This window comes from Papio anubis, chromosome 8 (genome assembly GCF_008728515.1).
Source record: "Papio anubis isolate 15944 chromosome 8, Panubis1.0, whole genome shotgun sequence".
NCBI classification, from domain to species: domain Eukaryota; kingdom Metazoa; phylum Chordata; class Mammalia; order Primates; family Cercopithecidae; genus Papio; species Papio anubis.
The window spans coordinates 62,299,264-62,360,211 of NC_044983.1; the positions used below are offsets into that span (position 1 = coordinate 62,299,264).

The following is a 60,948-nucleotide window of genomic DNA, read 5'->3' on the forward strand; positions in this document are numbered from 1 at the left end:
CTTGGCCTTGCTTTATAAACACTTAAAATTTGAACAACTAGTATTATAATCTGTTAAATCAGTAAAAATGTTAAATCCTTCTGTATGTCCAGTTTCATCTTATACTATTGAAATACCTTAGCATTTCAGAAAATTTAGGGAAAAAAAGAAGATAAATCACTAAGCTACACATTTTAACACATAGTTCTTAGCCTGAAAGTGTTTTCTTTCAGTCTTTTATCAGCTATAAGGTTTTACATTATTACAATTATAATTCTCATGCCCTGCCTTTTCTGATGTCCTATTTATACTTTTCTGCATTTCGACATAGTCTGAAAATAGAATAGCTCTTGGAATCAGAAGACTGAAATTCAAAACCCAGCTCTATGACTTACTACCTGTGTCCAAAAGCACATGCAGGTTTTATGGGGCTCAAACTTTTACAACTTGGGGACCCTTTCTTTAAGAATACAAAATTAGAATTGACTGTTTCTTTGGCATAAAAAAGGAAATCACAACACATTTCTGGAGATGTGGAGATTTCGATCTTTTCTTCTGAGAGCTCTTTAGGCAATTTACCAGAAATGCTTATATAGAAATGCTTTCCGATTGCAATCTGGTTCCCCCTCCTATATCTCACACTGTGTGGCTCCCTGCACTCACAGGGGTCCATACAAGCCTTGATGCTTAAGCTTCATTTGCTTTACAATAAACCCACCTGTGGCAGTATGATCTTGGGCAGGTCAAATAATTTCTCTGGTCTTCAGTTTGTTCCTCTGTAAAATGGAATCATATTAATAGCTACCTATAGAAGTTACAGTGAAAACCAAATGAAACCATGCAGAAACCAGCGCTGGAAAGCATGGAGCACCACGCAGGCCATTTATCATTCCCCTAATGCCAGCCCTGCAGTGCTCTGGTTCCTTATGGAGACCAGCTTCTTTCCATTATATTACTGTCATTTTTCAACAAACAATTTATGCCTTCCTTTCTTATGTCACTTTTAATGGATTTTCAGACTAGTAAATGTTGTTCGTTTTTACAAATCCTTCTGTAGCAATTTATGGCTAAAATGGGAATTAAGTAAAGCAACTGTTTTTCGGAGTGCTATCCCTTGGTTATTTCTTCTGAAAACAATGCCTAGTAACATCTGATTTTGGAGGAAATGGATTGAAGCAACTAGAAAAGAGGTTAGAGGACTCAAGAGATCCAACGGCTGTGGACTGTGAGCAGACGGGCCATTCATAACTTTGCAGTTTCTCATTCAGAGTAGCCTCCAATGAATCTCCTGCCCAAGCTGGTCTGCTTATGGAACAAAAGGCTGGCGACGTGTGTGTTTCACGCCCCACTGCTCAGGGCTGGCCTCTCTGGTGGCCTGCAGTCATCAGAGGGACTTGCCGCCCTCAATTATTTGGCTTTTACAAATCACTACAGGGAAGTCCAGCTTAGGCAACACATAAACGCTTTCCTTCATACCACCAGGAAGCTGTCACAATTCTTTTATTGTTTAAGTAACTGACAAAGGTTTCTATTGACTATTTCCTGTTCCAGCTTCCTCACCAAGGAAAGGCACCCTTTCCTGCAGTGACTTTTTCAAAATGCTATGAAAACCCTGAGAGTGACCACTGAAATTTGTTCCTAAGTCATTTATTCCATGGTTTACAACATAATTCCCTCAAAGGACCATTTGCAGGTGGCTGCATTTTACCTGATATTCCCCCAGCTCTGAAAAATAATACACAATCTTGGAAAAGGTGATAATACCCCAACAGGCGAGAGACGCCAACTTGTCTCATTCCATTTTAAACAATTGTGAAAGAAATGCTTCTGCAATTACCACTACTCCCACCTCAGCTGAGAGATACCTCACTTTATATAATACTGGAAGAAGGAAAGGGTGGGGAGAACTGCAACATGGGCAGAAATGGAGGCTTGGCACCATCTCATAAGCAGATCTTGGCCTAGAGGACAGGAAAATGGGCCATATATTAACCTGGGAGTACTGGAAAGAGGAAACAAGTTAACAATTAGCTAATTTTATTTATTTATTTATTTATTTCTACTTTTATTTTGTTTTTATTATTATCATTTTTTGAGACAGGGTGTCACTCTGTTGCCCAGGCTGGAGTGCAGTGGCTCTCACTGCAACTTCTGCCTCCCAGGTTCAAGGGATTCTCATGCCTCAGCCTCCCCAGTAGCTGGGACTACAGGCACGCACCACCACGCCCAGCTACCAGTTAGTTAATTTTAAAGAGCGGGTGGTAAGAAGCAGCTATTACTTCCTAAGATTTCTCTAAATTTTAATTTTCTCTTTCACATATAAAAGAGTATATGTTTAAAATACTTGGAGATAGTTAAATACATATAAGCAAATTTCCTTAAATACTAAATGTCTAGCAATTACTCATTCTGTAAGAGAGAGAATTGACCTCCAATTTTCAATTAAATTTATTAAAATAGAAAAAAAAAAAAAAAAAAAGCCAGGCATGGTAGCGAGCACCTGTAGTCTTAGCTACTTGCGGGGCCTGAGGTGGAAGGATTGCTTGAGACCAGGAGGTTGAGGCTGCAATGAGTAGAGATCGTGCCACTGAACTCCAATCTACGTGAAAAAATGAGACCCTGTCTCAAAAAAAATATATATATATATATTCATATATATATATATTCATATATATATATAAATGCTTGTTTTATCAACTTTTGGTTCTATGGCAAACCTCATGATCCCACCTCTCAATATAATATGGTCCACCTATTTATTCTACAGTCCAAAGGCATGAGAAATTTATACTAATACCTATAATGTTCTTCCCGAAGATTCAACCCAGGTTTCTTCTTTATATCTTGAATTTTGTCTTCCATATTCTCCAAACATTAAGCTACACTGATTTGATTTTTTTGGTAGTATCAGTATAGCTTTATGCATGGTGATTTCTAATAAGAAGAGTGTGCCCAGTCCAATGCCTGGAGAGAATGCCTCTTACATACACATGCATATTTGCTACACCAATGAATGAATGATACAGAAATTCTCTTCCATGCTAAACAAAACAAAACAAAACAAAAAGTTAAGAATGAAACTAAAATAATCTAATAGAAAAAAGAGCATTTAAGGTAAAAAATTCATCTTACATAGGGGCTATCTGGATACCTCTTTTCATTAACTACAATTTTCGAGTATTATATAATATGTTGTATTTGCTTCATTATTCACAATTTGTACATGGACTATATATATCTACCAAAATATAACAATTTACTCCTTTATAATAGCCTGATGTGAAAGGCTAGATAATGATTCTGCAAAAGCTGTTGATGTCTGAATCCCCAGAACCTGTGAACAGATTGCTTTACAAAAAGAGACTGCAGGTGTGATTAAGGCTCTCGACATAGGGAGATTATCCTGGATTACCTGGGACACCCTGATTTTACCCCATTGAAGTCTATTTCAAACATCTGACTTTCAGACTGTAAGATAATAAGTTTGTGTTGTTTTAAGCCACTAAATTTGGGGTAATTTGTTACAGTGGCAATAAGGAGATAAATACACAGAGTATAGTGTAAAATTTCTCATTTTACAAAAAAAAAAAAAAACTAACATCTTTCTCTCTCAAATTTCTGTGATCCAAAATAATTGAACACAGTGGCTTGAATAGGTGAGTTGATATTCCTTGAGTAGAAATGATAAAATGATGGGTCAGAGCCTGCTGGGTGACAAGAAACCAACCAAATTCAAAGTTAAAATTGTCTAAGGGAAATCAATAAACAAAATCCAATGTAGATACTTTATGTATTTCATTGTTTTTAAAGAAAGAATTTACCCAATAACTGTCATTATATGCTTTTCAAATCATTTCAAGTTTTGCTTTTTTTTAAATACCATTTCAATAAACTCTAGAGTCCTTTAGGACTTAATGATAAGAGTTAACTCAATATGTTGACAATTATAATAATGGCCCTGACTGTATGCTGGGTTTGAGTTTTCTATATTCAATATAGTTATAGAAATAGATTGTAGATGTGTATACAGGAAGTTTCCTTCCAGAAGTATTTATAGTTCTTAAGTGAGAACCAGAAGGCCAAAGATCAAGGGGGCCTATCCTAACAACTGGTTTTCCTTCTTCCAATAGTCCCCAACAAGGTGCCATATTTCTTGTGCCCTTCTGAAATTTTGAAAGATGCAGAACTTGGACAAATGCCACTTGGTAGCAAATGCCAACCAATAAATAATCGTAGCCTCATTCTGTTCATATTCTTACATTTTATCTCTTTCTCCCTGATAATCCTTTCCCCAGTCAGGGATTCCGATCCAGCATCATTTCTTTGGGTAAACTTTCCCCGCCTGACCCATCTATTGAGTCCCTTCATTACAGATGGCCATACACTCCGTATTCCCTTTCTTCAGAATGTTTATCATGTTTTGTAGTTATGTAATCACTAGGGTGGTTATGTGTTTGGAGTGTGTCTCCCCCTACCCAACATTAAATCTTGTGACTGAGATTGAAACCAGGTCTGATTATCCCTACTAGGTTATGGTAGGATATGAGCAATATTTGTTGAGTGAGGGAATGAATGAATGAATGAATGAATGAGAAACCTAGGGTACAGATCCAGGCTCCCTTCCTTGTCCCCTAACACTTGGCTAAGCTATAAAGTCAATGTAGGTGAGTCAAAATAAAACCAGAAGATAACATTCCAGAACATTTAGAAAACATTTATTGAGGGCCCTGTGGGAGTTGGAACTCTTCAGAGAGTTATGGATTGAGAAGAGGAGTTAAGCTGCACATAAACACCTATGACCAAAAAACGGAATTAATGACAACCACAAGGGATGGACAGATATAACTGGAATTCAAAAGAGGTGAGGTGATGTCATGTAGAGGGTTGTCCTGCCATTCCATGAATCACCATCCTTGATAATATTCCACACTCCCTTGCCTCTCCAGCCTTTGTCACATCCATTTGGCAAATGCATATGCTGCCTGTTTCCTCTGCTGCTACACCAGATCAACCTTGCCTTGTTGGAGGATGCCAAGGGCAAGACAGGTGAGTATCACTGTACACTCATGCCGGGCTTGTGCCGTGGTAGCATGCCCAGCTGAGAGGAAAGTGGGGACTAAATTAGCACAAAAGTATCATTATGGACATAGGAGAGGGCCTGAACTCATGCTTACCAACCTAAAATGAGTCATTGGTGCCCCTTAGCAATTCTACTGTGTTTCCCTAATCAAATCCTTCATTCCTTTCAAGTACTATTTCAAAATTTCTTTATTCTCATGAGATCTCTGATTGTGCCTCCCATACCAGCAGTACCTCCTTTTCCTCTCAGCGGATGATTCTGCCTCTTATTCCAAAGACACCGATCAAAGAATTAGCTCTGCTGACAAGTGTTCTCACCCAAAGGGTGGCCCCCTTTCCCTGGTCCACTTCCAGTGTTAGACCCAGGACTACAAAGATGTGGTCTCCTCATCCCGACTTGGGACAACTTGAAGGGCCATTAGCTTCAGAGCTCTCCCATGGAATTTCCGAGGCCTTCGTGGAGACTGCACTGCAGCCCAGCTTCTCCCTCTGCCAGTCCTGCTTCCTCCCCTTCCTCAGGTGTGGATCACCAGAACACTCCCCAATGCATTTCCTCCTTGCTAATCTCCATCTGTGAATCTGCCTCCTGGGGTATACATGGCCAGCCAGGCCCCTCTGCTTCAGGAGGCTCCTCTGGACCACACCTTTCCTCCACCAATCTATTTCAGCACCCACTCCCCCACCTTTGAATATGGAATGGGACCCTCCATTGGGCCATTACCTGCTGGTCCCCAACCTCTTTACCTATTTACCTCATGCCTATCCATCTGTAAGATCTCACTTCAAACATAACTTTCTCCTGAGGAAAACAGATGAGTTTCCTTTCTCACAACCTCTCATGGAACCATATTCCCTTCACAGCACTTGGATTTCTGTCTATCTCTGCTCCTAGAATTTAACTGTGCCAGCAGGGCTGCTTGTTTCCGCTCTCCATTGCATCATTGGTGTTTTGCATAGTTTCAGGTGGTGTGCTAAATGCTGGACATGTGCTAGTGAGCAAGACAAAGCTCCCACCTTCGGGGAGCTTACAATCCACTGAGAGAGACGGGAAAGGAGTTAAAAAATGTAGTAATCTCTGTTTTACTAATGAAGAAATGGAAGCTAGTTACTTGGACAAGGTTCCCATGGTCAGTGAGAAGAAATGAGATTAAACTCAAACTCCAAAACACTCAGGGAGGAAGGAAGGAAAAAAGGAAGGGAGAGAGGAAGGAAGGGAGGGAGGAAGGGAGGAAAGGAGGAAGAAGGGCAGGGAGGAAGGAAGGAAGAGAAAGAGGCAGTAGGGGAAGGAGGGAAGGAAGGATTACAATGACTATAACTTACTGAGTTGTTCTATTGTGGCCCGAAATAGGTTGTGTTTCTTCGGAATTACAAAACATTTCCTTTTTTTTTTTTTTTTTTTTTTTTTTTGAGGTGGAGTCTCACTTGACACCCAGGCTGGAGTGCTGGAGTGCTGGAGTGCAGTGGCGCGATCTCGGCTCACTGCAAGCTCTGCCTCCCGGGTTCAAGCCATTCTCCTGGTTCAGCCTCCCGAGTAGCTGGGACTACAGGCGCCCGCCACCACGCCCGGCTAATTTTTTGTGTTTTTAGTAGAGACGGGGTTTCACCGTGTTAGCCAGAATGGTCTCGATCTCCTGACCTCGTGATCCGCCCGTCTCGGCCTCCCAAAGTGCTGGGATTACAGGCGTGAGCCGCCGCGCCCAGCCAAAACATTTTCTTTGTGAATTCCTAGTGATTTAGAACTGCACTGCCCAGTACAGTAGCTACTTGCCACATGTGGCTATTGAGCCCTTGAGATATGGCTAGTCTATATGAAGATGTGCTGTAAGTGCAAAATGCGTATCAGAATTCAAAGACTTAGAATGAAAAAAAGGACTGTAAAATATTTCATTAATAACATTAATCACATGTTAAAATTATATTTTGAATATATTGGATTAAATAAAATATATTAAATGTAAAAAAGTAGTAGCCCTCGTTTCTGGCATTATTTGCACTCATAGTTAACTGAGCAAAAGTGTTCAATAAGCTGGAGAGCCCTACTAGTCCACAAGTCCTTGGTGAACAGGGACCCTGGGAAGGAAGAATGTGGGTTAACTGGATGAGTGAATTAAGTAAATGTTGGTTAACATCAACTCTAAAGAAACAAGATAACATACTGTGTTATAAAGAAGTGCAGTTGATAAGGTACAAAGTAACACATTAGACAGATGACTATCTCCTGACAAGTGATTTGGTGAATATGGATACTTTGGTGGGGGCAGGAAAGAAAGTATGAACTTTGAAGTGGAGATTCAGAGATGGGTAATTGTGAATATTTATGGAGAACTGCGAGTGTGTAGCTTGGCTTGAGTAAAGGATTCATGCAATGGGGTAGAGTTAGCACTTACAGGCCAGGTGCGGTGGCTCATGCCTATAATCCCAGCACTTTGGGAGGCTGAGGTGGGTGGATCACTGGAGCTCAGGAGTTCAAGACCAGCCTGGGCAACATGGTGAAACTCTGCCTCTACCAAATATACAAAAATCAGCCAGGCATGATAACTCAGGCCTGTAGTTCCAGCTACCCAGGAGGCTGAGGTAGGAGGATCACTTGAGTCCAGGAGGCAGAGGTTGCAGTGAATTGAGATCTCGGCACTGCACTTCAACCTGGGCGACAGAGCGAGATCCCATATCAAAAAAACAAAAAAAAAACCAAGGAAATAAAAAGAGATTGGTCATACACATATAAAATTAGTATATGTAGCTCAAGGGAATAATTATTTCATGTAAAATTTTCATATAAATTTACTTTACCAGGAGAAATGGGCCTAACACATGCTGGAGAATAATGAAAAGTTCTGAGTGCAAGCTTTGTAGACTCTCACAAGCAAGCATATAAATGGAAGAATATAGAAAATGATGCATTGGCCGGGCATGGTGGCTTACACCTGTAATCCCAACACTTTAGGAGGCCAAGGCTGGTGGATCATGAGGTCAGGAGTTCGAGACCAGCCTGGCCAATATAGTGAAACCCTGTCCCCACTAAAAATACAAAAATTAGCTGGGGGTGGTGGTGCATGCCTGTAATCCCAGCTGCTTGGGAGGCTGAGGCAGGAGAATCACTTAACCAGGGAGGCGGAGGTTGCAGTGAGCCAAGATCACGCCACTGCACTCCAGCCTGGGCGACAAAGTGAGACTCCATATCAAAAAAAAAAAAAGAGAAAAAGAAAATGATTCATTACATTTTGTTCTGGCTGAGCACTTCTATGTTCCTGTTATAACCTAGGTTTAATTTTTAAAACTTGTTATTAAGGCATAATGTAGATAAAGTACACATACCATTAATAGTAGAGCTTGATTTTTACAAACTGTGAACACATCCATGAAATCAGTACCTGGTGCAAGAAGTGGAGTATTGCAGCACTGAGAACCGCCCCGTGCTCCTTCCAACCTACCACCAGGACCATCAGTATCCGACTTAACAACATGCATTAGCTCTGCCTGTTTTTGTACTTTTATATAAAGGGAATCACACCATGTAATCTTTTGTGCCCTATGCTTAAAGAATCAAACTAAACTTTGGATGACTGAACCCCAACTCAGCATTTCATTGTGAGTTTGGACAAGTCTCTTAACCCTGTTTCCACATCCGGAGAAGTGGATTATAACAGTGTTTGCCTCATAGGGTATTGTGAGGATTAAGTGAGATAATGTATGTAAAAGTTTTAGCACAGTGGGTGGAGTGTGGCTGCAGCTGCCACACTGTACTCAAACTTATAGTCTGCAAACTTCTGAATATGAGAGAGGGAAAAAATCCATGTCATCTGGGCAGAGTCCAACTATTCCTTTATTCACAAATGAGCATCTACACATACAATAGGGAACTTGGCTATTTGATCCATCTCACTTTTGGCCAAAGGAGAAAAGATATTTCTGTTATACACTTATTCATCTCCCCTTCTAGAATAGCAGCTTCCTTAAGGGAAAGGTCATGCACTGTTTACCATAGTATATGCAGTGCCTAGCGCAGGGCATCGTAAGCACTTAGCTAAACTGAATAAACACGTAAGTACTAACAATATTAGGGCTTAGGACATTATGTTCAAATCTGCTCAAAACTTTTGAGCTTTGTTTGGCAAAATTACAGTAGTTAAATCAGAGTAAAGTGAATCTCCTGCTTTCTTTCCCTGTGCTGGCCAGGAAAATCCAATCAAACCTAGCACATTCTGTACTTGGAACTTGAGTTAAGCATACCAGGTCTGGAAACTTCAGAAATAAGGGCAGTACACACTACTACTTTTAATAGTATTTGCTCCAAACTCAACAGCTTTTGATGTACTTAGACCAACACGCCAACATGTTTTCAAAAACACTCTCTTCGTAGCACATCAGTCACAAGTATTTTCCAAGTGTACTTTATCTTGATTTTCTACTGATATATTTCACGTATTATTGACCATATCCATACTCATTAAAAAAACAAAAAAAAGGCCGGGGTAAAGTGCAATGTTCCAACAGAATTCTACTTGGTTCAATTTATCATCTACTACTTAATTAAAAATAAATTTTCACTTCTCACCAAGTAGGAAGCACCTCTTCAAATACTATCATCAGTTTTACATTACGAATTAAAGGTCTGATTGGCTGGCAAGCCTACCACTATAGAGATAAGTCAAGCAGGAAATTATACGGCTATAAAATGAATTGAAAGATTTTTAAGGGCCTAATACAATTTACTGGCTATGAAGCAAAACTAGCTTCATGCAGATAACTAATAAATCAAAGCTATTTATAATTCATAGTATAAAAAAGTATGGTTAATATTCTGAGTCGTAACTAATTTTTTAAATTACTTAAATTTAACAATTGGCAAGATTTTTCTAAGCACCATGATAGACACAGAAATGAAGGAGTTATAAACAGCAATCCCTACTCTTCAGAAATGTATAGTCTGGTGGGAAAGTTTTATGGAAGCACTAGGATAATCAGGAAATGACTCACAGACCCGTGCCTTGAAGGCGAAGATTTTAACAGGCTAGGGAGACAAAGAAAAGAAGTCATACAAAGGGGGCCCAGTGCGGTGGCTCACGCCTGTAATCCCAGCACTTTGGGAGGCTGAGGCGGACGGATCACTTGAGGTCAGGAGCTGGAGACCAGCCTGGCCAATATGGTGAAACCCCATCTCTACTAAAAACACAAAAATTAGCCGGGCATGGCGGTGCACACCTGTAATCCCAGCTACTGGTAGAATTGCTTGAACCTGGGAGGTGGAGGTTGCAGTGAGCCGAGACGGTGCCACTGCACTCCAGCCTGGGCGACAGAGCGAGACTCCCTCTCAAAAAAAAAAAAAAAAAAAAGAAGTCATACAAAGAGGATATTACAAACACGGGCCTGGAGATAGGAGTGTGCACATGTGTTCCCAGGAGATCCAAGTCGCCAGTATGACTGAAAAATGAAGTTGGTCATGTCCAGGTTAGGGAGTGAATGAGGAGAATTATTATTATTCAGGCAACAGAGACCTATGGAACGTCTGTTTTTTATATTTGTTTCTTTCTGTTTACATATAAGGAGAGAATGTGCCTAGTCCTCTCAGCAGTTTTATTTCATGCTGTAAATTAACAGATTGGCATTATAATTTCATATATCAGTCATAAACTTGATGTAAGCCTTCTACTGAGAGGTAAACTCATTTTTAATGAGTTAATTCCCTCAGACTTCTGAGCCTACAAGGCTAAAGATAGAATCTAGATGGTGATGAATTTACTAAGGTAATATCATACCAAAGAGCCCTGCCTAGATAACCAGTGTGCCTTTCCCAGATGACACCCTTATGCCACTGTTCAATTTCTTGACATTTCTATAGAATGGAGACAGAGGCCATATGCAGGCTGAGAATTCACAGCTGACTTCAATGTGGGGGTGGATTACTCACTGGGTAAATGAAGGGAAGGCAATACCACTAAGTGACAGAACAAAGGAAGGGCAGGTCAAAGTTGGGAAAAAGGAAATCTGCTTTGAATATGTGTTTAAGGCGCCAACAGGAAGTGTCATGTGAAAGTATCTGAAAGGCAGCTGAAAATCTGGTTTTAAATGAGGCTCAATAAAGGGGCAATGTTGTATTTACTGGTAAAATCACCATTAAGAGAGTTCTAAGTGAGAAAAAAGGCCTAAGAACAGAATGTTAAGTCTCTAAGGATTCTATCAGTCCTTCTAAAGCACAAAACCAAGTGAAATGAGCAATGCCAAGTCAGCTTGTACACAGATGCTTTATTTTGGATGTTAATATGTCGACATTGTATGCAAGATTCTCTTACAATGGAGTTTTCCATATATCACAAAACTCAATTTAGTCAGGGTAATTGCTGTATTAATGTGAAAACCTTACAATAAAATGCAGTATTATATATGTGTAGTCAGTTTCCATGCAAGTATGGCTGCTACATGTATGTCTGGCATTTGTATAACATGCTGAAAGAAACTCAGAGGAACAAAACATTATAAAGGTGACTTAAGATGCCTGACATGTTTAAGATTAAAAATCTTGCAAAAAGCAACAAAGCAGTTAACTGAAGGATTCAACCAATACCAACCCAAATATGTGTTATGTCCAATAAGCCCAGACTTATCCACAATATATTACCATTTAGGATAATTTAATGCTCAAGAAAAAATATGCTTTAAAAATATAGCTCTTATAAGATATTATACTTTGGTGATTACAGACTATGTATATCCAGGTAAGGGCTACATTAAAAACAACAACAACAAAAAACTATTATGTGCTATTAGTTCAAGGTAACTGAAATGATCCAGTATGAGTTTGCTACAATCATTGGTTTCACTAAGTGAAATTTCTGTGAGAAGTTCATTAATTAGAAAGCAATCAACATACTTAAACATGCTAAGAAGATTCAAATTGGTTTATCTATTTATCAACAAGGCATAATCTTAGTACCATACATTTTCTTCACTTCTCACTATATATATATATGTGTGTGTGTGTGTGTATATATATATAAAAAATATGCAAAAACTAGCAAGTAGATTTAAATAGCTTAAAACCCTTTTAGGTCTACTGTTCAAGAGCTAAGCATTAAAATACTTAGTATTTCCATTTCTATTAACATACGAACAGAGCAGAAAATCTTAACCTGCTTTCATTTTGTTTTTTAAGGCATAGTAGTATTTTGGTATTTGTAAGAATTTGCCTGGTAATGGTTGATTCCATTTAGTTAACTTGAGAACTTGCCATCATTTGTTTTTTATCTTTTCACACAGTGCAAGTGGTGGTCGCTCTTTCCTTCTCTCGTAGCAGCAAGCCGATTCTGCTATTTTCTATAGCAGCATTACTTCAGGAGTGGAGAGGGAGAGAGTGTGTCAATTATAAATAATTCAAACTACAGTGTACAATTCTATTTACCTGTCAGTGTTTAAGTTGACAGCACACCATTATATGACTGAAAAAAATTACATATAATCTCTACCACAAAAGCAAATAAAAAATCTTTCAAGAAGAAATAAAATAAGTGCAAACACCTAAAACAGGCAACTGAAGCAACTGTTGTAACCTGTAGAGAAACACAAAACATTTAAAAAAGGACAAAATATTTTTATAAATAAAAGATAATGTTCTCCACTTCTGAAACACTGAGTAAATACAAACTTCTAAGTGCAGACTGTTTTTAGGGACCAAGGTACCATATTATTTTTTAAACAAAATGCAAAAATTTCAAAAACATATACAAATCACCAGATTAATGTATATGACCATCCCCGATATAATTTAAAAAGAAAATATTAAATTATCATTTAGTACATTTTTAGAACTACTTTATAACCAACATGATTTAAAGGGCATAGTGCAACATTTAGGTAGATGTGACATATAGTAGAGATATTGTATTCTTTGCAGCTATAACTTACTATTGTTTCATACTTAAAGTCAAAATTTTTCTTTACTGTGTTAGCTGTAATAACAGGAAACAACATTGGCTTCTAGGCACCCTGTATACGTATAAATATCTACATTTAAGCTTTAAAAATAAAAATAAATTATAAAAAACCAACTTCTTTCCAATTTACAAAGTCCTCCTGCTCCTACATACTGTACAATACATTCAACAAAATTCTCAGCTCTTCTGAGATTAAGAAAATACTATTTACTAATAAAGAAAAAACTCTTTTTTGAATGCTTTTTGTTTTCAGTACTATGCTCAAATAAATACATTTAACACTGTAGTTAATTTTACCGCTTCTGAAAAAAAAAAAAAATTAGTAGTGCAACTTTCTAGCCTTCCTTTAAATTCCTTTTCAATGTGTTTCTTTGTAAATGGTAGCCTAAGTAAATCAGCACGTGGGCAAAAGTACTTCATAAAATCGTGTGCTTTCCATACATAGACTAATTTCAGAAATCATATCTACTCTTACACCTATCTATAACAAAACTGCAGCATCAAGAGAGTAGCAACATATATCTTGTGAAGAAAATATGAGAATTTACTTTTAGAAATCCATGAACATTCTATTATTTTCCCATCTTGTTCTTTAAAAACAATTTTTAAAAATCTCATCTCTTAAAAAATAAACTATGAAACTGTCTACCCCTTAAGTGACTTACTAGCTTTCTGCCTACTATGTAGAATAGAAAAAAGATGCTGTATTAAAAGGGCTATCTTACAACTTTAAAAACAACTAATTGAGAAAAATTTCACTGCAACCTAATTTAGTAGAGATTGCAGTAAGGGAGGGGGGCATTTCATCAATTTTAATAATAATTACAGTATGAGAGCTCTTGAAGTACTACTGGTAGCTGTGTAAGTACTCAGATATCTTCTTGCTTGTTCAGTCATAATAAGTTGGTCTTCTGTCTTCCCATAAACCACTGTTTCCCATTCACAATTTGACTAGAAAGGAAATATTAATAGTGATGTGAAAAGTATTAAAATAACTATCCATATTATATCACAATTAGACTCTTAAAGTCAGTTATTTAAACTGATTAGATATTTCATAAGCAATAATTATAAAAATGTTTTAACAATGGCATTGTATTTTTTAATAATAATGTTTTTAAATATATACTGAAATATTTTTGATCAAGTTTTTAAAAAGTCAATTATTTTAGCTATCTATATTGCTTACAGGCCTATGGAGGCAGTTTAGAAGTCTTGTCCCCAACAATTCCCCCCAAATCAAATGAGTCTTAACATGAAATAAATGTTAGTCATTACTGCTTCAAAACTTTGCAAAGGGTTTAAAGAGAGGATGTAATGTCAAAAAATGAGCCAAGAATGCTTTATTTACAAATTAGGAAATATATTCATAGCAAAAAATCAAGTTTATGTTTTTTTTCTTCCCTTATTATAAAGATTACTATGTTATAGACGTGATCTTCTATATAATAACTTTCCCCAAAAGTTCTATGTTAATTAAACGCTGGGAACTCAAATCATTTTACATGGATTAAGAGAATGTGCTACATGGCTCTTAGAAAGCAGCGGCTGAAAACAGATGTAAGGTGGTCATAAGTGATTGCCAAATATGTTTTCAAGGTATGCTTTAACATCAGGAATACTAATGCTGCAGTCACTGTGGCATAAAGAAGAAAATTTCCAACTCAATGAACTCTCAAATTCTCTGGGGTAAACTCTTAACGCAGTAAAAATTTTCCCAACCACAGTTACACACTGGCCACATCCCAACAGAAAAAAAAGGACCTTGTTTTACAACTTCTGAGCCAAAATGTTCACTGGAAACCATGGTACCAACAAAATCATGCTGAAACTGCTTCTAACCACTTACCCTTTTTCAGAATAGCAATTAGGGCTATACATATTTGTTACAGGAGAAGAGGTGCCAGAAGTAGATTTATACATCTTTAGTTTAAAAAAGATACAGTGCTGAGGAAATCACCAGATGACTCTTTGGTTACAGCTCCAATTGTTTAGTTTATATGTGCCCTGATGAATGAGTCTCTCAAACCCAAATGTGAATGACAAAATAATGGTAAATGTTTAGTTACTGTTACAATCAATTTTGAATTTAAAAGAAAAAGTATAATTTGTGATCAGTAAATCCAAAGTGATCATTGATTAAACAAAAACAAAAATCACTAAAGAAATTTATAAATCCATACCTGAAGATTCTTTTCCAATTTGACAACTTTGGAAGTGTTAGGGTTTGGTTTCTTTTTAGTAAGTGTGTATGTTTTGTTGGTTGAATTTATATCTTGTTTTTCAGGAATCAAGTTGCACCTATTGTCATGTATTTCCAATAATGGTATCATTAATAAGGATGTAGTAAATATATTTTCTGACTAAGAGAGAAAAAAGAAAGAGGAAAATAACTAATTCAAAAATGGAGACAAATGGAGGTACTACTGAGTAAGTGGTAATGGAAGCCCTGTTTATTTCTCTCCAAGAAAGAATTTGGCTCTGCTGAAATTTCTAGCAATGTAGTAATATTAAGTATTTTGGAAATGAACCAAAGATAAACTCTGATATTTAAAATCTTGAGAACTACAATTTTTTGACATCATATATAAGGCAGCTGACTCCTCTCATAACAAAAGAAATTTTAAAAAAGTAAATAAAATATTCTCTACAGTGAATAGTTTCTCTGTGAATTAGGCAAAATGATACTAAAATAAAAATCCTCCATGAATCTCCAATGAACTGGCTACACAATGAGTAAGAAATAAGAACCACTAGGACTTAAAGCAATCATTTAAAATAACAATAATAATAATCCTTTACAAACCTGCATGTCTGAAATGTCTTCAGTCAACAGTTGAGTGCCTGATTCTTCTTTTTCCCAATTATCTAAGACTAGTGATTTTCTGACTTTCTTCCCAGAAGCGGTATTCTAAAATGAGTAATTTGTTGTAGAAGCTTTATGGCAAAGTCTCTTGGATACAATAAGACTTTTATTAACAATAATACTAGAAGATTACCTCTTGTTTGCAGCTTTTGTAGGCAGGTTCATCTTCCTCTTTGAGGAATAGGTCTGTTCCAGTTTCTTCTTTTAAAACTTCCCGAATATCTTCTTCCAAGAAGGCAAGTGGCTGGGACTAAATTGTTTTTTAAAATGTTGTAAAAAGTCATTTATAGCAATTCCTTTTTCTCCCTATATATAGGAAACCCATCTTTTATACTTTCCCATTATTGTCATAATTTTCTCCTAGGCCCTATAGATATATTAATTAAATTAATCCATTTTATAGCAAAACAATATTACACATTTGCAAGTACTGAGTAAAGAATGGCAATTTCTTCTTTCTAGGCTACTAAACAAAAATCTTCCTTTTGGGGAAACCACTGTAGCTCCTGCTTCAGGTCAGGATCTTCAGAATTAAACAGAAAAGAAAGATGTTATTTCTCAAGTTTTTTTTTTACATAAAAATAAGAAATACAGAACATATTGGAAATACACTAGCTCTTATTCTACTTTTATTGTATTTATTACACGGTATGTAATTACTAGTTAACATGTTTCTGTTACCACTAAGATTGTGAGATACTTGACAGCAGTGATCAGGTCATTTTATACCTAGCCTAAGCATCCTTGTATACCTAGATATAAGATCCTTGTATATATAAGATATAAGATCCTTGTATACCTAGCCTAAGCAAAGAGCTGACACAGTATCCAAGAAGAGGGAGAGAGTGTGTGTGTGCACGTGTGTGTAGTGTGGGAGGGTAGGTTATGAAGAGACAGACAATTGAGTGTGAGCTAAGTGATGAAATAGTCTCAAAATATTATTCATCTAGCTTTCTGTCAAATAGGTAAGCACAACTTATAACCCAGAAAAAAACTTTAAAATTATATCTAACTTATACCTATCATACCCAAGATATACTTGAAAAGGTAATCAAACCTCTACTAAATAAAAGAACTGGCAGCACTTAATAACCAGCAGCTGCCCAGTATGGTGGCTCACGCCTGTAATCCCAACACTTTGGGAGGCAGAGGTGGGCGGATCACGAGGTCAAGAGATCGAAACCCCATCCTTACTAAAAACACAAAAATTAGCCGGGGGTGGTGATGCGCACCCCAGGAGGCTGAGGCAGGAGAATTGCTTGAACCCAGGAGGCAGAGGTTGCAGAGAGCCGAGATCATGCCACTGGATTCCAGCCTGGGTGACAGAGCCAGACTCCATCTCAAAGAAACAAACAAACAAACAAACAAACAAAAACAAACAAAAATCAAAAAAACACCAGCAGCTTATGTCCCCAGCCAGCAAAGTTAGAGAGAATAGTATTCATATATAAATGAGATTTCACAGAACTTACAAAAACTTTTAAAATGAAAATAAAATGTTAAAAGTGTTCTCATCTAGACTGAGACATACAGGAATTATGTTAATGTTTCTGTATACTTCTCAAAGAGCTTATTATTATTATTATTATTTACTTATTTATTGAGACGGAATCTTGCTCTGTCACCCAGGCTGGAGTGCAGTGGCACAATCTCAGTTCACTGCAACCTCCACACCCCCCGACCCTCCGGTTCAACCAATTCTCCTGCCTCAGCCTCCCGCGTAGCTGGGATTGTAGGCATCTGCCACGATGCCTGGCTAATTTTTTGTATTTTTACTAGAGACGGGGTTTCACCATGTTGGCCAGGCTGGTCTCGAACTCCTGACCTCAGGAGGTAATCTGCCCACCTCAACCTCCCAAAGTGCTGGGATTACAGGTGTGAGCCACCACACCCGGCCTCAAAGAGCTTTTTGATGATGATATTTCACCAAGAACATAAAGTATTCTTTTTTCAAATTAACTTTTAAGTTCAGGGGTCCAAGTACAAGTTTGTTACATAGGTAAACATGGGGGGTTGTTGTGTAGGTTATTTCATCACCTAGCCAGGCACAGTGGCTCACGCCTGTAATCCCAGCACTTTGGGAGGCCAAACCAAGCAGATCACAAGGTTAGGAGTTCAAGACCAGCCTGGCTAACATGGTGAAACCCTGTCTCTACTAGAAATACAAAAATTAGCCAGGGTGGTGGAGGGCACCTGTAATCCCAGCTACTTCGGAAGCTAAGGCAGGAGAATCGCTTGAAACTGGAAGGCAGAGGTTGCAGTGAGCCGAGATCACACCACCGCACTCTAGCCTGGGCAACGAGAGTGAAACTCTGTCTCAAAACAAAACAAAACAAAACAAAACAAAAACAAAAACAGAGATTATTTCATCACCCAAGTATTAAGCCTAGTACCCATTAGTTATTTTTCCTGATCTTCTATCTTCCCACCTTCCACTCTCTGAAAGGCCCCAGTGTGTGTTGTTCCTCTCTAAATGTCCACATGTTCCCATCATTTAGCACCCATTTATAAATGAGAACATGCAGTATTTGGTTTTCTACTCCTGTGTTGGTTTGCTGAGGATAATGGCTTCCAGCTCTATCTATGTGCTTGCAAAGGACATGACCTCATTCTTTTGTATGGCTGCATAGTAGTCCATGGCGTATTTGTACCACATTTTCTTTCTTTTTTTTTTCCCCTCAATTTTTTTTGAGATGGGGTCTCACTCTGTCACCCAGGCTAGAGTGCAGTGGCATAATATCAGCTCACTGCAACCTCTACGTCCCAGGGTCAAGTGATCCTCCCACCTCAGTCTCCCAAGTAGCTAGGGCCACAGGTGCACACCACCATGCCCAGCTAATTTTTTGTATTTTTGGTAGAGATGGGGTTTCACCATGTTGTCCAGGCTGGTCTTGAACTCCTGAGCTCAAATGATCTGCCTGTCTTGATCCCCCAAAATGCTGGGATTACAGGCATGAGCCATTGCATCCAGCCCACATTTTCTTGATCTAGTATAGTATTCTTAAAAAGATCTGGAGTTTTTTCTCCTTTTAAGAATATAAATGTCCTAGAATAGGGCTAAGACAGATTAATTCATTCACTAGGAAGAATCATTCTCTTAATTGCTCTAATGTGTCAAAAGCAAAGAACTCCTCCATTTAATACTTTTCAGGTTTGATACTACCAAACTTAATACTTCTACAGAGTTTTTAGCCTTTTGAGTAATTCATAGTAAATATTAAAACAATCAAAGTTTATTAAAAAGGCAACAGATATTTAAGATATACCTGATTAAAATTCCAAAGCCAATCTCCAAGAAGTGCATTTGACTCATAGTAAGATACAAAAGAAAGCTAAGTGGTTAGCATATAGTAGATGCTCAGTAAATAACTGGAGGAGGAAGAGGAGGAGGAGGAGAAATGAGAAGTCAACTTACTGCAAAGAAATATATGAGCCTATAAATATTCTAGGAATTTTAATTTCTAAATCATTGCCTTCCTTTTATCTTAAATTGCTGATGCAAGTAATCTGTTTTGGCAATGGTCAAATTCTATCCAAAGAGCTGTGAGTGCTGCTGGTATTAAATTTAAAATGTCAGAAGGCTAGTAAACAAACTGACAAGGAATTTAGGTATTTGAAACCTATTACAAATGATACTTTTGTTTTTGTTTTTGTTTTTCAAACAGAGCTGCACTCTGTCCCTTAGGCTGGATTGCAGTGGCTTGATCACCACGCACTGTAGCCTCCACTTCCCAGGCTCAAACAAACCTCCTGGGACTACTACAAGAGCATTCTACCACACCCAGCTATCAAATGATAATTTTTATTCTACTTATATGTTGACCAAATGACCCTGACTCACTGTAGAATTTTTAAATGCTTTCAAATCATTGTTTACTTGTCTAATCCCCAATTAGTTTACATGCCCCTATGAAGGCAGGAACCATACTTGACCTTTTCAACATTTATTCCATCCCTAAAGCCTAGTGCAGTGCCTGGAACCTATTAGGCACTCAATCAATATTTCCTGAATTAATGATGAATTTTTAAAATAAACAGCAAAACACTGAAACAGACAGGCTAAATCAATCAGGTAATTCCACACAATGGAATATTATGCAAACATTAAAAATTATGGGATAAATATATACATTTACTTGGTTAAATTAAAAAATGGTGTTATAAAATAATAAAGTGTGGTCATACTCTTGTTTTATTTATGTATATGCATAAATAAAAACTCCAGGAAGCTCTAAAGGAAACATGATTGTTCACAGCAGTACATGGAGCTAAATGACAAAAAGACTCGATCAACCCTACTATGTACCCTTTAACACAGTATTTTGAAAAAGAAAGAAAAGACTAGTAGATGTGTGTGTGTAACATGCTTTTGGGCAGAAAATTAATTAAATCAAGTAAACTAGAATTTGCTAACGAATCTAACCAAAAAGTGACTAAAAATAGAAGAACATAACTAAAAAACCCTGAAAGTCACCAATATTTTAAAAATCGTATTTCTAAAGAACTTGTCAGAAATCTGTAACTGCCTAAAATGCCCATCACTTTTCCAAGGTATTTCAAAGGCAGTAAGATATATGAAAGCACAGTAACTAGAACACTTCCCAGTCCTATTCATTCGTGAACTACTACTGCAAATACTATTATTAGAATAACAGCAGCAACCAAGCATACACTACTTAAAACTCAGACAAGCTCTTTTAATTACATCAACTCTTTCAGCTTCACAGTAACAATTTGGGGTGTGTTTTATGATCTCCTTTGCATAGAAAAGGAAACTGAGCCTTTTCCTAATTAGTTTCCTAAAGAGGTACCCTGATTAGTTTCCTAAATATTATCATGAAAGTGCTTCAGTATATTAAAATTATTTTATTCTAATACATGTAACCATGACTGAAACTACTAAAATGTAAATTTCAGTATTAAGAAAAGCGTTTCGGCCGGCCGCAGCAGCTCACTCCTGTAATCCCAGCACTTTGGGAGGCCAAGGCGGGCGGATCATGAGGTCAAGAGATCAAGACTATCCTGGCCAACATGGTGCAACCCAGTCTCTACTAAAAATACAAAAATTAGCTGGGCGTGGTGGCGCAAGCCTGTAGTTCAAGCTACTCAGGAGGCTGAGGGAGAATTGCCTGAACCCGGGAGGTGGAGGTTGCAGTGAGCCGAGATTGAGCCACTGCACTCCATTCTGGTGACAGAGCAACACTGTGTCTCAAAAAAAAAAAAAAAAGAAAGAAAAATGAAAAAAAAAAACCAGAAAAGAGTTCCACTGACACCTGATCTGTTTTCTCTGGATGCTATAAAGCTAAGAATTCAAAACAAGCCAAGCAAGGATTTACAAGTTAAAGAAAAAGGTGGACACAAAATTCAAACTTAAAAATTAGGCAAGGTGCAGTGGCTCACACCTGTAATCCTAGCACTTTGGGAGGCCGAGGTGGGGGTGGATCACCTGAGGTCAGAAGTTCAAGACCAGGCTGGCCAATGCGGTGAAACCCCATCTCTACTAAAAATACAAAAATTAGCTGGGTGTGGTGGCGGGCACTTGTAATACCAGCTACTCAGGAGGCTGAGGCCTGAGGATCACTTAAACCCAGGGGGTGGAGGCTGCAATGAGCCGAGATCGTGCCACTTCACTCCAGCCTAGGCAACAAAGCAAGACTCCATGTCAAAAACAAAACAAAACAACAATAATAAAAAACTTGAAAATCAAAAGATAAAGCTTTGTATCTGTTTCAGTAAACATCTTTTTTTTTTTTTTTTTTTTTTTTTTTTTTTTTTTTTTTTGAGACGGAGTCTCGCTCTGTCGCCCAGGCTGGACTGCAGTGGCCGGATCTCAGCTCACTGCAAGCTCCGCCTCCCGGGTTCCCGTCATTCTCCTGTCTCAGCCTCCCGAGTAGCTGGGACTACAGGCGCCCGCCACCTCGCCCGGCTGGTTTTTTGTATTTTTTAGTAGAGACGGGGTTTCACCGTGTTAGCCAGGGTGGTCTCGATCTCCTGACCTCGTGATCCACCCGTCTCGGCCTCCCAAAGTGCTGGGATTACAGGCTTGAGCCACCGCGCCCGGCCAGTAAACATCTTTTTTAAATGTTAAAAATCAAAGTGATAAAAATCACAATTTGTTTTTTTAAAATTAGGAAAATTATTAAAAATAAAATGAATATACATACCACAATTTTAAGAGGTCCATATTTCTTCTCCTGAGCAGCAAGCGCATTCTTAAAAGGAGTAGGAGTTCTTGGTGTGGTACCCAATATAGATCTTCTAATAGTAGGTGTTCTGAAACTATCCAATCATTTAGATATTTATGTTATAGTCACAATCTGATTGCATACGAGTTAATGAAAGCAAAGCAATTTAAGCACACACTAAATTTTCTCTCACACACACACACACACACATATATATATATGCTTCATCTAAACATTCTAAGACTATTTTACAGTATGCCTGCCTATGGTAATTCTGATTTCAATCACTCATCTTAAAATAGAAAAAAAGAATTAATACAGAAAAAAGTACTAGAAATGTTTTCATTGAAATCAAAGATACTACATTTAAGTTGGTTTTGACTGTCCTAAGGAGAAAACATAAGGCTATGATTTAAAAAAAAAAATTCTGGCCCAGCCCAGTGGCTCACGCTTGTAATCCCAGCACTTTGGGAGGCTGAGACGGGCAGATCACCTGAGGTCAGAAGTCCAAGACCAGCCTGGCCGACACAGTAAAATGCCATCTCTACTACACATACAATATTAACCAGGTATGGTGGCACATGCCTGTAATCCCAGCTACTCAGGAGCCTGAGGCAGGAGAATCACTTGAACCCGGGAGGTGGAGGTTGCAGTGAGCCGAGATCTCACCATTGCACTCCAGCCTGGGCAACGAGAGCGAAATTCCATCTCAAAAAAAAAAAAAAAAAAATTCTAAGTCCTGTAGGAATAGGGATTATGATACATGCTATTTATATGCACAAAAAGCTAATCTACTCTTGATATTGTGCTCCCCATTTTCTCTAACACAATTATTTAATACCTACTTACCCTACATTTTCCTTTTGATCTTTGGGAGTTGTTTCCTTATGAAGAGGAGTTGTAATGAGAACTTTCTGCCCACAAATAGGGGTTGATGTAAATGAAGGATTTTCTATATTAAGTTGTTCATTTCCAGGACATGTGTTGAAAAACTAAAAATGGAAGAGAGTTTAAAGATGATTTCTAGAACATCAAAATCCCTACACAAATATTAAACTAAGATTTTCAAATTATTTCTTCATACCTCTTTTAAAAAGCTTATGAATAATATTACACTTATACTCCATGGAAATTATGCTCCATGAGGGTAGGAATTTTTGTCTGGTTTGTTCATTTTTGTCTCCCCAGCTCTTAGAACAGTGTTTAGCACATATAGGAATTCAAGAAACATTTAACAAATATTCAAAAGTTACAAAAAAATACTAAAAATTGTAAAAAGTGTATTATCAAATAGAGATCCATAGAAACTATAAACAGTTGCCGTGTTAAATCTAACAGTTTTGTACAACAGTGTGTAACTGAAAAAAACAAGTTTTTTTTTAGCTCTTATTAATAAATGACCTTAAGTGGCTTTTTCTATGAGAGTATTTTAATTTAGAATATAATAACGCTTTGCTGATGAGAAATACAGCTGTCTGGCAAATTTGCCTATCTAGAACACAGAACCTCTAAGAAGTCAAAATTGGTATCACAGAGTCCATCTTCTAAATTATATAATTTACAACTGTGAAATACTAATTATATTCACAATACAATTGTGAAATACTAATTTATTTTTGTAGTCAAAAATTAGAAACAGTGGTATGAAGCCATAGAAATGGCTTCAAAGCTCCTTATAACTAGAATGAAGTCTAGCTCTATCACTTCTGGCTCTGAATACTTGAATTTATTTTACCCTAAGATTAGTAATCAAACTCTCTTTTACAGGATAAAATCCAAGCAGTTTGCCATGGCAAACAAGCATCTTTCAGCCACTTCTACCTTAGAATTCACACTTCAATAAAAATTGCTAGTGTGCAAAACTCCAGAATAGAAAACTGCTAGTGTGCCCAAGCCTACTTCACTTTCCCCAGTGCTTTTTAACTCTGAGAGCAGGTCTGGAGGTGAACAGACTATTCACATTGTAGTCTATACAAATGGCATTCCCTGAAGCATGGGTGCACAATTTTTAGAGATCTATGTTCTGCCAGATCCTACTTATCTCCCTAGCCTCAAAATATACCTCCAATAATATCCCAGCATTCTCCATGTTTATTTGACCATTAAACTCCCTTCTTCCCCCTTAAACTTTGTAGCCTCTGCCAAACACTTTCAGAAAACATCAGCTCCATCTCTTACTAACTGTTGCCTTTTACAAGTGGCTCAACTTCAGAATTTTATTCCACCTAACTCCTTTTGAAAGAGCATCAACTGAGATGCTATAAGAAAAGTGTTTGGAGGCCGGGCCGGTGGCTCACGCCTGTAATCCCAGCACTTTGGGAGGCGGATGTGGGCAGATCACCTAAGGTTGGGAGTTCGAGACCAGCTTGACCAACATGGAGAAACCCATCTCTAATAAAAATACAAAATTAGCCAGGCATGGTGGCGCATGCCTGTAATCCCAGCTACTGGGGAGGCTGAGGCGGGAGAATCACCTGAACCCAGGAGGCGGAGGTTGCGGTGAGCCGAGATGGTGCCATTGCACCCCAGCCTGGGCAATAAGAGCAAAACTCCATCTCAAAAAAAAAAAAAAAAAAAGTTTGGCAAACAGCCTGGAGCATAGCAAGTGTTCAATAGGAAACTGTCCTAACATAAACATCTACTGTCCAGGGGTATTATAAGAGAAGAAAGTAAGTAGGTAGTTCTGGACATCCTTGGGAAACCTCTTGACACATTAAATTCTTACAGTAAGCAATTATCTAAGTTTCTTCCAAAGAACGTTAAAAGGAAAAATTCAGCGGGCAAACTAAATAAATTACTTTAAATAGGTAAGGTCACTTTAAACTTTATCAGGTGTATCTATCGCACAGTAGTCAGTCAGGAAACTGGATCTCAGTCTCAGCCTTGCATTAGATAACTTTGGGCAAATCAATTTTACCTTTCCAGGCTTGTTTTATGATGAGTTCTATAAAGATATGGGACTACAAGATAAAGAAAATGTCTCTCTAAACACTGTAGTATAATATGCAGAACCGGGAGCAGTGGCTCACGCCTGTAATCTCAGCACTTTGGGAGCCAAGGCAGGTGGATTACTTGAGTTCAGGAGTTCAACACCAGCCTGGGCAACATGGCGAAACCCCATCTCTACAAAAAATACAAAAATTAGCTAGGTGTGGTGGCACGCATCTATAGTCCAGGCTACTTGGGGGCTGAGGCGGGAAGATCACTTGAGCCTGGGTGGTTGAGGCGGCAGTGTGCCATGTTTGTGCCATTGCACTCCACCCTGGGCAACAAAACAAGACCCTGTCTCCAATATATATATATGCCACTATTACATTTTGTGAGATAATTTCTAATCTCTCAGAGTTCAGTATTCTCAAGTATACATTTAAACACATTATTTTTTTATGTTATCAAAGTTACCAACTGCTAGTAAGTATATTAAAGATCTAATTTAATCTAACTCATTGACATTTAGAAACATAAACAAAATCAACACCGCTACCTGTGAAGGAGAAAATGGTAGTGTTTTCAGTGGTGTATGTTTTAGCGCTGTATTACCACCATCGTTCAATGAGCCATCCCTAAGTTCGCTGCCTGGGGAAAGGCCCACTCGCATTTTTCTCTTCTTTCTGAGGATGGCTGGTGGAGTGCTAAACTTGGCTACATTTGGGGATGTTAAAGGAACAGCTTCACTGTTGCCACCATTACAAGTGTTTTTTTTCCCTTCAAGTACAAGACTGACGTTAAATTGGCATTCCATGGCTCCTTCATTGTGCTGAATTCTCATTAATTTAACTGGGGTGGATTTGATAGGAGAAGCAGCAGCATCAGAAATATCAAAACTGGTAACATCACTCCATGCTACAGGATCCTGCAATAAATTAAACTGTTAATAAAGTTAATGCTATAACCTAGTTAAATCTGATCTTGAACACAGGATGATGATTTCCACAGAGTTAATTAACAACTCATTTTATCAGTGGAAACGCTTTCCTTGGACATTTTTTTTTTAAGCAAGGTCATTTGAGAGATTATGGCTTTCCTATGATTCCAGAATACATAATAGTTCATCTAATTCAGTAGTTGAAGCTTACTGTCGAAGTATTTTAAGAAGAACAAATTGTAAGTTATTATCAAAAATTAAGTTATTATCAAAAAGTATAATTCGTTATAAAACTTCACATTCTACTCCACATCAGGAAGACACCATCAAATTCTGCATAATCATTTGGTAATGTGTATGGAACATGTTAAAAATGGTGATACACTTTGATCCAGAAATTCAATTTAACCTAAAGACATAATCATGATTTTGCACAAAGCTTTATATGTTATTCGTAATGCTGAAAAGCTAGACACTACCTAAATGTCCAATAATAATAGTACATTGGGTAAATATATTTTCTTATATTCATCTGATGGAATACTACAAAGCCCCTAAAATTCAAATTTAGGCCAGGCATGGTGGCTCACGACTGTAATCTCAGCACTTTGGGAGGCTGAGGTGGGAGGATCACTTGAGGTCAGGAGTTCGAGACCAGCCTGGCCAACATGAGGAAACTCCATCGCCACTAAAAATATAAAAATTAGCTGGGTATGGTGGCAGGCACCTGTAATCCCGCTACTCAGAAGGCTGAGGCAGGAGAATCGCTTGAACCCAGGAGGCAGAGGTTGCAGTGAACTGAGACTGTGCCACTGCACTCCAGCCTGGGCGACAGAGTGAGACTCCATCTTAACAACAACAACAAAAAATTCAAGTTTAAAAAAGTTAAAGAAACAGAAACATGCTCATGACAGGGTGGAAAAAAAAAATCCACAAATGTAATACAGAAGTGTATTTTTGGGTTTAAAAATATAATGCGTTTTCTAAGTATAGAACACAGACTGAAAGGAAAATATCAAATTATTAACTCTGGGTTTATGAAACATTTTAATTTTCTTTTTTACAGTTTTCTCTAGTTTCCAGCTTTCTCTAATGCACCTGTATAACTTATATAATAAAAAATGAATTAAGTTTTTAATTTTTAAAAATTCCTCAAAAGGCACATATTTGAGAAAATTTTAAACTTTTTTTCCCTAGAAGCCACTGCAAAATACCAGAACAAAATTAAGTATGGCATACAAAACATAAAACTGGTCAATGTCCAAAACTCAGTTTCTGAGCATGAAATCATGTAACTAAAATTGACCTTTTGATAATCTTACAATTTTTTACTTACAGATTCAATAAGTTCTAGAGTCTCTGCAAATTCTGGGATGGTCTGCAAAGAGGACAATACAGCGTTGGCCTCCACGGCCAGGAACTTTGTGGGTGAATTCTGCTGAGCAGACACAGGCTGATTTTCATCCATACTGTAAAACTCACTAGTGTGCTCGTCAAGGCTATTTAGAGTATTAGACATGTTATCATCCATGAGGAAACTACCAGACCAGCTAGAAAAACTTCCAGGCTGCTAAAAGTACAAAAGAAATTTTAATATTATTTGTCATTCTCAATGTAGGCATAAATTCAGATTTCAACACATTTCAATTAGGCTAAAAATATAGTAGCAAATATTTTGTCTTTCCTCAAATTGGTATACTTCTTTTCATTAAACTACATGCTTTGACTATGTTTTTTTCTAATTAAAATTTTTAATCTATACAATCATGATGAGATAAAACAAGCATTGACATACAACATAAAGTCCAAACTCTTAGAATTTGGCTACTCCCTTCCTTCCAAACTTAATTTCTCAACACTTCTACTCAAGAGCTATATATTTAAATCTTACCAGGTGTATCTATTTATTCCTGGTAGTTATCAGGAATACCCAACTATAGCACTTGCAATTCTCCCAATGAATTATACTATTTTGACCTTGAGTGCCTTTGCACATATTGCTGCTCCCTTTATCTATTAATAAAATGCTCTGTAACCTACTGACCAGGGAAGCTATTCTTTTTTTTTTCCTGAGGTGGGAGTTTTCACTCAGTTGTCCAGGCTGGGGTACAGCGGTGCGATCTCGGCTCACTGCAACCTCCACCTCCTGGGTTCAAGCAATTCTCCTGCCTCAGCCTCCTGGGTAGCTGGGATTACAGGCACCCACCACCACACTCAGCTAATTTTTTGTATTTTTAGTAGAGACGGGATTTCACCATGTTGGCCAGGCTGGTCTCAAACTCCTGACCTCAGGTGACCTGCCCACCTTGGCCTCCCAAAGGGAAGCTATTCTTACCACACAGTTCAAATACTGGAAAGTACTTCATCTGATTGTACACTTTTATCTGCTTCATTTATAATAATGTTCTAATTCATTTATCTTGCTAACATATAATCATTGTCCTTCAAGGCTGAGTTCAATTAGGACTTCTTCCAGGAACCTTTCCCTGGTGACAACAATCTAAATCAAGCACCTCTCCTATATGTTACCATAAACTTTGTGACTCACAAATTGTCAAAAGTCAAAGAGAGAATTCTAAAAATAGCACGAGAGACCAGGTACGGTGACTCATGCCTATAGTCCCAGCACTTTGGGAGGTCGAGGCAGGCAGATTGCTTGAGCCCAGGAGTTTGAGAACAGTTTGGCCAACATAACGAAACTCCATTTCTACAAAAAATACAAAAATTAGCTGGGCATGGTACCACGCGCCTGTAGTCCCAGAACTCAAAAGGCTGAGGTGAGGGCATCACTTGAACCCAAGAAGTCAAGGCTGCAGCAAACTGTGATCACACCACCGCACTCCAGCCTGGGTGAGAGTGAGACCCTTATCAAAAGAAAATTAAAAATAAAAATTGCAAAGTAAAAGTATTACATCACACATAAGGAAATCCTTATTAGATAACAGCAGATTTATCTGAAAAAACCTTACAGGCCAGAAGAGAATGAAATGATATATTTGAGAAGTACTGAAAAAAAAAAAAAAAAAATGCCTGCCAAGAATACCCAGCAAAGCTATCCTTCAGAAATGAGGGAGAAATAAAAGTCTTTCCCAGACTTTTTCTTTTTAAATGGTGGCAATTCATCACCACTAGATCAGCTTTACAAGAAGTGCTCAAAAAATTCCTGTATCTGAAAGCAAAAAGATAACAAACACTATTATGAAAATATGTAAACGAATAAAATTCACTAGTAGAGCAGGTACACAAAGGAGAAAGATAAAATAATCAAACCGCTGTACTACAGAAAATCACCAAACTGCAACAATAAACATTAAGGGAGGAAGAAAGAAACAAAGAATATACAAAACCAGAAAATAATTAACAAAATGAAAAGAGTTAAGTCTTCACATATCAGTAATAACCTTGAATGTAAACAGATTAAATTCCACACTTAAAAGACATAGACTAGCTGAATGGATTAAAAAACACATGACCCAACTATATGCTGCCTATAAAAACTCATGTCACCTATAAAGATACATATGGACCGAATGTAAAAGGATGGAAAAAGATATTCTATGCAAACAGAAACTAAAAGCAAGCAGGAATAGCTATACTCATTATCAGATAAAGCATAATTTAAGTTAAAAACTATAAAAAGAAACTGGGCATAGTAGCACATGCCTGCAACCACAGCACTTTGGGAGGCCAAGTCGGGCTCAGGAGTTTGAAATCAGCCTCGGCAACATAGCAAAACCCCATCTCCACAAAAGTAAATAAATAAATAAATAAAAATAATAATTAGCTGGACATGGCAGCACACGCCTGTGGTCCCCACTACTTAGGAGGCTGAGGTGGGAGGATCACCTTAGCCTGGGAAGTTGAGGTTGCAGTGAGCCGAGATCACAGCACTGTATTTCAGCCTGGGGGACGGAGTGAAACCCTGCCTCAAAAAAACAAAACAAAACAAACAAAAAAGAACACCCTATAAAAAAAGACAAAGAAGGTCAATATATAATGATAAAGAGATCAATTCAGCAAGAGAATATAATTGCAAACATATATACACCAATATCAGAGCGCCTAGCTACATCAAGCAAATATTATTTGATCTAAAAGGAGTAATAGACTCCAATACAAAATAGTTGGAGCCTTCAACACCCCACTCTCAGCAATGAAAGATCATCTAGACAGAAAAATCAACAAAGAAACAAACATTGGCTTTAAATTGAACATTTATACCGAATGAACCTAACAGCCATCTACAGAGTATTTCATGCAATATCTGCAGAATATACATTCTTTTCATCAGCACATTCTCCAGGACAGACCACACATTAGGCCACAAAATAAGTCTGAACAAATTTAAAAGAATTAAAGTCATATCAAGTGTCTTTTTTGACCACAGTGAAATAAAACTAGAAATCAATAACAAAAGGAACTTTTGAAATTGTAAACAGAAATTAAACAACATGCTCCTGAACAACCAATAGGTCAATGAAGAAACTAAGAAGGAAACCAAAACATTTCTGGAAACAAATGAAAGTAGAAACACAACATACCAACACCTACGGGATATAGCAAAAGCAGTATCAAAAGGGAAGTTTGTAGCAATAAATGCATACATCAAAAAAGTAGAAACATTTCAAATAAACAATGTAGCTAGAAAAATAAGAACAAACCAAACCCAAAGCTAGTAGAGGAAAATCAAAAGCAGAAATAAACAAAATTGAGACAAACAAATACTATGAAAGGAGAAGTTGGCTTTTTAAAGAAATAAACAAAATTGACAAACTGCTGGCCAGACTAACCAAGAAAAAAAAAGACCCAAATAAATAAAATCGAAAACAAAAAAGGAGACACTACAACTGATACCACAGGCATACAAATGATCATTAGAGGCTATTATGAATAACTGTGCATCCAATTAGAAAACTTAGCAGAAATGGATAAACTTCTGGACAGATATAACCTATCAAGATTGAACCAAGAAGAAACAGAAAACCTGAACAGACCAATTACAAGTAGCAAGATTGAATCTATAATAAAACGTCTCCTGTAAAAGTAAAGCCCAGGACCCAATTCATTGCAGAATTCTATCAAACATACAAAGAAGAACTATCAATTCTTTTCAAATTCTCTCAGAAAACTGAAGAGTAAGGAACGTTTCTAAACTCATTCTACAAGGTCAGCATTACCCTGATACCAAAACCAAATAAAAAAACTGTAAGCCAATATCCCTGATGAACATAGATTCAAAAAGACATTCACCAAGATCAGACAGAATTTATCCCAGGGATGTAAGGATGATTCAACCTACATAAATCAATAAATAAAATCAAATATCAATAGAATAAAGATTATCTTAATAGACATGAAAAATCATTTGATAAAATTCAACACCCCTTCATGATAAAAACTCTCGACAAGTTAACTATAGAAAAAACATACCTCAACTCAATAAAGGCCATATATGACAAAACCACAGCCAACATCATACTGAACAAGGAAAAGCTGAAAGCTTTTTCTCTAAGATCTCAAATGAGACAAGGATGCCCATTTTTACCACTTTTATTCAACTCAGTACTGGAAGTCCTAGCCAAAGCAATTAGGCAAGAGAAAAAAAAAAAAAAAGGCATCCAAAATGGAAAAAAGGAAGTCAAGCTGTCCCCATTTGCAGACAACATGAACTTACATATAGAACACCCTATAACAACCTTACATAAAGTTCCTCAAAAAAAACTCTTAGAACTGATAAACAAATTGGGTAATGTTGCAGGATAAAACATCAACACACAAAAAATCAGTTGTATTTTGGCTGGGCATGGTGGTTCACACCTGTAATACCAGCACTTTGGAAGGACAAGGCAGGAGGATCATTTGAGGTCAGGAGTTCAAGACCAGCCTGGGCAACATAGCAAGACCCCCATCTCTAAAACTAAAAAATAAATCAGTATTGTTTCTATACACCAACAACAAACTAGCACAAAAAGAAATCAAGAAAGCAGTGCCATTTACAATAGCTACAAAAAAATAATAATAATACGTAGGATAAATTAAACCAAGAAGGTAAAAGATTTCTGCAAGAAAAACTACAAAACACTGATAAAAGAAATTTAAGAGGACATGAAAAAATACAAAGATCTCCCATATTCAAGAATTAGAATAGTAAATATTGTGAAAATGACCATATTACCAAAAGTAATCTACAGTTCAGTGCAATCTTTATTAAAATACCAATGACATTCTTCCCCAAAGTAGCAAAAACAATGCTAAAATTCATTTAAAAAACTACAAATAGTTAAAGTAATCCTGAGCAAAAAAACAAACAAGCAAAAACAAAAACAAAGCTGGAGGCATCACACTAACAGGCTTCCAAATATTCTATATAGAGCTGTAGTAACCAAAACAGCATGGCACTGGGACAGAATACAGAACCCAGAAATAAATACACGCATTTACAGCCTTTCAACAAAGGCACCAAGAACACTCATTGAAGAAGAGACAGTCTCTTCAATAAATAATGCTGGGAAAACTGGATATCCATATGCAGAAAAATGAAACTAGCTCCCTATCTCTCACCATATTAAAAAAAAAAAAAAAAAAAAAAAAAACCTCTTTTTTTGTGAAAGAAGAAAATCAATTCAAAATGGATGAAAGACTTAAATGTAAGACCTAAAGTATAAAACCACTAGAAGAAAACATAAAGGCTGGGCGCAGTGGCTCATTTAATCCCAGCACTTTGGGAGGCCAAGGCAGGCATATTACTTGAGGTCAGGAGTTCGAGACCAACCTGGCCAACGTGGTGAAACTTCATCTCTCCTAAAAATACCAAAAAATTAGCTGGGCGTGGTGGCAGGCACCTTTAATCCCAGCTACTCAGGAGGCTGAGGCAGGAGAACTGCTTGAACCCGGAAGGTGGAGGTTGCAGTGAGCCGAGATCACGTCACTGCCACTGCACTCTAGCCTGGGTGACAAGAATGAGGCTTCGTCTCAAAAAAAGAAAGAAAACATAGGAGAAATGTTTTAGGATGTTGTTTGGGCAAAGATTTTATGGGGAAGATCTCAAAAACACAGGCAGTAAAAGCAAAAATAGACAAATGGGATTATATTAGGGCTAAATAGAAGCTAAAAAGCTTCTGCACAGCAAAGGAGTCAATCAACACAGTGAAGAGAGAAATGATGTGCAGGATGGGAGAAAATATTTGCAAACTATTAACCAACAAGGGATTAATATCTAGACTATACAAGAAACTCAACAGCAAAAAATACTAAAAATAATCTGGTTTGGGTTTGGTTTTTTTGTTTTTTTGTTTTTGTTTTTGTTTTTTTGAGATAAGGACTGGCTCTTCTGCTCAGGCCGCACTGCAGTGGTACCATCCCAGCTCACGGCAACCTCCCCACCTCCCAGGCTCAAGCCATCCTCCCACCTCAGCATTCTGAGTAGCTGGGACTACAGGCGCTCACCACCACGCCTGGCTAAGTTTTATATTTTTTGTAGAGATGGGGTTTCACCATGTTGCCCAGGCTGGTCTCGAACTCGTGATTTCAAGCAATCTACCCACCTTAGCCTATCAAAGTGTTGGAATTACAGGCATGAGACAAGGTGCCCAGCCAATAATCTGACTTAAAATAGGCAAATGAGCTGAACCAATATTTATCAAAAGAAAACAAACAAATGGGCAATGGGTATATTTAAAAATGCTCAATATCACTAGTCATCAGGGAAATGCAAATCAAAACCACGACGAGATATCGTCTTACCCTTGTCAGAACGACTATTATCAAAAAGACAAAAAATAACAGATGCTGGCAAAGATGTGGAGAAAGGGGAACTCTACTGTTGGAAGGAATATAAATTAGTACAGCCATTATGAAAAACACTATGGAGGCTCTTCAAAAAACTAAAAATAGACTATGATATGACCCAGTAATCCCACTACTGGGTATGTATCCAAAGGAAAGAAAATCATATATGTACTCCCATGTTCATTATGGCACTATTCACAGATATGGATTCAACCTAATGCCTATCAACAGAAGAATAAAGAAAGAAAATGTGCTGTGTCTGTATATTTATACACACACACACACACACACACACAACCACATAATACTATTTAGCCATTAAAAAACCATGAAATTCTATCATTTGTGGCAACACAAATTAACTTGGAGGACATTATGTTAAATGAAATAAGCCAGGCAGAGAAAGATAAACACTGCAGGTTCTCACTTACATGTGGAAGCTAAAAAAGTAGAGCTCATAGAAGTATAGAGAAAAATAGTGGCTACTAGAGGAGAAGAAGGGGAGCCAAGGAAGGGGAGGGGAGAAGGAAGAGTAGCCAAAAGTTGGTTAATGGATATATAAGTACAACTAGAGAGGAAGAGTAAGTTCCAGTGATCTATAGCACTATAGGATAACTATAATTAACAGCAACTTATTATATATTTTTAAATAGCTATAAGAGCAGGGTTTAAATGTTCCCAACACAAAGAAATGATAAATGTTTGAGGTGATGGATGTGCTAATTACCATGACTTGACCAAGACACATTGCATACGTGTATCAAAATAGTATACTGTACACCCAGTAAATATGTACAATTACTATGTATCCATTAAAAATAATAATAAAAGCAAAAAAAACCCTTGTGTCTTATTTTATCATATACTATCCTGTTTCTTGTCTACATTCCCATTGCAGAGTAAAACCTGAAGTCAGAGACTATGTCACTTTTCTTTATCTCTTCAGAAATGTACACTAGGCAATTTATCTTGCAAGCCTAGTTTTCTAGTGTTTTATAATAAAAAATAAGAAAAGAGGCCTTGAAGAGTTATGAATGAGAAACAACATGTGAAGTGTGTAGCACTGTTCAACAGAACTTTCTGAGATGATGAAAATGTTCTGTATTTCCAGCTGCTCAATAGGAGCCACTACCCATATAAGCAACTGCTACGTGGCTAGTGCAACTAAAAAACTGAATTTTAAATTTTATTTAAAACTAAATGTGGCTAGTAACTACCATATGGTAGAGAGCACACTGAAAGTCTATAGGAAGCACTGAATAATGGTAACTAATACTACTAAAAGTAAAAATTTTCAGAATGTTCCTAGAGATTCACAACAAAATGTTACATTTCAACTTAAATAAGGTAATAAAACACTGTTGCAAAGCAAATTCGACCTGTTTTAAAAATAAAAGAAATTAATCTTATTTCATTATTTCCTATTTCATTAGCATAGCCACCTTCTGACTTGACAATCACTTTCAGGAGACAGCATGGTTCTCCTGTCATGCTGGAGGGAACATGTGGTTCCCTCCAAATCACACACCTTTCAGTTAGTATGCAGGTGAGAAAAAGATCCAACACACAAAGAGGGCGATAACTGGACCCAGTGAAAAAACCATAGGTTACAATCAGACAGACCTAAATGTGAATCTCTTTTTCTTTTTTTTTTTCTTTTTTTTTTGAGACAGGGTCTCGCTCTGTCGTCCAGGCTGGAATGCCCTGGCCCAATCTCGGCTCACTGCAAACTCCACCTCCCAGGCTCGAGTGATCCTCCCACCTCAGCTTCCTGAGTAGCTTGGGACTACAGGGGCGCACCACCACGCCTGGTTTTTGTATTTTTTGCAGAGACGGGGTTTTGCCATGTTGACCAGCCTGGTCTCCAACTCCTGGCCTCAAGTGATCTGCCCGCCTCAGCCTCCGAAAGTGTTGGGATTACAGGTGTGCGTCACCATATTCAGTCTTAAATGTGAACTCTCTAATGAAATTCTACCCTCTTAACAGTGTTAACACCAGGATTACCAAGCATACATATAAAACATTCACAAGAGTAGAGCACAATTGATACTCAGTAAAATGGCAGTCAATATTATCATATAACTGTTTAGAAAAAAAACCGTTAGGCAGGGCATGGTGGCTCATGCCTGTAATCCCAATACTTTGGGAGGCTGAGGCAGGTGGATCATGAGGTCAGGAAATCAAGACCATCCTGGCCAACATGATGAAACCCCGTTTCTACTAATAATACAAAAATTAGCTGGGTGTGGTGGCACGTGCCTGTGATGTCAGCTACTCGGGAGGCTGAGGCAGGAGAATCGCTTGCACCAGGGAGTTGGAGGTTGCAGCGAGCGACAGTGCAAGACTCCATCTCAAAAAGAAAGAAAAAAAATGCTTTATATGTGTATGGAGTGTATTCTACTGGCTGCAGCAACTTCCCTCTAGAATTCAGAATATGCTTATTCAACCAAATCTTTATGAGAATAGATTTTAGTGAGTTCTAAAAAGAAAATAACTTTCTTTCTTCCTTTTTAATGCAAAATATTCATTCTTTTACTTATATTTTTCCTGTTAAATTAAAAAAGGGTAAGATTCTATTTAAAAAATCCAAAATGGTTTAAACATGATATAATCATCTACAAATGTTGATTCTCTCACCATAATTCTTTGTGGCTTTTTTTTTTTTTTTTTTTTTTTTGAGACAGGGTCTTGCTCTGTCACCCAGGCTGAAGTACAGTGGTATGATCATAGCTCACTGCAGCCTCAAACCCCTGGGCTTAAGCAATCTTCCTCCCTCAGCCTTTTGAGTAGCTGGGACTACAGGCACGTGCCACCATGCCTGGTTAATTAATTAATTTATTTATTTTTAAGATGGGGTCTTGCTCTGTTGCCCAGGTTGGAGTGCAGGGGTGTGATAACTGCTGACTGCAGCCTCGACCTCTCAGGCTCAAGAGATCCTTCTGCCTCAGCCTCCTGAGTAGCTGGAACCACAGGCATGTGTCACCACGCCTATCCAATTCTTTTTAAATTTTTTGTAGAGGTGGGATCTCACCTGCCAAGGCTGGTCTCAAACTCCTGGGCTTAAGTGACCTTCCCACCTCAGCTTCTCAAAGTCCTGAGATTACAGGCATAAGCCACCAAGCCCAGCCTATTTGTAGCTTCCTAACAAAAACAAATTAACTTTAAGGTAAGTATACGTCAGGTCTTCCTAGTTGCTCATGGTTTTTGCAGTTTCAAAACAGAAACTGCAACATAGGGAAATCCTGTCTCTACAAAAAGTATATTTTTAATTAGCCAAGTGTGGTGGCACACACCTGTGGTCTTAGCTAGCCAGGAAGCTGAGGTGGGAGGACTGCTTAAACCCAGGAGGCTGAGGCTGCAGTGAGCCATGATCGTACCACTGCACTCCAACCTGGGCAACAGACCAAGACCCTGACTCAAAAACCAAAAAACGGAAATTGCTTTTCTTATAATACATACCTTGCCTATTATAATCAATAAATATCATTTTTATTAACATCCTCTTAAGTAGTATAAAGACATCACCAGTTGCCTCATAATACTATTTCAAGATTTCAGGTTATCTTTGTAGTAATTTTGCCTGAGTTCCCAGTCACTCTCAGTATTCTGTCCTCTCATTTAGTCCCAAACAAAAAACAAACCCTTTTCTAAATGTAAAAAGGGGCGAGGAATGGTGGCTCAAGTCTGTAATCCCAGTACTTTGGGAGGCCAAGGTGGGCAAATCACTTGAGGTTAGGTGTTCAAGACTAGGGTGAAACGCCATCTCTACTAAAAAAATTTTTAAAATTAGCTGGGCATGTTGTTACATGCCTGTGATCCCAGCTACTCGGGAGGCTGAGGCAGGAGAATCACTTGAACCCAGGAGCCTCCTGGGTAGTTAGGACCACAGTTGTGCACCACCACACTTAGCTAATTTAAAAAAAAAAAAAAAAACTTTTTGTAGAGCCAAGATTGCGCCACTGCACTCCAACTTGAATGAGAGTGAGACTCTGTCTAAAAAAAAATAAAATTTTAAGGCTCAAGGCATTATTTTAAATTTTTAAAAATGTTATTTAAAGGAAGGGTAGGGTGAAGGGAGGGATAGGGAAATATGCGTTAAAGAATACAAAATCACAGCTAGATAGAAGGAACAAGTTCTAGTGTTCTATATCACTGTAGGATGACTATAGTTAACAATATTAAATAGTTTCAAATAGTTAGAAGGGGAGATATTGAATGTTCCCAAGACAGAGAAATTATAAGTATGTGAGATGATGGATATGCTAATTACCATGATCTGGTCAATATACATCACATGTATGGAAACATCACTATGTACCCCATGAAAATGTACAATTATTTCCCAATTTAAAAATTTTAATTTAAAAACCTAAAAAAAAGTCATTTAAGTATAAACTTGTATCTTTCTTTTAACCAATCTAGCATAACCTGCTTAATTCTACTAGGATAATTACCTTTGATCCTAATTTAACACTCCTAGTCTCATCAACCAAATCTTACACAATAGTTTTCACATGGGGTAACCAACACCCAACATCTATATAAAATTTTTTCTTTTACAAGAATTGTTTAGAGAGCATAAACTCTAAATGTTCCTTTTCCCATATATCTTTAGTGTTATTACTTTCTTTAATTTACTGAGCTCATATTCTAAATCTAGTAAATAGGAAAAAATTTTAAAGAGAATAAAAGTAATTTTGGAGCTTATAAATCCCTCTACATCTATTCGATTCTTTATTTTAAAAAGAATTAAACCCATCATTACATGGAATGTCTAAAATAACGCCAAAGCCTAATCTAAACACACATAATTTTCACAAATATATATGTGTGTGTATATAGAGAGAGTTTACTTTACACCTGCTTTGCATTTATGACTCAAGAAGTATCCTAACACAGAACATTGTAAATTATGCTCAAAGAAATGTATATCAAAATCAGGCAACCTTGGGCCAGGCACAGCGGCTCACACCTATAATCCCAGCACTTTGGGAGGCCAAGGCAGGAGAATCGCTTGAGCCCAGGAGTTTGAGACCAGCCTGAGCAGCACGGTGAAACCCTGTCTCTACAAAAATAAAAAATAAAAAAAAATTTGTCAGGCATGGTGGCAGGCACCTGTAGTCCCAGCTACTTGAGAGGCTGAGGTGGGGCATCATTTGAGCCAAGGAGGTCAAGGCTTCAGTGATCAGTGATTACACCACTGCATTTCTGCCTGGGTGACAGAGCAAGATCCTGTCTCAAAAAGAAAAAGAAAAAATCAGGCAACCTGAAAGTTGCAAATGAAAAAAATAACAAAACCATTTTTACTCCATATTAAAATCTGCAGTCATACTGAGTATGCTTTCTAGCTGATAAAAATGACAAAAAGCATATATGAAAGATTCTAACAATACAAATAACACTTAAGCTTATTTCTTACTGATGGAATTCGCTTTCTTCTAACTTCATTCTCAGCTGACATAAGCAGCAACTCAAGTTCCTTTATTTTCTTTTCCTTATCAGGATCTTCATCAATGAAGGGTTGCTAAAATAAGTTAAATAAAAGAGAAAACAGGCTACTTACATAATTGCTTTATTATTAGTGTTCTCATGTTTATTTTCTTCTATGCAACATGAAATATATTTTTTCTAATAAAGCTTAATGCTACTAAATACTAAATATTCATTATTACAATCCCTCTGGTATCTAAAGAGCTGCTGGTAAATATTTTCAACTTAACAGATTTGGGAAAATTTTAATGCCTTAAAAAAATGTTGCATCATCTATATCAGCTGAAATGTATGTTTGGAATATTTTAGATTTCTAAATCTTAATACATATATTCTATACAATTTAGCAAAAATATGTCCATTCACAACTTGAATGCTTTACCTTGAAAGAATGAAAGGACTACCATACTGGTATCGTTAATCATCTTATACTTGTACGGTTTATATTTCTTAAACCCCACTTACACACTTTCTTCTTTAAGGTTAGAGTACTCCAAGTAGGACAGATCGTATTATTTTTATACTAGTTTAATAAATGAGGAAATAGATACTATTAGGCTTTTTAAAATGTGACTGAACACATTTCCTTTGGTTTTTGTTGTAGATAAAAGTTACCTGAATAAAGGCAGAAGTAGGCTGAACATGTTCTATACAATTGCCTTCAGGTGACACATACTGATACCCAGGTATCTAAAAAGTAATTAATGCATTTTATCACACATATAATGATATATAAATGTTTAAAATCTAAAGCAAATGACAAAAACTTTTGAAATAGTATCAACATAAAAAACTTAGAAAGTACCTGTATTAATTTTGAAATTTTATACCTATAATACTTTCTTATCTATTAAATAATAACTACAGCTCCAATCCTAGAACCTATGGATTAAAAGTTATAACACTTAGAAAAGACTTTTTTTCCCAGATGAAATATGAGAATTACTTAGCCTAGATTTATCAGCCAGTTTATTAAATCTGACATTCCCCATATATATTTAAACATCTACTATTAGAAGGGTTGCTCTATCTCCTAGAGAAAACAAAGTAATTGTGTTCCTATGTGTCCATATGAATGAAGCACTCACAAGGACAGAGACTGAAGCAAGTTTTCAATGTTCATATCTCCTACTTTTATCACCACTCCATGCGAAAGGCTTCTCCTATTACTTGTCTTAGAAAAACAATCAGAATCACTCATATACTTTTAATAGATATACTTATGATAGGCTACGTATCATTCTGCTTCTTTCCTAAAACATCTGTAATAAGAATTTTCAAGATACATATAAATTTAGTAAGCAGTAGTGGGAAGACATATGAGAGAAGGTGTTTTTAAAAGCCTTAAAATTGGGGCTGGGTGCAGTGGCCCAACCCTGTAATTCCAGCACTTTGGGAGGCTGAGGGAGTATGGTTGCTTGAGCCCAGGAATCCAAGACCAGCCTGGGCAACATGGCAAGACCCTGTCTTTACAAAAAATTAAAAAATTAGCTGGGTGTAGTGGAGCATGCCTATAGTCCCAGCTACTCAGGAGGCTGAAGCAGGAGGATCACATGAGCTCAGGTGGTTGAGGCTGCAGTGAGCTGTGTGTGTACCACTGCACTCCAGCGTGGCAACAGAAAGAGACTCTGTCTCAAAAAAAAAAAAAAAAGGCTTAAAATTTAAAAATATAAATATGAAATTGTCTGCTTTCCATAATGATCTACCTAAATTACTATATAATGCAGAATTATTATGTATAACTTCTAACATAGAACTTAACGTTTAGAATACTCGATTAGTACCACTTATCGCTCAGCTTGCTAACTCCAACGAATTAAAAACTTATCTTTCCCAAACTTTTCATGAAAATCTGTGACGGTATTTTAAACCCATCTATTTTTTTATCAAGTCATACATATAATAAAATTATCTTATTAGTTTAAATTAATTGAATAATGAATATATCTAAATTAAAAAGGAAACAATTCTTGTAGTACAAGAAATATCCTCATCTTTCCAACATATTTAGATTAAGACTGTTAAATACTCTGTTGGCCCCATGTATTATCTTTCTACAAGTTAAAAAAATAAATTTAAACGATAACCTTTCCAAGACAGAAGCAGAATGTTTCAGTTTATGCTGCTGAAATCTAGACTCTAAAGAAAAATGTAAAGAAACATAATAAAAACCTTAAGGTATTGAGTATCAGCAGATATACTGTCTTCACTTGTTTTCCTATTGTTAATGAAAATGTCATTACTCTAAGTGGTTCTTTTAAAATGATGCTTAAAAAACTTAATGTCCACAAAATGTCAAAAATCAAATCTCAGGCATAAAAAGCACAGATTTTTAATATCTCGCCCAATTTTATCTTTTGGTAGACAACCACTAAGTCCTGACTTAATCTTTACAATTTATGTGACAAGAACCAAGAATTGTGCATTGTGAAAAACGGCATAACAGGTAGACAAGGAAATGTAAAACAAATCCCATGAAGACTCCTACACTAATTTCTTCCAAGTAGAAAAATGCACTGTAAGGGACAACATAGAGCTTGCCCCATTTTGAGCTCATGTAATATCTACTTTAATGAATCATCTAAACAAAGACTAAAATTACCCAAGTGATTAGTTATTAGGGGGAAAAGCAAAGCTGAATGTCAGCAAAGGCCAATTAATTACCACACCCCCCAAAACAATTACTTAAGTTATTTTTTGCTACTTTCTCCTTTAAGCCATTTTATATATACCTACCTCTTAGAGATAAGCAATACTATAATTACACCAAAATTTTTTAAATGGAAAGTACAGTAGAATGTTAAAGCACAGATGACCATTAGCTTTGAATCATAAATGAAGATTCAAAGAATTAGAGTATTAGGAAATGTATATAGTTTCTTAATGTAAAAATTACATATAAAAGGAAACATTTTAATAAATCTGTTCTCAAAATACTTATAAATCAAAGTTACACATTTTTTTCAATTTCTCTATTTACCCCTTAATATGCATTGTACTTGTCCTATTAAGAAACAAAACACCTTCTCATATAGCAACTTAAGAAATTTTTTAAAATAATAAAGGTATTAAAAGTATGTGCCTGAACAGGTATGTAAAACTGATTCTGGGTTTGCATATGTTCCATAGCTGCACAAGGTTTGTGTTGAAGTTTAGATGAAGATCGTTCTGATTTTATTCCATCTTGTAAATAGCCCTCCTGTTCCACTTTTCTTCGCATAGTAGAATTCCAATGATTTTTGATAGAATTATCAGTCCTAAGAAAGGAAAGGTACAATTTAAAAAGAAAAAAGGATTCCACAGATTTCAACACTGTGTAACTTGTACAAAGTGCTTAAAACAAATTTTTACACTGATGAAATTAGATACTTTTTTCTTAATTTTTCTTTTGGAGTTTCTACTCAGGAATATAGGTGCTTTTTTTAAATTCAAAAGATAAACTGTATGTGTATATGTCAGGCATAGTTCTAAGCACCAGAAATATTGCAGTGAATAAGGCAAAGTAGGTCACTGCTCTCATGGAGCTTACACTCTCCTTGGAAGTGTGGAAGTGGGAAGGAAGGAGGAATAGAAAAACAAATAAATAAATAAATAATCAGTACAATGCAAATAAAGTAGGACAAGAAAAGTGGGTAATAGAGTAATTTTGGTTTGGTTAGAACAAATCAGCCATACAAGAACAGAAAAAAAAAAAAGAGCATTCCAGATAAAGAGTATAGCAACAGCCAAGGTCTTAAGCCAGGTACAAACATGATCATGAAAAGCAAATCACAAACTAAAGAATCCCGGTATTTTCACTTCTTAGAACAAAATATTTATGGTAAGAAAGAATTAATTGGCTCCCTTCTTATCTAAGGTTCCCTTTATAAAAATGTAAATCTTCAACCTATAGCTACTTATAGTGCAAATTTCATCCCTCATAAAATATACACATATAAAGCAGGTTTTCAGTAAATGTTAAGGCACTAAGCTAGGTTCTATGGAAAGTAGGAAGATGTACAAGAGATTAAAAGTATCTAGACCTGGTTTAATAACTTGAATAAAAAATTTAACACTATGCCTTAATATCTTATCTATAAAACAAAGATAGCAATGTTTGCTCTGTATACTTTCCAAGTCTATAAAAATTAAGAATACATGTAAAAGCACGTAATGCTATAACGTACTATACAGATAGAGACTACAGCAACAAAAGACAAATGCATGCCTTCTAAGTTATGAATTTTCACAAGGTTGTTGATCTGCTGTACTAAACACTACTAGAAAACATATGAATCAGTACAATGTAGAGTATACTTAGCACATCACTGCCTCTGAGGAAAATTTTGTATTTTAGCCACATGGATATATATACTAATTCCATGGTTTGGATCATACCATAATTAATTAAGATTGAATTTTCCCCAACACACTTCCATAGCAGTTTACTGCAGCTAGCATATTATTCCCTGGTCTTACACATAGAATGCAATATGAAAGAAATCTTAGATTTAGATTCTGTTCCAACAAAGTTTATACAAAGGGGGTCTCACTTGATTGGCACTGATATGTCAACATGATTTTAGAAGTGTATTAAAGGTTTATATAATCTAAAATCTATCATTTTATTGTACAAATTATTGCCATAAAATAATTCATTGAAAAAGCAATCATACCCTTTACCACAGAATTTAGTACAAATGGTCCCAAAAGGTTGCTTATGTAATATAGTCTACATTTTAATTATAAATTTTAAAAAGTCATAGGCGACTTGCAAATGTATTTAATAGTAAGGTAATAAAGGTCATGTTTAAGTACAGAAAAATATATATACATTTATATAAGCACCTTCCTGGAAGTAGTTTAGCAATTTCTGCCCAACGATTTCCCAATCGCTTATGTGCTTCATAGATGATCCTGTCCTCCTCTTCTGTCCAGGAAGATTTCTTTACCTCAGGATTCAGATGATTATGCCATCTTTCTCTACACTGCTTGCCTATTCTTCCTTTTAAATGTTTTGCAATTAAAGACCATCTTTTTGGTCCATATTTCTGAACTAATTCAATAACCTAGGAAACAGAAAAACAAAGTTTAAAAAAGCATTACCTTGAAAGAATTTTAAAACATAATTCAAGAATACCATTTTAAATAAATGCATTAAATCCAAGCCACAACTACATTTGTAAAAAAAAAAAAAAAAAAATTACTAATAAATAGCCCTTTAGCATTTGCCAGCTTCAAAAATTGATTCCAAATGCATCTAAAAATCCAAGGGGCTAATTAAAGACACTTGAAATTAAATTGCTCTCATACACTATTAACTTGAAATAACTGTAAACATGTTGAAACTTGTGCATTTTCTACTCTTACATCTATTTAAAAAAAAAAAAAAAAAGCTTCAGCACAAAGCCAAAAACAAAACAAAACAAAAAAACAAAAAAACAATTTGGAAGCAGAAAGATTCTACCAAGTTATTGGTGCTGTCATTTCTTCCTTTCTCAAACTGAAAGGACACAGATTACATATTCTTTTTTCCACATTTTACAGTTGTTTTTATTTCACCTAAAATCGCAAGAATAGTTATTCCAGCCCACTTTACCTCACTGCCCTATGTCAAATATCACCTCATAAACATTTTATATTGGTAGACTAACTTTAATATATGTTGATATTTTCACTGTATGTATATCTATTTACTATCTTTAAAAAATAAAATTTAAGGCTTTGGTAAATGTATTTTTAAACAAGATCACACATTTTAAAACTTATGAGTAGCCATCAAGTAAATCAGAGCAGTCTAGGTGAAGTAACTTTAAAGTTTGTTCTGGCTAGGCATGATGGCTCAGCCTCTAATCCCAGCATTTTGAGTGGCCGAAATGGGCAGATTGCTTGAGCCCAGAAGTTCAAGACCAGTCTGGAAAACATAGCGAGATTCCATCTCTATTTATTTAAAAAAATTTTAAAAATAAGAATAACAAATAAAGTTTGTTTTGAGCAGGAGTAAGGATGCTCTAATGCCTCAACTGCATTAGCAACTTTTATGACTTAAAAAGCATTAACTAAAGAACAATTCCTAGTGGAGTGCAGAAAAGCTTCTATTCATCTCCGACTTTATAGCACAAACAATGACCTTGGTTTTTAAATCACAAAACCTTTGGAAACATGATGCTCTGACATCTATCTAATCCATGGCTCATTATAGGTCAAGAGAAAAAGTTAAGAATGACTTCTGTGCATATCAAGTTATTAGATGTAAAAATAAAATGAAAATCTGTTTTAAAATGTTAACTAGATTTTTGACAAAAAACTGTACCCTAACAGTTATGAAATAGAGTTCAAAACAAGGTAAGTAACCTTACAGCAAGTATTTTTCCTTCTGCAAACCAAACTCTCAGAAAGAAAGGGCTGTATGTTATACTTGGTTTGACTCAATTTTTTAAAAACCCAACAACATTTCAAGACACTTAACATTCAATTCTCATGCAAGTAGCCTCCAGAGAACAAAATCAAAGTGACTTAAACATATATTTCATATGTCAAAACAACACATTAGGAAGAAAAAAACTAGTCTACCTATATAGTGAATATAAAGAGTATGAACACATTACCCTCTGATCTTCTTCCTTAGTCCAAGGACCCTTTATCAATTCAGGATTTAAAACTTTCTGCCATCGATGCTGGCACTGAAAATCAGAGCGATTCTGAAAAAATTTAGATGATTTTGTTATTAAACAACTATCTTCCAGAAAGCAAGTCAGCCCGAATTTACGTCTCACATCCTTAGAACAAAGACTTCAAGAATAGTGTATTCAACAGCATTCTTTAAACATGTAACATTTATGTTACATGTCTGTGTCCCAATTTTTTTTTTTTTTTTTTTTTTTTTTGAGAGGGAGTCTCACTCTGTCGCCCAGGCTGGAGTGCAGTGGCGCAATCTCAGCTCACTGCAAGCTCCGCCTCCCGGGTTCATGCCATTCTCAGCCTCCCGTGTAGCTGGGACTACAGGCGCCTGCCACCACACTCGGCTAATTTTTTGTAGTTTTAGGAAAGACAGGTTTTCACTGTGTTAGCCAGGATGGTCTTGATCTCCTGACCTCGTGATCCACCCGCCTCGGCCTCCCAAAGTGCTGGGATTACAGGCGTGAGCCACGGCGCCCGACCTATGTTTTTTCTTAATTACAGTAGTCAACAGGGCTTAGACTACAAATAAAAAACAATTTATTTAAAACTAAAGTGTGTATCTTTACACTACACCTTATAATACAGCAAACAGCAAAGATAAAACACAGATAACCGCCATAAAGAAATGGATTTAGAGCTGAGGAATAAAAAGCAGTGGACAGAAAACTATACAAAGCTGACATAAGAACTCAAATAGGGCCAGGCACGGTGGCTCATGCCTATAATCCCAGCACTTTGGGAGGCTGAGGCGGGTGGATCACCTGAGGTCTGGAGTTCAAGACCAGCCTGACCAACATGGAGAAACCCCGTCTCTACTAAAAATACAAAATTAGCCAGGTGTGGTGGTGCATGCCTGTCATCCCAGCTACTCAGGAGGCTGAGGCAGGAGAATCGCTTGAGCCTGGGAGGCGGAGGTTGCGGTGAGCCAAGATTGCACCATTGCATTCCAACCTGGGCAACAAGAGCGAAACTCCCATCTCAAAAAAAAAAAAAAAAAGAAAAAGAACTCAAATAGCCTATCAGTCTGGATTCACGTAGTTCAGTGGTACCTAACCACACAGTTTTAAAAAAATGTAAAGGCTTTACTATACTACTTCATGGGATCAAAAGGATGTTATAAATTATGACTCCAAGTTATTAAGAAAATATTACATAGTCTATATAGAAGATGCATGTTACATTTCAATTAAATTGGTTAAGTGTTCATACTTAAAAAGAAAATGAATTCACCAGAATAAGAAAACCTATGCAGTATCTGGGTAGAAACATCTCAAACTCCAAAAATTATAAATGAAGCCTTATTTTAGTCAGTTCAGAACCTGGTAACTCCTACATATTACAAGGATAATGACACCGACACCTAACACTTTATTAGTGATTCACAGTTTACAAAATTGTTAGTTCATAAGATTACAGATAATCTAGAAACATACAAAGGGACAGATACAAATGTTTTGTCTACCAATGGCTCTTTTGCCCAATACACTTAAAATTATTTTTATTCAAACTCAGCTTCACTTATGGCTTCTGTACACCAATGCTGATCCATTTTAAGGCTGATACTTTCTTCAAAATAATCAGGTTGCTCCTGTATATCCTTGTAGCATTTCCGTTAATGCTAATGTAAATAACTAACCTAGCTTCCATTTATTGAACACCTGGTAAAAATTAAGAATTGTGCCAAACATCCTATATGTTATTTCTAGTTCTATACAACCATACTACAGAAACGAGTATGATTACCTAGATATTATAGATAAGGAAGGTGACAATCAAAGAGGCTAAGTAATTTTTCTACGCTCATAGAGCTGACATTTGAACACAATTCAAACTGACTCCAAAATTGATGCTCTTTTACATTACTTGATCTCAATTTCTGGGTTATGTTGAAAGGCATATGACAATATAGAAAAAACATAGTTAACATGGTTCATGAAACCCAAAGTAGTCAATATTTAAATTCAAATACGTATATTTTCCCTCACTACTCACAGTGTATTAAGGATACAAATAAGAGTATATGTGAGGGCTGGGCACAGTGGCTCACACCTGCAATCCCAGCACTTTGGGAGGCCGAGGCGGGCAGATCACCTGAGGTTGGGAGTTCGAGACCAGCCTGACCAACATGGAGAAACCCCATCTCTACTAAAAAAAAAAAAAATACAAACAAAATTAGACGGGCGTGGTGGTGCATGCCTATAATCCCAGCTACTCGAGAGGCTGAGGCACGAGAATCGCTTGAACCTGGGAGGCGGAGACTGCAGTGAGCCGAGATCATGCCATTGCTCTCCAGACTGGGCAACAAGAGCGAAACTCCGTCTCAAAAAAAAAAAAAAAGAGTATATGTGAAAATACTTCATAAATTATAAAGCTATATAATGAACAGCAGGTGAATAGTAAGTAATATGGTAAACAATAGGCATAATAGTTTTTAAAATCAACATTTTAAAAGGTAAGCCTCAGATGATAAGCTTTTTTAAATAGGGCTTTTCTGGATTTTTTGGTTAGCTATCAAATATCTCAATATATTTCTCACAGAATGTTTTAACATGTATTAGCAAATATTTATAAGGTCCCACATAAATTTATTACCATTTTTGTTTTAAGTTAATAATCTTTTTAGGCCCCTGGATAAACACATTACTAAAAGACCAGACTCTCTAAGCCATTAGCAACCAACTATAGGCAGACCAAACAAACAGGGATGTTTTTAGGAAGGAAACCTAAAATTAAAATACGTGGGCACATTTTTGAAAAATAGCAAATTTAACCCAATGCCTTAAACCAGCCATGTTAGAAATATAATTTAATATTCCACTTACTTGAAGATGACTAGCAATTAGAGTCCAATCATCAGTTCCATGTTGTTCAACCAACTTCTTTAATTTATCGTCCTATTAAAACAGTATGAAAATTAAAAAGCTTTCCCCCATCCTTTTCCTCTACCCCTAAATATAGGTAACTTTCCAGTTATATTAAGGAGCATCTGGTAACGATAGAATAACTAAAGCTATCCACTATAATACAAATTCCTCCATTTATTATACTGTTTCTGTAAGTCCCAATGTCATCTATTATTCATGTCTCTGGTTGAAGAAAAAGAATGTACAGTTAATTGATGCATACCTTTTCTCATATTTTGTTTTTAAATCTTTCATAACAACAGTAGGGTTTTTTTTGTTTTTGAGATGGAGTCTCGCTCTGTCAGCCAGGCTGGAGTGCAGTGGTGTAATCTCAGCTCACTGCAACCCTCTGCCTCCCAGGTTCAAGCGATCCTCCTGCCTCAGCCTCCCAAGTAGGATTAGAATTACAGACACATGCCACCACACCAGGCTAATTTTTGTATTTTTAGTAGAGACAGGGTTTCATCACGTTGGCCAGGCTGGTCTTGAACTCCTGACCTCAAGTGATCCGCCCATCTCAGCCTCCCAAAGTGCTGGGATTACAGGCGTGAGCCACCACACCCGGCTGTATAACTATAGTAATATTAATCCATAAATACATGTAAGAAACTAGTAAACTTTGTCAGATAATAACCTCATCCCTTGTCCATTTTACTCTGTTCCAGAGCTTCTTCAGTCCTTTTTGTTGTGGTACTTCATAATCATGATCGGCATACTGAAGGTCATCATCCTCATCCTCACTACAAAAAAAAAAACCACAATTTGTGAAATCAAGAATTTTATTTAAATTTGTAAATTCAATCATTGAACCTGTGTGTGCAGGTATGACTGAAGAAATCATACAGACTACAAGATGCATTCACAATGAGACTATTCAAAGTATAAAAAATTAAGAGTCAGACAATGGGGTGGGGTGTGGTACTTTTTTTTTTTTTTTTTTTTTGAGACAGAGTCTTGCTCTGTCGCTCAGGCTGGAGTGCAGTGGCACTATGCTGGCTCACTGAGAGCTCCACCTCACGGGTTCACGCCATTCTCCTGCCTCAGCCTCTGGAGTAGCTGGGACTACAGGTGCCCGCCGCTACACCCGGCTAATTTTTTGTTTTTTTAGTAGAGACAGGGTTTCACCGTGTTAACCAGGATGGTCTCAATCTCCTGACCTCGTGATCCACCCACCTCGGCCTCCCAAAGTTTTGAGATTACAGGCGTGAACCACCGCGCCCAGCCTGGAGCTATACTTCATACTGACACCAAACACATGGGGTTGGATATGCCACTATGGGAAAAATCATAATCTTGTATGTCATGTTAAGGAATTTGACCTTTACTCTTCATTTGACCTTTATTCTAAAGAGTTAAAGAACTTAAACACAGCAAAAGACAAAAGACAAATATCTTGTGTTTTAGAAAAATCAATGACAAGAGTGTGGTGAAATTGAAAAAGAAAAACCAATTAGTAATCTTCACAACAACCCAAGCAAGAAATTATTGGGGCCTGACAAATGGTAATGGAATATAAACCACAGCCAATTAAAAGACACAATAGGAGTGATCCAATTAACAATACCAACAACAAAAAATTTTTAACATCTAAAAATAATTTTAACATACAAGCTAAAGGTACAGTAAGTGACAAGACACTATTGTGAGACACAGAAGTCTTGAACAAATGGAAAAACATTCTGACTTTTTTTTTTCCAGAGAGCGTCTCAGCTTGCACTGTCGCCCAGGCTGGAGTGCAGTGGCTCAATTACAGCTCACTGTAGCCTCGAACTCCCAGGCTCAGGCAATCCTCATGCACCATCATGCCCAGCTAATTCTTTCTATTTTTTGTAGAGATAGGGTTTTGCCATGTTGCTCCACCCCCAAGGCTGGTCTTGAACTCCTAAGCTCAAGTGATCCTCCTGCCTCAGCCTCCCAAATCCCACGCTTGGGATTACAGGCATGCATCACCATGCCCAGCCTTCTGACCACATTCTTGGATAAGAAAACAATATTATAGATATGTCCATTCTCTAATTCAGGGAGATGTCCATTCTCCCTAATTCATAAATTTAAATAAAATGAATAAAAATACCAATAGATTTTGGGAGAGAATCAGACAAGCTGAATCTACAATTCATATGAAAAAAATCAAGAAGAATAGAGAGAAAAGTTTCAAAAAATAATAATCAGAGAATTACCACTACCCAATATCAAAACACACTGTAAAGAAATAAAACAGAATGGTACTACCACACGAACAAACACATAGATAAATGGAACAGAACAGAACATTCAGGAAAGAAAAAAGACCCACATGGAATTTGGTAAATTATAACAGTAATATTTCAAATCAGTGGAGTAAAGGTAGACTTTTCAATAAATGGTGTTAAGACACTGGGTAGCCATTTTTTTAAATTAAGATGGGCCGGGCTTGGACACCTGTAATCCCAGCACTTTGGGAGGCTGAGATGAGCAGATCATTTGAGGTCAGGAGTTCGAGACCAGCCTGACCAATATGGCAAAACCCTGTCTCTACTAAAATTGCAAAAATTAGCTGGGTGTGGTGGTACATGCCTGTAATCCCAGCTACCTGGGAGGCTGAAGCAGGAGAATTGCTTGCACCCAGTGAGCCAAGACTGCACCACTGCACTCCAGCCTAGGCAACAGAGTGAACCTCCGTTTCAAAAAAAAAAGATGGTGTCCTACTTTACAATAAAATAAATGAGTGAAACAATTATTTACATTTTTTAAATGAAACCATAATAGTACTATAAAAATAGAAAAAAAAGTCTACTTTTCATATCCTTGAGCAGAAGAGAGGTAAATGTGACAAAAATCTGGAAGTCATAAAATAGATCAACCAAGGTAATGACAGTGGGAATTGAAAGAAATATATGACAGTGAGAGATATTTAAAAAGCAGAGAAGAAAGGATTTTGCAACTGACAGATGAGGGACACGGAAGGAGGAATTAAGGATGACTCCAAAGTTTCTGGCTTTGAAAACATAATTAGAGCTATTTACTATGGAAAATGAGAGAAGAAGAAACAGAACTTTGGGAGGGAGAAGAAAATGGGGAGAGTATGTATAGTTGGGGACTGTTTTCAAGGTACTTGAAAAATACACAGGTGGATGTCTGGAACAGCACTTCCCAACAGAGATATAATGCAAGTCACATATGTAATTTTCTAGTAGCCACATTTTTTTAAAAAAGAGAAATAAGTGAAATGTACTTCAATAGTCAGTATTCTTTAGCTTAATATATCAAAAATATAATCATTTCAACATGTAATCAATCTAAAAAATTATAAATGAAACATTTTACATATTTTTTTCTTACTAAAGTAGAAATCTGGTGTGTATTTTGTAGGTAGAGTTCATTACAATTCAGACTAGCCACCGTTCAAGAGCTCAATAGCCACATGTGACTAGGTGGCTATCCTATGAGGCAGAGCAGATCTAGAAGGCAAATGAGCACGTGGACCTGCTCAAATACAAGGTCTAGGGTAGAGATGCAGTTTCGGCCAGCATACAAAGAATAGTTGAGGGCACAGGATGACCCAAGGAAAATTAATAAAGTAAGGAAGGGGCCAAAGTCAGAATCTGAGTTTTTGATGGAGTAAAAAAAGAAAAAGCAATTTTAAAGAATAAACCCCCATAAAAAAGGGCAAGCCTTAATGATAAACTGAATTAGAAGGCCAGGCACTCTGGCTCATACCTATAATCCCAGCACTTTGGGAGGCTGAGGCAGGCGGATCACCTGAGGTCAGGAGTTCAAGACCAGCCTGGCCAACACGGTGAAACCCCATCTCTACTAAAAATACAAAAATTAGCTGGGCATGATGGTGGGTGCCTATAATCCCAGCTACTTGGGAGGTTGAGGCGGGAGAATCACTTGAACCTGGGAGGTAGAGGTTACAGTGAGCCGAGATCACATCATTGCACTCCAGCCCGGGTGACAGAGCGAGACTCCGTCTCTATAAATAAATAAATAAATAAATAAACAAACAAACAAACAAACAAACAAACTGAATTAGAGGATTCTGAGTAGGCTGTGGACTGAACAAAGTCATGGCATCTGAAAATAACACAGTCTAACACTTACTTAAAACTCTCTAAGTACCAGACATTGTGGTAGTCTATGAAATTTTTCTCTTAATGCCTCACAACTGGAAGAGGGGAATATTATCATTATTCCTATTTCACAGAATAGGAAACTTTGACTTAGAAATGTAACCTCTTGCCCACAGTCACTACTTAACCACTATACTACAACATACTGGAAAAATAGGGGGAAAGTGCTAGGAAGCTGGAAAATACTAAAGACAACCTCAAGTTCATTTTGGAATCAGAACAAGGTTCTGGTTCTAACTTAATGACTCACTCTGTATCCGTGAACACGTTAACCTCTCAGGGATTTAGTTTACTTGTTTGTAAAATGATAGTAATACCACCTACCTTATAGTGCTGCTTTAAGGATAAAATTAAATGAGAAAACATATATAACACCTCACACAGCACATGGCACAGAAAGGTGCCTCAATATTAGTATTACGTGCATAGGCTGATCACCTAATAGTATTCAAAATTATTTTTGCCTTACTAGATTCAACTCTTTCTCAAAAATTCATTCTGATTTCAAACAGCAAAAGTCTGAAGATTTGTTTAACCTTACTATAACATAGTTAAGCGCATGCAAGTAGTTTCTAATATCTATGTAAGTTAGTAATTTTAATCTTACAAAATTGAATAATGAAGGTCCAGATTTAATATATACTGTCTATAGATCCTTTGCAGGAACGTCTAACTTCCACTGACTTGTCAATTCCATTGGAACAAAATTCTTCATATTTGACCAAGCAAAACACCAAGATTCTTCCATTCCCCTATGATCTGCTTCCACAGTTCAATGCACTTCAGTAGTCCAATGTTCTCTCTCCCTGAAGCCATTGTCTATTTGTAACAATAATCCACCAGTCATCCTTTCATACATGGCCGTTTTGTTTTGTTTCTTTTTTGAGATGGAGTCTTGCTCTGTCGCCCAGGCTGGAGGGCAGTGGCACAATCTCGGCTCACTGCCACCTCCACCTCCCCAGTTCAAGCAATTCTCCTTCCTCAGCCTCCCAAGAGAAGGAATTACAGGTGCCTGCCATCATGCTTGGCTAATTTTTGTATTTTTTTAGTAGAGACCGGGTTTCACCCTGTTGGCCAGGCTGGTCTCAAATTCCTGACCTCAGGTGATCAGCCAACCTTGGCCTCCCAAACTGTTGGGATTACAGGTGTGAGCCACCACGCCCGGCCCACATATGGTTGTTTTATTAAACTATGTTAAAAAAAAAAAAAAAAAAAAACACCTCTACAGGCTTGATTAAATACCTGATACGTGCAGCCATTTTCAGCTATCAGAAATATCACCTGATTGGCCAAGATTAAATTGTTAAATTCAACATCTTCAGGGTCCAATGACTTCATAAATTTCTAAGAAAGCTACTGAATCAGATAAAACACCACACTGTAGCTTTCTGTCCTATTTGTGTGTACTAAGAGCACCTACCTTTCTTCTTTTTAATGTTTATCACATTTGCCAACCTCCACATCCAAAAAGTAAGCTCATGAGTGCAGACCATGTCTATCACGTTCACCTCTCAGGACTAAGCACAGTACCTGCCACTCAAATATTTGTAAAACTAATGAACAATCTTCCCTAACCTTCCAACTCCACCAAGTGCTCTATATTCCAAAATTATCTCACTCCTTTCCAACCCAACCAAAACTTCCACCTTCTTCAATACATGTGATCTCAAAGTGGATCTAAGAAAGAAAATGTTTTAACAAATGAAAATACCTCTAGGAAGAGGCAAAAGGCATTCTCATTTGTTAAAAGAATTTCAAAACCCTAAAAAACACCTCCAAGTGGTAGAATTTTAAGAAGCAGAACCTGCTGAAACATTTTTAAATATTCAATACCAGAAAAGGTCCTTTGAAGGTTATCTACCGTACTGTTTAACCTTTCTTAGAAATGCCACCAGCAACATTACCACTTCCTGACACCCCAAATGGCCCTCAGGCATGCTTTCCACAGGGTCTCTTTCTTTTCCTCCCTCTCTTCAGATCCCCAAAGTTTCCATAACAGCATATTTGAGACTGCTTTCTAAGTCAAAATATTTTTTACCTTGGGAATTTGCCCATATAAATCTTGAGTATTCACAAAACTACGTCACATTTAATCTATACGAAACCCACTTTAAGATTCTTACAAAATATTTTAAGGATATGAGTCCAAAAACATTATTTTGGTCAAAAACACGAGTTTCCAAAGAGTAATTTTCCTAAAAACTTTTTCATTTTAACTGTAAAATTTTGCCCCTTACTTTTTACCCACACACTTTATTGTGAGAAATTTCTATTTCTACATGAGGTTTCATTCTCTGTTTTGCATTTCAGCATGGTCATCAGTTTCAGACACTGAGTTATGTAGCCCATTCAATGTTCAGTAAGCTGGGCTTTTTGAATGGGTAACTGTGAGGGAGCAAGTAGAATTCTTAGAATTATTTACCACTGGGACTTTCCTAGAGTCCACCTCCTTCTTAGTTATGGCATCGAGTTATTTCTACATATATGTAAGTGAGTATTGAAAAGACAATGTTAACTTTCAAATACATATAACCAAAAAAAAGATCCTAGATATGTATCAACATCACTAGCTACAAAGAAAGATGCCTGAGAATGCCTATAATTTGCAAAGAAAACAGGGAAAGGATAAAACCCCACAAATCACTGCACCAATATCCCACTTTCACCATTTAACAATGAAAAAGTCCCATCACTGAAAAATGATTAGACATCATCAAAATGGATCTGTTCTGTCTACTTTTATATAATCTTTTGACATTTCTGTATAATAGCAATCAATGCTGATAATATGTAATAATTTAATAAAATTGGCTTCCTACTATGTAGTTAAATAAACCATTTCTAGCCTAGTGTAATTATCTAGAAGATAGCAAAATAAAGTGACATTATTTCTCTAGTCACAAAGCAATAATAGATTAATTCGGTCTTTGACTCTCCAACCCAGGACTTGGTTTCCAGAATGATTCTGCTAGTTTTCTTAAGTCAAAGAAAATATTTATTTGATAAATGTCTAATACATAACCAAACTACTATATTCAAATGGAAACAGTTTCAAAGATTGTGAAGTAAAGGGATTAGGGTGATTATGAAACAGTCAAAGGAAGCACACAAAAAAATTTATAACTCATTAGGCCAGGAAAATAGTTAAGAGTAACTTAACATTGGGGTGCAAGCTAACAGGACATGATACTCATGACTTTGTGAAATAATACCCACTTGATGAAATAATTCATATGTGATGTTAAGATAAAACGTTTAGAAGTTCAATTTTAGAGGATAACAATTATATCACTTAAACTAGCAAATGAGGTATTCCAAGGAGGAAACTGAAATTTTAAAAAAATTTTTATTCTAAAAGAAAGAGAAATACCGGTTCTATAAAATTTGCTCTAGTAAAATTGCATCAAGTTGATAATATTTTAAATCACAAATTAACTCAAGTCCGAAATCTTTATCACAAACAAAAAAAAATATCTTTATTATACAATCTTGAGGACAAGTCCAATCATATTCAAGGTATGAAAATTTACCAGGTTGATTTAATAAAGTGAAATTAGGCCACCCAGTGGTTAATATGATGTACTGCATACATGAATATTTTATTTCCAAATCTGAACTGTGCAAGCCAGCATTCTTATAGTAAGACAAATTTGACTTTACATAACCTTTGATCATTATTAATAGCAATACTAAAGAGAGTTCTACCTAGTAATTCCATAAACAAAAACAATGTGAGAAAATTTCTATTTCATTAGTATGTATATGCTTTTAAATGAGAAAAGATTACAAAATGTCTTCAAATATATATATTAAAGCTAGAAACTACCTCACAGACCATAAAATCCAAACTCCATACATTAACCAGATGAAAAACCGAGGCAGAGTTTACCAGCTTCCCCAAACAGTATTGCCAGTTAATGACAAAACCGATTAAAAGATCAGTTCTCATATTTCAGTATAATTTCATCCCCACCCATTTTGCTGGAAACACCACAGTAAAATTGGTTCCTACACACACACATCTACATAACATTGAAAAAACATCTTCTATTTCAAGAGCTGGCTTTTATCTTTTCAGGTTAGTGTAGTCACAGGCCATCCCAAGCGTAAATACTTTAATCTGTTACTAGTAAGCAGGTTTCTAAATGACTTTTTTAAAGTTTACTTTAAAGGGTAAAACTGATTTTCGAATCTAAAATTAATTATGTATATATAAATATGCTTAAAAGTCAAATATATATTAATAACAGATATATTAATGTTAGTATTGCCTGTAAATTGTCATTGCAATTCCCAGTGGGACGTAAAATTATTTAAAGTCACAACACAAATGAGTCTTCCTTTATGTAAATCTAGAGGAGAGATACTACAGCTATCTTAAAGGTCAAAACAGCTAACGTCCTGCAGTTGTTTCACACTTGAGGTAACACTTAGTTTTCTACTCTTAGGTTTTCTTTTTTCTTTTTTTTTTTTTCAGATCACATAGGAAACGTATATTACAGGATTTATGCCTATGCTCTTAGGCAAAACTTTTATATAGCAAAGTATAGTTTTCACTTGACCGCTTAAATGGTTGTATACTGGAGATCTCAAATTACAACCTGAAGTAACTTCTATTTCTTTTCCCTTTCAGCTATAAATTTGAGTTCAAATATATTAAGATACTTAGCTAAAAGGCAAGAGAGATTTTTCCCAATGACTACATTATTTTTGCTTCAAAACAATTCACATGCTATCTTCTTTTGTTTTTGGTTGAAGCACAAAAGCAGAGCATCTACTATCGTCTAAGATATGTAAATCATATTTACGTATGCAAGAAATGTAATTTAGAGTATGAAACACATTCAAGTATGAAGACTTAAGAGATACATCATTCAGAGATGATAATTTCTCCCCACATCCTCTATCTGTATACTCCCAGGGACAGTGTAGCTTCACCCCACCACATTTAATTACTCGAGATTTGACTCTTTAAATCACTCTATCATGTTTAAATTAACTTACACAACTGGCAAGGGATAAATGTCAAAAGTACAATATTTAGATTTCAAGCTCACAGTATTCTCAATAAAACAACTTACATAGGCAAACTAACATTAAGTTATTTCTCCTTTGTCTATTATTATGAAACATACACTTCATACATATGAAATTGACAGAAAACCCTTTGGGGAGGGGAAGGTTCTGACATTTAAACATTCATGTCTAGTCATAATTTTAATTTAACTAAATGCTGATGACAGAATTAGCCAAGAAACTGTTTCAAATAAGATTAACAGCAATACTGATAAGTAGATATCACACATTAATAAACTTGTTATTGAGTTAACATATTCAATTGTCATCTTATTTTTACATTTTTTTAAATTTAAAAATTCAAAAAGCCTAAACCAGTACTTCAGCAATCATAATTACAAGAGGTTTAAATATCTATCTTTTCTGAAGATTGATGTTAATTGGGTCCTTGAAGTTCTAGAGGGGTGGTTCTTTCCTGGGTGATTTTGTCCCCCAAAAGATATCTGGCAATGTCTGGAGACATTTTAACTGTCATGACTGAGGGAAGTGGAGTGTTCCTATCTCTACTGGGTAGAAGCCATGGATGCTGCTAACATCTCCGCATTACAAGAATTATCTGGCCCAAGATGTCAATAGTGCAAAGGTTGAAAACAGTTTTAGAGGGGTCTGTGTATACATTTATATCATCTCAAGGGTTTGTCCTATAACTTAGTACAAAACTAGTAAGTTTACCGGGACTTAAGGATTTCTGCAGAAGCATCCTGCACACAGCAGATATTTAACAGACAAAGCAAAAAACATAGTTACTGCCAAGTTTTAGCAGAACTCTGCAGTGAATGACCCCCATTACTAAATTTCAACTTAGGAAACACATCTCTAGTTAAGATTTTGGGGCTGTGGATCTAGATAAAAAAAAAATTTGGAAATTCTGCCAAACATCTTTTCAGGTTTATCTGATAATGCTGAAAATCAGAAGACACCCTATATTTTTGTTATCTAAGCAATTACTCCACATAATTTATGAGTAGCTGCTGTAATGGCATGTAAACAAAAAGTAGACACATAAATTCATCCTAGCACATTTTCCAGGCAAAGGTGGAAAAAAGTCCTTTACACTTAGGTACGGTCGGAGTCAAACACTGACACTCAAAATATTAAGTGAATCAAACACATTGTTTTATTTTAAGATCAAGCTACTAGTTGTTACTACTAGTTGTTACTATGTGACATGGTCCCAATAGAGGATATTAAAATATACATATATACATAAAGCTGAGAATATGGGTATGGAAATTACAGAAAACATCGAAAAGGTCCGCTCAGCTATTCCCCAGAGGATTTTCCACAACGTTTCAAGACAGCTAGGTTGGCAGAGGGGTGGCTGCCCAGGTTCACCACGGAGTTCCTATTTTGACTGTACTGTCATTCAGAAAAGAGTCGCCCGAACACCATTTTCAAGTCCTCTTGGCAGGACACAGCCAGTTTTCTCTGCGTAGCGAACTCCCTAAAAGCGCTCGACTTACCTGGCAAGAAATCTGCCTCGAAGAAGTGGCAGCGTGAGGTCAGGAGCCTGGACACGCACTGTGAGGAGAGCCACGGAGAAACCTGGGCATCTCGTACGTCCCGCGCCTCAAACACCCTGGTCCCCAACTCTCCACACGTCGCGGCTGCGCTCCGGCCATCGAGGCCAAGCGGCCGCGGGCACGCGAGAATAAAAACCTCTGCCCTCGCCGGGGAGGGCCTTATGGCGGGAGGGGGCAGTGGGATAGGAAAGAGAATCTAAGCCGAGACGGCGCCGACAGGCCTGAGCGAAAGGGGTGCCACCCACCTGCGCGACCTCTTCGCCATCCTTCAAGTACCGCATAGGAGCGTGCTGGGCGGGGACGCGGGTCAGCCTCCTCCAGCCTCCGGCGAATGCTCCTTCTCCCTGATCCTCCAGTAGCTTCCCTCGCTCCCTCTGGAGACTGCCGAGTGCGGAACGCACGTCCTCCACAGGGCAGGACGGAGGGACAGCGGGGGCGGACCGCGACCCGCCCCCGACCCCGGCCCGCAGCGCCGCTCTTAGCCCCGGCCCGGCCCTGCCAGGGATGCCCCCAACATGTCAGGAGGCGCGATCCCGCCCTCCGCCGGCTTCTCCCGCCGCTTGTCAGCCTCCCCGCCCCGGTCCCAGACCGGCTCCGCCACAGGCGCCGACCCTCCCCTCTCCCCGCAGCTAGCAGTTCTGCAGGGCTCGCAGTCTCCTGCAGGGTTTTGTCCGCACCGCCGAATCTCGCGCCCAGCCTCCCTCAAGAGCCGCCGTTTGAATCTGCGCACGCGGCCCTGAACCCCATTGGCTGTGGGGACCGCACGCGGAGCAGCGGGGGCGGGGCGGGGAGAGCGCGCGCGGCTGAGGGCGGGGCTGGGGAGCTGGAAGCTGGGACTGGAACTCGCGGGAGTCGGGGAACGAGCCCGGAGCCAGGGGGTGGGGCCACGGGTGGGGCCGCGGGTGGGGCATGCGGGCCGAGCTGTCACAGGACCCGGAACGCGCCGAGAGGCGCACCGCGCGGTGCCTGCTGGGAGAGCAAGTTCCTGTGCTAGCCGAGGAGTGGGTCCGGAAGCGGCGCTGGAGCGGGTCCGGAAGCGGGCGGTGGAGCCGTCCAGCTGCCCCAAACTTTTTAGGGTGAGAGGACTGAGTTTCTAGCGAGGTGGGTGGTCCCGCGGCCCAGTGTGGGAACGTCTCCGCAGCCTCGCCTCGGCCACAGCTCCTCGCTCCTTAGGTGTCTTCCGTCTCACTAGTTAGGAGGCGCGATTTTCAGACTTGAGACAAACCTAACCATAAATTTGCGCTGCCGTTATTTTTTAAGCAAAAATGTGAGCTATTTTTACCCAGACATCATAGCCACGAGAGTGACGAAGACTGGCAGGAAACCAGATATCACCTGTTTTCCTCAAAAAGCAGCTGAAGCGTGACAAGTGAAAAAAGTTCCTAGCGGGAGACGTGCTTGGAACGGGAGATAATCCGTGTCTACCGCTGGTCCTCAAGGTGCTTAATTTTGTGTCCGCTCTACGGGAAATAACGTGCGCGGCGGAGAAGC

At 37.4% G+C, this 60,948-nt stretch overlaps 1 protein-coding gene across 4 annotated transcripts; it reads right to left on the reverse strand.

Moving 5' to 3' along the window:
- Nucleotides 1-11,281: 11,281 nt before the first annotated feature.
- On the reverse strand, nt 11,282-60,130 carry MYBL1 (MYB proto-oncogene like 1). 4 transcript variants are annotated; one of them, XM_021942394.2, is made up of 17 exons: nt 59,703-60,130; nt 49,378-49,483; nt 48,663-48,734; nt 45,768-45,860; nt 44,008-44,228; nt 42,263-42,437; nt 39,796-39,870; nt 39,110-39,214; nt 27,239-27,472; nt 25,522-25,890; nt 22,887-23,029; nt 22,017-22,131; nt 15,986-16,102; nt 15,793-15,897; nt 15,170-15,349; nt 13,813-13,937; nt 11,282-12,383 (listed from the first exon to the last, which is right to left on the reverse strand). In XM_021942394.2, the coding sequence occupies exons 1-17, from the start codon at nt 59,720-59,722 to the stop codon at nt 12,305-12,307; spliced, it is 2,334 nt and encodes a 777-aa protein (XP_021798086.2). In that variant the 5' UTR covers nt 59,723-60,130; the 3' UTR covers nt 11,282-12,304. The 4 variants fall into 4 exon arrangements, with proteins under 4 accessions (XP_021798086.2, XP_021798088.2, XP_021798087.1 ...); XM_021942396.2 differs by lacking the exon at nt 15,170-15,349; XM_021942395.2 differs by having other exon boundaries at nt 11,282-13,937.
- Between the last annotated feature and the right edge of the window lie 818 nt (nt 60,131-60,948).

Excerpts from the sequence above, each read along its gene's own strand:
- MYBL1 (XM_021942394.2), bottom strand. The coding sequence starts at position 59,722 with ATGGCGAAGAGGTCGCGCAG. Across the intron at positions 27,473-39,109 it reads GAAGAAAGCGAATTCCATCA|CAGCCTGGAAGTTTTTCTAG; the intron begins GTAAGAAATAAG and ends TTGTACTTTTAG. Across the intron at positions 23,030-25,521 it reads TACCATTTTCTCCTTCACAG|TTTTTCAACACATGTCCTGG; the intron begins GTAGCGGTGTTG and ends TTCCATTTTTAG.